A 60,948-nucleotide genomic window follows, 5' to 3' on the forward strand; every position below is an offset into this window, starting at 1 on the left:
TATCCCATATCCCATACACAATATCCCATATCCCATACACTATATCCCATATCCCATACACTATATCCCATATCCCTTACACTATATCCCATACACTATATCCCATATCCCTTACACTATATCCCATACACTATATCCCATATCCCTTACACTATATCCCATACACTATATCCCATACACTATATCCCATATCCCATACACTATATCCCATATCCCATACACTTTATCCCATATCCCATACACTATATCCCATATCCCATACCCCATACACTTTATCCCATATCCCATACACTATATCCCATATCCCATACACTTTATCCCATATCCCATACACTATATCCCATATCCCATACACTATATCCCATATCCCATACACTTTATCCCATATCCCATACACTATATCCCATATCCCATACACTTTATCCCATTTCCCATACACTATATCCCATATCCCATACACTTTATCCCATATCCCATACACTATATCCCATACACTATATCCCATACACTATATCCCATACACTATATCCCATATCCCATACACTTTATCCCATATCCCATACACTTTATCCCATTTCCCATACACTATATCCCATATCCCATACACTTTATCCCATATCCCATACACTTTATCCCATATCCCATACACTTTATCCCATATCCCATACACTATATCCCATATCCCATACACTATATCCCATACACTATATCCCATATCCCATACACTTTATCCCATATCCCATACACTATATCCCATATCCCATACACTATATCCCATATCCCATACACTATATCCCATATCCCTTACACTATATCCCATACACTATGTCCCATATCCCATACACTATATGCCATATCCCATACACTATATCCCATATCCCATACACTATATCCCATATCCCATACACTATATCCCATACACTATATCCCATACACTATATCCCATATGGCATACACTATATCCCATACACTATATCCCATATCCCATACACTATATCCCATATCCCATACACTATATCCCATATCCCATACACTATATCCCATACACTATATCCGATATCCCATACACTATATCCCATACACTATATCCCATACACTATATCCCATACACTATATCCCATATCCCAGACACTATATCCCATATCCCATACACTATATCCCATACACTATATCCCATACACTATATCCCATATCCCATACACTATATCATTCAGCCTGCCAAGTAAATACAGATGCTATACTGTAGTATACTATGATGATGGTGAGATCCCCTTTCCTCCCCACCCCCCAATGAATCACTCATTCCCCCTCTCTTGGTAGGGAATCCCATAACCTGACTGCCCTTACAGTAAGGAACCCCTTCCTATGCTGATGGTGAGATCTCCTTTCCTCCCTCCCCACCCCCAATGTATCACTCATTCCCCCTCTCTTGGTAGGGAATCCCATAACCTGACTGCCCTTACAGTAAGGAACCCCTTCCTATGCTGATGGTGAGATCCCCTTTCCTCCCCACCCCCAATGAATCACTCATTCCCATATATTTCCATGATATATGTGTCACTGCTGGTTCTGACCATTGAAACAATGCTGCAGTAAGGAACACTATTTTAGTCAAGACCTCCCTTCCCACAATGCCCTGCATGCTCTGTGATTAATGTACCTGTAAAAAGGGAGAATGACACAAGCATGCAAGGCATTGTGGGAAATGGGGTATTGGATGGAGGGGATCCAATTGCCAGTGCATTTAGTCAGAACCAGCAGTGCAAACAATGGAAAGAGACAGATACATTTTTCACTAAGACAAATATTCCCATGTAACATCCTGAATGTGCTGAAAAGCTGCTTAGAAGGACATTTTCTTTCTTTAGGCAAAATTGCATTATTTTAGTTCCCCTTTAAAAAAATGAAAATTTCAGTTTTCCCTGTGGGTGTGAGGGTTTAGTAAAGAAAAGAGGGAAGAAATCTCCCAGCAGAGATGTAAGTACTTACCCTGAGTCACTGCCCAGAAGGAGGCAACGAGGAGGAAGACGAGGGGCAATTGCAGAGCCATGGTGGGGTTCCTGGGCTGTGGCAGTGTGGCAGTGTGGCTGTGTGGCTGTGTGGCAGTGTGGCAGTGGGGCTGTGGCAGTGTGGCAGTGGGGCTGTGGGTACCACTCTCTGGGCTCCTCAGACGGACTCTGAGCCGGAGACTGAGCCTCCTCTATTTATGTTCCGACTCGGTACATTCTCACTTTCACTTCTGCCTTTCCCATCACTGACTCCCCAGCAGCCCACACTTATTCCTGGTATCCCCCCACCTCCCCACCCAGGGCAAAATTTCCCTTCTTCTGCCTGCAAGTGCAAACATCTCACCCTCACATAATGGGTCCTGGGCTCATCTTACATGATCCATTTATCTTAATCAGAGCAGCCATATGGCTCCCTGGGATCCCTTGCACAATCCCCGGACTAGATCCACTGACATTCACAGCCATATGGCTCCCTGGGATCCCTTGCACAATACTAAATCCACTGACATTCACAGTCATATGGCTCCCTGGGATCCCTTGCACAATACTAAATCCACTGACATTCACAGCCATATGGCTCCCTGGGATCCCTTGCACAATACTAAATCCACTGACATTCACAGCCATATGGCTCCCTGGGATCCCTTGCACAATCCCGGACTAAATCCACTGACATTCACAGCCATATGGCTCCCTGGGATCCCTTGCACAATACTAAATCCACTGACATTCACAGCCATATGGCTCCCTGGGATCCCTTGCACAATCCCCAGACTAAATCCACTGACAGTCTGGGGCTCATTCATCATCTCTTTCAGCAGAAAGTATTCGGCCCCATTATTCATGATTTTGACCTGGAAAGTCTGGTTTTCGGAAGGGCTGTCCGGGTCAAAACCTCCAAATTAGGAAAACCAGGCAGGACTCACTGTGATTGACGCGACGATCAGTCAATCGCTGATTGCTGTGTCATATCCTTAACCCTGTGACATCACCGCCCACCCCCTGTGACATCACCACCCACCCCCTGCCCGGAGAAAAAAGCCGGCAGATTTTGCAACCCTAGTTGCGGGCTCTGTGGAAGTGACGTCACGTGCACAATGTAGCGGCATGGTGCCTAGGGCAGCACCGGACATAAATACGCCCCTCTGTATTGGCCATACCCCTGAGGAGTAGGGGAGCCAACTGGAACCCTGAAACTAGCACCATCTCTGCATTGGCACAGAGACTAAGTGCACAGGTTTGGCATCTTTATACAGAGTTATCCTAAGGGGGACCCGAACAGTGGGGACCACCCAAGCATCCATTTTTGGAGGGGCCCCACAAAACATCGGTTGCATGTGAAAGCAAACTGTTCCCTATAGGTGTATCTGTTGTGTTGGGATGAAGTGCAGGGGAATGTGCATAGCAAGGCAAGACCAGTAAGCCTGATAATCTTGGGTGTGCCACTAAGGCAAGGAAAGAGGGTGCCGCCCAGCTGGGTGTTTATTGTCTAGGGCAGTGCCAGCTGATAAAATAACCCTGGGTTTATAAGGCACAATAGGGACTATATCTGTGGGACAGTGCGTATAGCAAGATGGTGCCAGTGAAATGTCAGTATCTATGGGATAATGGGTATAGTAATGCAAAATGGTGCCAGTGAAATGGCGGTATCTAAGGGATAATGGGTATAGTAATGCAAAATGGTACCAGTGAAATGGCGGTATCTATGGGATAATGGGTATAGTAATGCAAAATGGTGCCAGTGAAATGGCGGTATCTATGGGATAATGGGTATAGTAATGCAAAATGGTGCCTGTGAAATGGCGGTATCTATGGGATAATGGGTATAGTAATGCAAAATGGTGCCAGTGAAATGGCGGTATCTAAGGGATAATGGGTATAGTAATGCAAAATGGTGCCAGAGAAATGGAGGTATCTATGGGATAATGGGTATAGTAATGCAAAATGGTACCAGTGAAATGTCAGTATCTATGGGATAATGGGTATAGTAATGCAAAATGGTGCCAGTGAAATGTCAGTATCTATGGGATAATGGGTATAGTAATGCAAAATGGTGCCAGTGAAATGGCGGTATCTATGGGATAATGGGTATAGTAATGCAAAATGGTGCCAGTGAAATGGAGGTATCTATGGGATAATGGGCATAGTAATGCAAAATGGTGCCAGTGAAATGGTGGTATCTATGGGATAATGGGTATAGTAATGCAAAATGGTGCCAGAGAAATGGAGGTATCTATGGGATAATGGGTATAGTAATGCAAAATGGTGCCAGTGAAATGGAGGTATCTATGGGATAATGGGCATAGTAATGCAAAATGGTGCCAGTGAAATGGCGGTATCTATGGGATAATGGGTATAGTAATGCAAAATGGTGCCAGAGAAATGGAGGTATCTATGGGATAATGGGTATAGTAATGCAAAATGGTGCCAGTGAAATGGCGGTATCTATGGGATAATGGGTATAGTAATGCAAAATGGTGCCAGTGAAATGGAGGTATCTATGGGATAATGGGTATAGTAATGCAAAATGGTGCCAGAGAAATGGAGGTATCTATGGGATAATGGGTATAGTATTGCAAAATGGTGCCAGTGAAATGGCGGTATCTATGGGATAATGGGTATAGTAATGCAAAATGGTACCAGTGAAATGGCGGTATCTATGGGATAATGGGTATAGTAATGCAAAATGGTGCCAGTGAAATGGAGGTATCTATGGGATAATGGGTATAGTAATGCAAAATGGTACCAGTGAAATGGCGGTATCTATGGGATAATAGGTATAGTAATGCAAAATGGTACCAGTGAAATGGAGGTATTTATGGGATAATGGGTATAGTAATGCAAAATGGTACCAGTGAAATGGAGGTATCTATGGGATAATGGGTATAGTAATGCAAAATGGTACCAGTGAAATGGCGGTATCTATGGGATAATGGGTATAGTAATGCAAAATGGTACCAGTGAAATGGAGGTATCTATGGGATAATGGGTATAGTAATGCAAAATGGTACCAGTGAAATGGCGGTATCTATGGGATAATGGGTATAGTAATGCAAAATGGTACCAGTGAAATGGAGGTATCTATGGGATAATGGGTATAGTAATGCAAAATGGTACCAGTGAAATGGCGGTATCTATGGGATAATGGGTATAGTAATGCAAAATGGTACCAGTGAAATGGAGGTATCTATGGGATAATGGGTATAGTAATGCAAAATGGTACTAGTGAAATGGCGGTATCTATGGGATAATGGGTATAGTAATGCAAAATGGTGCCAGTGAAATGGAGGTATCTATGGGATAATGGGTATAGTAATGCAAAATGGTACCAGTGAAATGGAGGTATCTATGGGATAATGGGTATAGTAATGCAAAATTGTGCCAGAGAAATGGACTGTAACTGGGGGGGCACTGTGTACAGTAAGGCAAGTTGGTGTCAGTGGAAAAAATGAGTGGATAAAGTGTCTCCATTTGGCAAATAAAACAGGCCATTATTATGGATTCACCATGCAAAAGGTGCGATGCCAGCGGAAACGGGCACATTGCCACATAATGGCACAAAACTATTTATCAATGAGACCCCCAGGATGAGCCACTGTTGCTGCCAGACTGATAATTATTGCTTCCAAAAACAAGGTAATAACAGGAGCTCAGTAATAATAACAGTAATAATAATAAGATAATAATCATCTTATATCCACCTTTACTCACAGTACGTTGGTTTTACCTGCAGGGCACTGTGGGCACAGGTTATATGGAGCCTAAATGGTTATTATGTAATTGGTACGGGCAGCGACAGGGCTGCTATTTGTTACTCCAGTAATTGTTTCACTTTCAATCAGACCAACAGAATGAGTGCTGCCCGATCCCCCCCCTTTGCTTTATTGCTGGGTATTTATCAGATTCCTTGCTCTTAGCTTCTGTACATAACACGCCTTGAAACCACCGGACGCAGGGAATTTTATTTTATATGATTTTGATCAAAGGTGGAATGTTTTTACAAGCAAAATCACCTAGAAAGGAAGAGTCTTTACTCGATTCTTGTAAGTCACGGTGCCTTTCCTATAAACTGGTTTGCCCCAGCAAATATGGCAGCTCCACATCCCCATGAGAAATAATGGCCATTAGTAGAGACCTGGGAGCAACGATTGGCTCAACAAACTTGGGGAATGGAACTAAGATTGGCTGTGAGCAACTGAGACAGTGATGGAAAAGGATTCTGATTGGTCTGTCTGCCTAGGGACCCAACTACAGAGCCGGCCCTACTGTCGGGGGCCTGGAGACTATCAGGGGGCTCAGCCTGAAGGTAAATAATAGTGAGATGTGGGGATAATGCCTGGCTACACTAGGTATATAAATCTGATAGATGGGAGGTCCATTAGGGTAAGATTGGGCTGAACACTTATTGTAACTCTGGTTAAATGGCTGCTACATGAATATTGTCCTACACCTGTAACCCTGTTGTGCATTAAGGGGGCGCAGCCTGACCAGTTAAGACCAGTAAGGGGTAAAAATATAAACACTGGGGTAAGCAGGGCAGGTTGGATCAAGGAACGAAAGTCAATAGACTCTCCCAACTGTAGAAAGAATAGGAGAGCTGCAAATGGGGGTCAGTGGGAGAATGCTGATAGTGGGGTGCTTTGAAGTAAAATGGCAGGCAAAGATAGTTATGGGCGGGGTTAGTTAAATAGTTATTGATGGAGACAAATCCAAGAATAAAATACTCTTCAGGAATAAAATTGTTTTGCCAATAGAAAGCATTTAGATTCCAAAGCTGAGTAATATAGAAGAGCTTCAGCAGGTGAATGAGCCTTAATACATTGGCACAACCCAAGGTTATACTCAGCCAACCGGAATCAAGAATGGCTTCATGAACTCTACACTCTCTACATAATCTCTGTGGCCCATCAGGGTCAAACATCAGTAGAATCAGTAGCAGGACATTGTGAGTGAGTGGAACAGGTCCGAACCCCCCGGCCCTCCCAGAAGTGTAGGTTCCCTTGCCCCATGGATTGGCCACCATTCTCACTGTAACAGAATAGCATTAGTGACGGTTCAGAAAGCCTCAGGGTGAGATACAAACTCAAATACTTCATATCTCAAATCTCTTGTAGAATTAGAGCTTGAAGCAATGTCTCTCTGTAATGGCTCCATAGGCTTATAGCTGTATCCCTGGGCAGAGGGTGAAGTTAGAGCTCCATACAGTCTGCTAGAGTCGTATTTGCAAAATGGTGAACTTTAATTTATTGATAAATAAATACTCTATTAAAAAAATCCCATAGAAATGAATGGAAAGGGTCGGACTCAGACTGTATTGAGCCCTAACTTCACCCTATGATGAGCAGAGAAGCCCAGTCAGTCACTTAGAAATGTTCAGTGGGATCCCAGTTGGGCAACACAGACTCACTGTCACAATCTTGCCCTGCATTTACTGTCTTGCCCTACTGCCGACATCTTTCCATTCTGTCCCCATCTTGCCCTACTGTCTCCATCTTGTCCTACTGTCTCCATCTTGTCCTACTGTCTCCATCTTGCCCTACTGTCTCCATCTTGTCCTACTGTCTCCATCTTGCCCTACTGTCTCCACCTTACCCTACTGTCTCCATCTTGTCCTACTGTCTCTATCTTGTCCTACTGTCCCCATCTTGTCCTACTGTCCCCATCTTGTCCTACTGTCTCCATCTTGTCCTACTGTCTCCATCTTGTCCTACTGTCTCCATCTTGTCCTACTCTCTCCATCTTGTCCTACTGTCTCCATCTTGTCCTACTGTCTCCATCTTGCCCTACTGTCTCCATCTTGTCCTACTGTCTCCACCTTGCCCTACTGTCTCCATTTTGCCCTACTGTCTCCATTTTGCCCTACTGTCTCCATCTTTCCCCCCTGTCTCCATCTTTCCCCACTGTCTCCATCTTTCCCTATTGTCTCCATCTTGCCCTACTGTCTCCATCTTGTCCTACTGTGTCCATCTTGTCCTACTGTCTCCATCTTGTCCTACTGTCTCCATCTTGCCCTACTGTCTCCATCTTTCCCTACTGTCTCCATCTTTCCCCACTGTCTCCATCTTTCCCTACTGTCTCCATCTTCCTACTGTCCATCTTCCTACTGTCTCCATCTTGCCCTACTGTCTCCATCTTGCCCTACTGTCTCCATCTTGCCCTACTGTCTCCATCTTGTCCTACTGTCTCCATCTTGTCCTACTGTCTCCATCTTGCCCTACTGTCTCCATCTTGCCCTACTGTCTCCATCTTGCCCTACTGTCTCCACCTTGCCCTACTGTCTCCACCTTGCCCTACTGTCTCCACATTGCCCTACTGTCTCCATCTTGCCCTACTGTCTCCATCTTGCCCTACTGTCTCCATCTTGCGCTACTGTCTCCATCTTGCGCTACTGTCTCCATCTTGCGCTACTGTCTCCATCTTGCCCTTCTGTCTCCATCTTGCCCTGCTGTTTCCATCTTGCCCTACTGTCTCCATCTTGCATCACTGTATCCACATTCCCCTATATTACATTCTAACCCACATACTTTCTATCAGCAACTGCCACTCTGGTGCCACACTTTTTTTTACAGCTAAAAACAGTAGAAATGTTCAAATGTATAATTTCTTCCATGCAGTTGTGGAAACACCTCAAAATAATTGGATTGGGTATCAATTTGCATCAATTTGCTTTGATTTGACAGAACTAACCAATCATATTGCTCTCTCCATGCCAAGAGACAAATAGCAACCAATGATAAAATATCTTGTTGCATTAACCTCTCTTGATTGGTAAATCCCAGCTGTGCCTAATTAGAAGGAGACAGTCAACAATCCAATTAAAGGCGTGGCTACTTATACATGGGTGTGGCTAATATATATGTGGCCCCTATGGGGCCCCTCTCAGTCCTGCTGCATCTTATAGACAATCAATTTTGCCATTTGTTGCTATTAAAGCAGATTATTAGTTGCACGGAGAACCTACAAACAAAGGGGATTTTCGCCCGTATTTTGAGTTTTGGAAATATTCTAAAGTCCAAGCGACTCAGACAGAAAGGGGAAACCTGTCCTGCGGTTCCGTCCGGGCCGAGATGAGGGGACGTTTCCTTCTAATTCTTTATTTGGTTCCATGTTTTCTTTGATGTTTGTTCATGCCGACCCCCCCGCCAAAGGCTTGTGCCTCCTCTTCCTCCGATTATAAGCCGATGGCTGAATATTTCTCACAATTAAAAGGAATCTCCTATTTCCATGCACACTTGCCCCTGGGGCAGTTATCTGTGCAGCCTGGGCATCTTGCCCTACGGGTAAAACCCTGTGCCAGGTGCATGCTGGGAGCAGCAAAGGAGCAGGGGGTTGGAGCTAATCACCGGGCCCCCCAGTTTGTGCCACCGTGCCCCCACCTATGGCTCCGACCTTGCTGCCAAAGCTCCCCTTAACCCTTTAATAAAGGGTTAAATCTCTATACCCTGTGCCCCTGAGTGAGATATTTTAATGCAACTGGAATGGCTCACAAATTGCCCCCCGACTCCATGCTGGGGTACCCACCGCTCCCCATGTTATCCGGCTGGCAGTGCCAGGGTGCATTAATCAGTTTATCCTTCTGTCTGGGGTTTGTTTCCCCTTTGCTTATTTGCCCCACAAGCTTGTAGGTGGAGGCAGTTCTGCTCATGTTCTGGGGGGGAATCACCGGGTTCCGGAAAAGCAGTGAGATGGATTCCAGTCCCGGCGCTGCCCGAGGGGATTCACTCGCCTTTATCTGCACTTACTGTCATAGCAATTGGCCCAAATAATTCAACTTTTAGCTTTCGTCAACTTTCTGGTTAGTCTGTCGCTTTTATTCAGTTTGTTATCCTGTTCCTGGAAGGTCTGTGTATAAACAATCCCAGATGCTCCATCTTCTTGTGGGGTCTATGGGGTCTTCCTGATCCATCCCACATATTAACTGAGTGACCAGCAGCAGGAACAGCTCATAGCCTGTACAGAGAGATACCATAAAACTATGGCACATAGGGATTCCCCTGTACTAAGCACAATTCAGCAGGAACAGCCCCCTAAGTTTGCCCATAGCCTGTACAGAGAGATACCATAAAACTATGGCACATTGGGATTCCCCTGTACTAAGCACAATTCAGCAGGAACAGCCCCCTAAGTTTGCTCATAGCCTGTACAGAGAGATACCATAAAACTATGGCACATTGGGATTCCCCTGTACTAAGCACAATTCAGCAGGAACAGCCCCCTAAGTTTGCTCATAGCCTGTACAGAGAGATACCATAAAACTATGGCACATAGGGATTCCCCTGTACTAAGCACAATTCAGCAGGAACAGCCCCCTATGTTTGCTCATAGCCTGTATAGAGAGATACCATAAAACTATGGCACATTGGGATTCCCCTGTACTAAGCACAATTCAGCAGGAACAGCCCCCTATGTTTGCTCATAGCCTGTATAGAGAGATACCATAAAACTATGGCACATAGGGATTCCCCTGTACTAAGCACAATTCAGCAGGAACAGCCCCCTAAGTTTGCTCATAGCCTGTACAGAGAGATACCATAAAACTATGGCACATAGGGATTCCCATGTACTAAGCACAATTCAGCAGGAACAGCCCCCTAAGTTTGCTCATAGCCTGTACAGAGACTGAGCCGCACTCTGCGCACTTGAGCCACAGGAATAGGGTGGAAACATCATTTGCAGGCCTAACCATGAAAATTAAGCCCAGCAGACAGGGGGGTAGCTACTGGTGGGGCGGGGGGTGTGTCCCCTCTCTGGATGTATAATATAATAATATATAATATTGCCCGTTCCATTGATAGAATAAAGGCCACGTTCCTGCTCAGGATCACGGACAGGAGAATTCTGTTGGGTTTCAGTTTTCCCAGTGCATTTTGCCTGAGGCCAAAATGAGAGAAATGATCTAACGACTCTTATACAGGATAATTTGCCCTTTGAAGGGTCTGGCGGTGCTCTGGGTGCTCTGGGAGTTCTGGGTGCTCTGGGAGTTCTGGGTGCTCTGGGAGTTCTAGGAGCTCTGAGTGCTCTGGGAGTTCTGGGTGCTCTGGGAGTTCTAGGAGCTCTGAGTGCTCTGGGTGCTCTGGGAGTTCTGGGTGCTCTGAGTGCTCTGGGTGCTCTGGGAGCTCTGAGTGCTCTGGGCGTTCTAGGAGCTCTGAGTGCTCTGGGAGTTCTAGGAGCTCTGAGTGCTCTGGGTGCTCTGGGAGTTCTAGGAGCTCTGAGTGCTTTGGGTGCTCTGGGAGTTCTGAGTGCTCTGGGTGCTCTGGGAGTTCTAGGAGCTCTGAGTGCTCTGGGCGCTCTGGGAGTTCTGGGAGCTCATTGGTCTCTTTGGTTATGGCACAGGGTGAATGGGCACATTAAACTCTGGCACAATGTAAAGATGGGGCAGCCCACACCCCCATGATAAATAAGCCCCCCCCTGAGAGTTCCAGTGTTATTATGGGACCCCTATAGGGTGTCAGGTATCCCTCCATAATAACTTGGCCCAGTTACGGCTCACATTGGGGAGCGGCCAACCCTCCGTGTGTGAGCGCTACTGACCCTTCTGCCCAACGCTCTTCCCTCTCACTTAACTGCAATATGATCTGTTTACCCAATACAGCAGCCGGGGCTTTCTGGCAGAACCTTAGTACCGGGCCCCAAATCCAGCCATTGTCTCACTGACACCCAGGAATGTTCCCACGTAGCGGCCCAGGGTTCCAATGGCTTCTGTTCATACAGTAACTCAATAGCCCCCTATTAGTGTCACCTCTGGCTCTAGGGATGAGCTCCAATGAGCAAAGTGCTGGCAACGAGCCACTAAAATCATCTTTTGGAAATCTATAGCTCCTCCCTCGTGACATTAAAGGACAAGTAATGCCAAAAAGTGAACAAAATATTCTGTTCTACCACCTTCCAGCTGTCTGTATAGCTAATTATTAGGGTGTTTCAGCTGAAGGAAGGGGTTTCCCCTGGGAAGGAGATAAAGAGAGGGCTGGTAGGTTTGGGGGGCTTGTGGGGGGCAGTTGGAGCTAATAAAGCTGCCGGACTGACAGGAAGAAGTGACTAATAGTTGGTGACAGAACCAGTAAATGGGGACAATCTCCCTTACAGGAAAGCCTGACCCGACAGAACCCGGAGAGGTCAGGGAACCCGGAGAGCACAGGGGATGTCCCGGTGCGGCTCCTACTGATTAATGGGGGGACTTTTCTGCTGAGAGGGGAATTGGGCCTGGGAGAGACCTTACATCTATACACTGTGAGTGGCCTATAATGTGCAGGATTGAGTTTCATAAACTGTATCTTGCCATTTCTGCTCTCTCTTGACTTTTTAACTCTTTGAGGATCTGGCTGGCACATCAATCAAAACTGACTGGTTTAATTTGGCACATTATGGTGACACTCTGGGGAGTTTGCTACTTACCGTACTGAGTCGGAGGGGACGCATTTTGTATATCCATTTGGATTTGTTTGTCACTTTACACAGATGGGGTTTTAAACAATTTTGTTTTATACATATTACACTATAGTGTGTTTTGTTCTCTTTTTATTTTTATTTGCTTCCACCATATTGTTTATCAGTACTGTCCCTTTGTATGTGTGTATATATATATATATATATATATATATATATATATGTGTGTGTATATATGTGTCTGTGTGTGTATGTGTGTATATATGTGTATATATGTGTGTATGTGTGTGTATATATGTGTCTGTGTGTGTATGTGTGTATATATGTGTGTATGTGTGTGTATATATGTGTCTGTGTGTGTATGTGTGTATATATGTGTGTATGTGTGTGTATATATGTGTGTGTATATATGTGTATGTGTGTATATATGTGTGTATGTGTGTGTATATATGTGTCTGTGTGTGTATGTGTGTATATATATGTGTGTATGTGTGTGTATATATGTGTCTGTGTGTATATATGTGTCTGTGTGTGTATGTGTGTATATATGTGTATATATGTGTGTATGTGTGTGTATATATGTGTCTGTGTGTGTATATGTGTATATATGTGTGTGTCTGTGTGTATATATGTGTCTGTGTGTGTATGTGTGTGTATATATGTGTATATGTGTATGTGTGTGTATATATGTGTGTGTATATGTGTTTGTGTCTGTGTATGTGTATGTTAGGACTGTGTGTGACAGAGCTTTTGTACATTTAGAAGGAATATGACTCCCTATAATGAATATCACTAAATTAAAGAGTCACTGCCATCATTGCTTTTCCTGTGTTTCACTCTGTTCCATGTTCCAGGCTGGAGACCCCATGTGTGCAACTGTCCCCCTCCTGTGCCGGGCCAGGCCAGCCCCCCTATGTACCCCAGACGGCACTCAGAATGCCCCCCCATACTGGCCAGTCCCCCTATGTACCCCAGCCGGCACTCAGAACCCCCCATACTGGCCAGCCCCCCTATGTACCCCAGCCGGCACTCAGAATCCCCCCATATCAGTTGTACTTTTATGCATGTAATAATATATTTTGTGAAAAATAGGTACTTTTATTATTACTTTTAGTATTGAGTATTGTCTTGTATAAAAAGGGCATTGACTCAAGGGATGAAACATAATTTTGCCCCTTTATAGGTCCCTGGTAAGGCCTCACCCTGAGTATGGGGGGCAGTTACAGTGAGTATGGGGGGCAGTTACAGTGAGTATGGGGGGCAGTTACAGTGAGTATGGGGGCAGTAACAGTGAGTATGGGGGCAGTAACAGTGAGTATGGGGGGCAGTTACAGTGAGTATGGGGGGCAGTTACAGTGAGTATGGGGGGCAGTTACAGTGAGTATGGGGGCAGTTACAGTGAGTATGGGGGCAGTTACAGTGAGTATGGGGGCAGTTACAGTGAGTATGGGGGGCAGTTACAGTGAGTATGGGGGGCAGTTACAGTGAGTATGGGGGCAGTTACAGTGAGTATGGGGGGCAGTTACAGTGAGTATGGGGGCAGTTACAGTGAGTATGGGGGCAGTTACAGTGAGTATGGGGGCAGTTACAGTGAGTATGGGGGCAGTTACAGTGAGTATGGGGGCAGTTACAGTGAGTATGGGGGGCAGTTACAGTGAGTATGGGGGGCAGTTACAGTGAGTATGGGGGGGCAGTTACAGTGAGTATGGGGGGCAGTTACAGTGAGTATGGGGGGCAGTTACAGTGAGTATGGGGGCAGTTACAGTGAGTATGGGGGGCAGTTACAGTGAGTATGGGGGGCAGTTACAGTGAGTATGGGGGGCAGTTACAGTGAGTTATGGGGGGGCAGTTACAGTGAGTATGGGGGGCAGTTACAGTGAGTATGGGGGGCAGTTACAGTGAGTATGGGGGGCAGTTACAGTGAGTATGGGGGCAGTTACAGTGAGTATGGGGGGCAGTTACAGTGAGTATGGGGGGGCAGTTACAGTGAGTATGGGGGGGCAGTTACAGTGAGTATGGGGGGCAGTTACAGTGAGTATGGGGGGCAGTTACAGTGAGTATGGTGGGCAGTTTTGGGCTCCAGTCCTTAAGAAGGATATTAATGAGCTGGAGAGAGTGCAGAGACTGCAGCTAAACTGGTTAAGGGGATGGAAGGGATTATTATATTTACTATATTACTTGGCATGCAGTGCCGCTGTGTACCCCCGGGGGCAGCAATATAACTGGAACTGGGGCAATAGGGCGCGGGTTCATACAGGCAGGTAACGGGGAATACAGTGATATTGATACAAACAGGAGTCCCAATGCCAGTCACACACATATATCTTATAACAAAACAAGAAACCAATCGGCTGCTTCTCTGCAGACAAAGCTGTTGGCTCAGCTGAATGAAGCAAAATCCCCTGTGTTGCGAGTTGGGGAATTTCATGGTACATTGGGTTCTTATGGAATCCAACCCGACCGCGCAGCCAACCAGCCACATAGAGAAGAAGGAACCGTCCATGTTTGTGTCATGTTATCTCCTTGGCCGCAGATAGAGGAACACAAGGGCCCCGGCTTCCCCTTCCCCAGATGCTGACAAGGGGCTCATGTTCCCATGACTGACCGACCAGCTGCCAGTCAGAGCTTCTTGGCATTTAGGGGTTGGGAATGGTGCCCCCCTACTCAATCCAACAGAGCTTCCTAGATCCTTACTATCATAATCTTATACCCAAGGGCATCACAGTCATTATCTGAAATGAGTCCCTAAATTCTATTGGGTTTAATCCTTCAATATTTGATGAAGGGCCCCAAGAACTGCACCTCAAGACAAGCACACAGAATTGGCTAAAAATAATTAATATATATGTCAAGAAATGCCCAGTAACAAGCAGGGCCCCCTAGGAATGGGGTGGGGGGGGGAGCAGGTCTAATTGAAGGTATCGACCAATAAAAATAAGCCTAGAATTCTGTCTGGGGCACTTGGCAGCGTAAGGGAGATTCTGCCTCTCAGTGGGGCGACACCCGATTTCCCTTTATTGTCTCCCCGGGGCATTTAAAGTCTCACAGAGATTTCAGGTACTTTCCAACCTTAAAGAAAAGAGCGAGTCCTTGGAATTTGCTCTGTGAAAAAACATGTGAGCACCTTTCCCAGGTTCTGCCCGGTGATATCCCCCCCTCACCCCCCTCACCCCCACCCCCCTCACCCCCACCCCCCCAGCAGCCGATCAGCAGAACAATGGGAAGGGAGCAAGATAGCAGCTCCCAGTAGGTATCAGAATAGCACTCAATATTAAGAAATCCAAGTCCGGCTTGGGACTCCTCCAGTTACATGGGAGTAGGAGAAACAATAGGTTAGCTGAAAGCAGTTCTAATTTGTAGCACTGGCTCCTTCTGAAAGCTCAGACTCAGGCACACTTTACTGCTGCGCTGCAAGTTGGAGTGATATGCCCCCCTCACCCCCAGCAGCCGATCAGCAGAACAATGGGAAGGGAGCAAGATAGCAGCTCCCAGTAGGTATCAGAATAGCACTCAATAGTAAGAAATCCAAGTCCGGCTTGGGACTCCTCCAGTTACATGGGAGTAGGAGAAACAATAGGTTAGCTGAAAGCAGTTCTAATGTGTAGCGCTGGCTGAAAGCTCAGACTCAGGCACACTTTACTGCTGCGCTGCAAGTTGGAGTGATATCCCCCCCTCCCCCCCAGCAGCCGATCAGCAGAACAATGGGAAGGGAGCAAGATAGCAGCTCCCAGTAGGTATCAGAATAGCACTCAATAGTAAGAAATCCAAGTCCGGCTTGGGACTCCTCCAGTTACATGGGAGTAGGAGAAACAATAGGTTAGCTGAAAGCAGTTCTAATGTGTAGCGCTGGCTGAAAGCTCAGACTCAGGCACAATGCACTGAGATGGCGCCTACACACCAATATTACAGCTACAAATACATTTGTTGGTACAAGAATAAAAGGTTAAATGGCAGAGGGAATTATTTGCTGTGTAACAGTGTCATTTAGAAATAAAAAGTACTAATTGTTCCATTAATGACACGACTGTAACCTCAGGGGGGGGGGGGGGATAATTAAAATAAATGGAAACAATAGTAGACTCGGGGGCCTCAGTCTCCCAATGTCTCCTGTCGGAGCCCCAATCCGCCCATCATGTGACTACACGTTACATTCCCAAAGCGCCGACGCTCCCCGCATCATGTTTATATTTTGTGGGGGGGGGGGGGGGGGGGCAGATTCCTGGCAAGTCCTAATACGCCAACGCTCAGTTACAGTTGGGATGTGGGAATAGAAGATTCTACTAAAGGTGGAAGGTATCACACAGTGGGGTGGGGTGGGGGGGCTCAGTTGGGTTCCTGGAAGCCGGGGGGGCCCCAGTAGATTGGCAAGCAGCTGGGCAGCGCTAATAAAATAGGTAAAATATTAACTCACAGAGATTTGATTCTTTGCCCATTATATTGCTCTCTAACTCCATATGTAGTAATACACATTGGGGCTCATCATCAGCAATTTTTTTTGCAGGTAGAAAATAATGCAACAATGTGATTGGTTGCCATAGGTTGCTGCCCATGGTTAAAAAATGACCCCCATTAAGTTTGCTGAAGTTCAAAATGCTACCTGCTGATTGGTTGCCATGGTTTACTGCACCTAGGCAATCAGGGGCTACTAACACACCATACAGTTCTACCAGGAGTATAATTAACTTACAAGGTAAGTCAGTGAAACTTACATCCCAGAATGCCCCAATGCTCTCCCAGCAGTACAGCTTTTGTCTTGTTGCTAGGGACAGTGGGACCCTGGCAACCAAATTAGATTTTAAATTCCAAACTAGAGAGAGCTGTCACTTAACCTTTAGGCCAACTGTCCCTTTAAATAGGGAACATGGATGACGTTGCGTTAGACTGCAGGAAAGCAAATTATTATTGGTTCTTGGCCATTTCTTGTGTCACAACCCTTTCTCCTTGTAGATTGTAAGCTCTTTTGGGCAGGGCTCTCTTCCCCTCTTGTATCGGTTACTGATTGCTTTATATGTTACTCCTTGTAGAGTGTAAGCTCTTTTGGGCAGGGCTCTCTTCCCCTCCTGTATCGGTTACTGATTGCTTTATATGTTACTCCTTGTAGAGTGTAAGCTCTTTTGGGCAGGGCTCCCTTCCCCTCTTGTATCGGTTACTGATTGCTTTATATGTTACTCCTTGTAGAGTGTAAGCTCTTTTGGGCAGGGCTCCCTTCCCCTCTTGTATCGGTTACTGATTGCTTTATATGTTACTCCTTGTAGAGTGTAAGCTCTTTTGGGCAGGGCTCCCTTCCCCTCTTGTATCGGTTACTGATTGCTTTATATGTTACTCTGTATAAAACCCACTTATTGTACAGCGCTGCGGGGTATGTTGGCGCTTTATAAATACATGTTAATAATAATAATAATAATAAATTCCTACAACACGTCCCAATCAGGGCCCAGTCACACCCAAACCACGCCCCCTGCGCAATCTAATTAGCAATGTAACAGGAACGGCAGCTTATTTTAATCAGGGGTGAGAAACAGACATTTTATACAGTTTAAACCCAATATCTCAGGTACCACGGGGGGGGGGGGCTTGTGAGGCTCATTCTGTTTCCTGGCACCTCATTGGCTCATTGGTACCTCATTAGCTGATTGGTACCTCATTAGCTGATTGGCACCTCATTGGCTGATTGGCACCTCATTGGCTCATCTGCACCTCATTGGCTCACTGGCACCTCATTGGCTGATTGGCACCTCATTGGCTGATTGGCACCTCATTGGCTCATCTGCACCTCATTGGCTCACTGGCACCTCATTGGCTGATTGGCACCTCATTGGCTGATTGGCACCTCATTGGCTCATCTGCACCTCATTGGCTCACTGGCACCTCATTGGCTCATTGGTACCTCATTGGCTGATTGGCACCTCATTGGCTGATTGGCACCTCATTGGCTGATTGGCACCTCATTGGCTCATTGGCACCTCATTGGCTCATTGGTACCTCATTGGCTCATTGGCACCTCATTGGCTCATCTGCACCTCATTGGCTCACTGGCACCTCATTGGTACCTCATTAGCTGATTGGCACCTCATTGGCTGATTGGCACCTCATTGGCTGATTGGCACCTCATTAGCTCATTGGTACCTCATTGGCTCATTGGCACCTCACTGGCTCATCGGCACCTCATTGGCTCATTGTCACTTCATTTGCACCTCATTGGCTCATTGGTAGCTCATTGGCTCACTGGCACCTCATTGGCTTACTGGCACCTCATTAGCTGATTGGCACCTCATTGGCTCATTGGCACCTCATTGGCTCACTGGCACCTCATTGGCTCATTGGTACCTCATTAGCTGATTGGCACCTCATTGGCTCATTGGTACCTCATTGGCTCACTGGCACCTCATTGGCTCATTGGTACCTCATTGGCTCATTGGCACCTCATTGGCTCATTGGTACCTCATTGGCTCATTGTCACTTCATTTGCACCTCATTAGCTCATTGGCACCTCATTGGCTCATTGGTACCTCATTGGCACCTCATTGGCACCTCATTACCCATGGGCCTCAGCCATATTAGACCAGGGTTCTGTACTGGGCCCATTTGTTCATTGATGATTTCGGGGGGGGGGGGGGGGGGGGGGATTGTAAGCAAGGTGCCAGTGTTTGCTGATGCGTTGCCAGTTGGTTAAACCCTATTTCATGGCAGCCAGGAAAGAGTTAATAAATACAGTGTATATAGAGTGCTGGGAATGGGTCAGGATTCTGCCTCGGTGCCGCCCCATATATATCTTATCTAATCCCAACACTGCAGTAATGCAACAGTCACCTACATACATTGAGTGACGCAGATACAGTTGGTTCCATTGGGCCCCACGGTGCTTTCCGCACAGATAGGAACCGGCCAGGAGCGGCCATGTTTGCACAGCGACAAACAAACAGGCGTGACTGTAAGCTCTTTGTACCAAACCCAACTATAAACACTGGCACATGGGGCTAATTGGCTACTGATTGTATAGGGGGGGGGGGGGGGGGTGGGACCAGCTGGGCACCAATCATATTCCTCTTGCACTGAAGCCCTCGGGGGGGGGCAGAAAAGTCTATTTAGTAAATGATTCATAGAGTCGCTGTAAAGATTTGTCTCGACTTCACTGAGAAGATTAAATACTTTATGGGCTAAATAGCTCGTCCCTGTGTATCTACAGCAGCCGGTCCTGCAGCCATTAGGGCCCAGAGCATGGAACAATAGGGACCCTGGGCTCCTAGGGGGCGGGGACTAGAGAAAGCAGAGTTTTGATTGGTTGATACATGTTCAGTATGAATATTAAAGAGGTAATTGGTTAAGGGGCCAGTAAGTAGCCATCTAGAATGTTCTGTTGAGTGTTAGCAGATTAATCTGATTGGATGGATTGGTCAGTTTATTCAGTATCAGAAGTGTCGGCCCCGGCAGTTCCAGATTATGAGACACTTTGTGCCATTGGCCTAGAGGGCCCGTACAGGTTACCAACCAGAGGGTGAGAAACATACATAAACCCCTCCTTGGCTTCTGGCGGGATTCTGGGAGTGAAGTTCAACAACAGCGAGACAGCTGGGGGGCTAAAGGTTATATATATATTTATATTGTTATCTTTCCTCTGGTGCTGGGGGCCCAGGGCACATTCCTGCTCTGTTCTACTACTGACCCTAAATCTGGGGGAACTTCTTCTACTGTTTCTCTCCTTCGTTCCCAGGAGACGGATATGAGTTCTGGGGAGCAGAGATTTCATGCCATTTGGCTGCGCAGCTGGTTAAACATTCCCAGAAAAGATAAAAACGGCACAGTGACCCCCCAGCATAAAGTGCCACGGTGACCCCCAGTATAAAGTGGCACGGTGACCCCCCAGCATAAAGTGGCCTGGTGACCCCCAGTATAAAGTGGCACGGTGACCCCCAGTATAAAGTGGCCTGGTGACCCCCAGTATAAAGTGGCACGGTGACCCCCAGCATAAAGTGGCCTGCTGACCCCCAGTATAAAGTGGCAGGGTGACCCCCAGTATAAAGTGGCAGGGTGACCCCCAGTATAAAGTGGCAGGGTGACCCCCAGTATAAAGTGGCAGGGTGACCCCCAGTATAAAGTGGCAGGGTGACCCCCAGTATAAAGTGGCAGGGTGACCCCCAGTATAAAGTGGCAGGGTGACCCCCAGTATAAAGTGACACGGTGACCCCCAGTATAAAGTGGCACGGTGACCCCCAGTATAAAGTAGCACGGGGACCCCCAGTATAAAGTAGCTGGTGACCCCCAGTATAAAGTGGCACGGTGACCCCCAGTATAAAGTGGCAGGGTGACCCCAAGTATAAAGTGGCAGGGTGACCCCCAGTATAAAGTAGCCCGGTGACCCCCAGTATAAAGTGGCACAGTGACCCCCAGTATAAAGTAGCACAGTGACCCCCCAGTATAAAGTAGCCCGGTGACCCCCAGTATAAAGTAGCCCGGTGACCCCCAGTATAAAGTAGCCCGGTGACCCCCAGTATAAAGTAGCCCGGTGACCCCCAGTATAAAGTGGCATGGTGACCCCCAGTATAAAGTAGCCCGGTGACCCCCAGTATAAAGTGGCATGGTGACCCCCAGTATAAAGTGGCACGGTGACCCCCAGTATAACGTAGCCCAGTGACCCCCAACATAAAATGGCACAGTGACCCCCCAACATAAAATGACACAGTGACCCCCCCAACATAAAATGTCACAGTGACCCCCAATATAAAATGTCACAGTGACCCCCCAACATAAAATGTCACAGTGACCCCCCAATATAAAATGTCACAGTGACCCCCCAACATAAAATGTTCCAGTGACCCCCAACATAAAATGTTACAGTGACCCCGCATCATTAAATGGCACAGTGACCCCCAACATAAAATGGCACAGTGACCCCCAACATAAAATGGCACAGTGACCCCCAACATAAATGGCACAGTGACCCCCAACATAAAATGGCACAGTGACCCCCAACATAAATGGCACAGTGACCCCCAACATAAAATGGCACAGTGACCCCGCATCATTAAATGGCACAGTGACCCCCAACATAAAATGGCACAGTGACCCCCAACATAAAATGGCACAGTGACCCCCCAACATAAAATGGCACAGTGACCCCCAACAAAAATGGCACAGTGACCCCCAACATAAAATGGCACAGTGACCCCCAACATAAAATGGCACAGTGACCCCCCAACATAAAATGGCACAGTGACCCCCCAACATAAAATGGCACAGTGACCCCCCAACATAAAATGGCACAGTGACCCCCCAACATAAAATGGCACAGTGACCCCCCAACATAAAATGCGGGGCAGTTATTATTACCCTAGTGGGTGGGGGGCACAGCGTTGCTTGGGATTCCCGTACCCTAGAGACCATGCAGTAGACTGAGGGACAGACCATGGGGGGAACGTGCTGGGGGCTGAAGGTAAGAATATTAAAATAATAGAAACGCATAGCTTGCTCTGGGATTTACCTGTTCTCTGGTTGCTAGGGTCACTCACCCTGGTAACCAGATATAATTTACCATATAATTCAGTACTATTAGAGAGAAGAATGTCTGTATACAGAAAGTCAATTCAAGGCAAACTTCCCCTTTAAACATCTGTATTTTATACAAACTCCAAATAAACGTGGCGTTTGTGTCGATGCCAAAAACTGGGGATGTGAGGGTTCCGCTCCGACGCCGGATTAGTAATTTGTGGGTCACTGACCCCCCCAGAGACAATTGGATTCATATTAAAGAGCAACAAAGCCTAAAATACAAGTAGAGAGACAGTGACCCACCAATTAGAAACACACAGAACAGGGGCCCGGGGCAGATCTGCAGCACAGGGTTTGTGGGGGTAAAACCAACAGGGTAAATATAACACATACAGGAAGGAGGGTATTTGTTGCCCTTGCAGTGGGGCATTCCCTAGAGCTGGGGGTCCCCAACCTTTCTTACTCGGGGGCCACAGTCACATGTAAAAAGACTTGGGGAGCAACACAAGCACCATAAAAGTTCATGGAGGAGCCAAATAAGGGCTGTGATTGGCTATTAGGGGCCTCTATGCACCCTATCAGCTTACAGGGGCTTTATTTGGTAGGAAATCTTGTTTTTATTCAACCAAAACTTGCCCCCAAGTCAGGAATTCAAAAATAACTCCCTGGTTTGGGGGCGCTGAGAGCAACACCCAAGGGGTTGGGGAGCAACATGTTACCCCTGAGTCACTGGTTGGGGGTCAGTGGTGTAGGAATCCGTGGTGCCCCAGGGTGGCAACTGGGCAATGAGTGGTGCCCCCTAATTCCTGCTCACAAACCACTATGTAGCTACACACTATAATATTGCCCCCCTGGGGCAGAAACATTGGCACTGAATGGGCAATAACCAGTAAATGGCACTAAAGGCAGATGGACTTGTTTATCAGTCTCACAGGTGTTGCATGGCACAGAATTTGCCCCCTTATTCTGCCTCTTACTGGCCTGCGAGCAAACATACAGTCTGGTCGTTAGGGTCACTGACCCCCCAGCAACCAATCAACAATTGCTATCTAATTATTCTTATTTAGATTGCTTTTATTTCTATTCATCTCCGCTCCTATTCATCTTCCATTCTACCTTCCTAACTGCTGCCTGGTTGCTAGGGTAATTTAGCCCTAGCAACCAATTAGCTGCTGCGATTCCAGTCTTAACAGCACAATAGAAAATGTCAATATTTATAAGAAAAAAGTGTGTTGCCATGATCCTTGTCTAACTAGACGTAAGCTCCGCTGCCAAGTGCCGAACAGCGTAATAAAGTAAAGGCCACTGCAAAGCAATATGGCAGCTCCAGCAGGAATACAGCGCTTGACTCTTACAGTGGGAATATGGGGTTAATCAATCTGCATGGGGCCGGAGATATGGCGACATCTAGTGGCAGCTTTAGAAACTGGATTCTAATATTAAAATAAATCATTTGTAGTAATTCCAAGAGAAGTTAAAAAAGTAACCTTTATGTATTACACGTTACCCCAATGCCCCAGCGCAAATCAGACCTTTGTTATAATTATTTATTTCACTTCTCACTGGCACATAAAACACAACATTCTGCCCTATTTCTTCCCTGTCAGTAACACTGGGACCAAGTGCCATATTTACTGGTACTGGTAGAATGCAGGGGGGTTTCTGCAAATGATCAGATTCAGCCCAAAGCAGAAAGCTAAATACCAGCCCTGAGCCCCCACTGAGCCCCCCTGAGCCCCCCTGAGCCGGACTATGCAATAAACAAAGGGGAATTAGAACATTTAAAAAAAACAAAAAAAAACTCTGCAAACCCTTTTTTATTAGTAGAAAACCAGCGCCACCTATGGGCGAAATAGAGGCAAAGCATTTATGGTTAGAGAGGAATATGTCTCTGGGGGGCAGCTGGGGAGGGGCTACAATACAGATGAAAGTAGAGATTTCCCCTTTAAACATGAAACATGAAATTTTTCAATTGGTCTTCATTATTTATTTGTTATAGTTTTTGAATTATTTGCCTTTTTCTTCTGACTCTTTGCAGCTTTCAAATGGGGGTCACTGACCCCGGCAGCCAAACCCTATTGCTCTGTGAGGCTCCAGTTTTATTGTTATTGTTACTCTTTATTACTTATCTTTCTATTCAGCCCCTCCGCTATTCATATATCGGTCACTCTCTCAAACCACTCTTTAGTTACTAAGGTACACTGGACCCTAGCAACCAGATAACTGCTGAAATTCTAAACTGCAGAGCTGCGGAACAAGAAGTAAAATAATTAAAAAACTACCAGTAATAAAAAATGAACACCAATTGCAAATAGTCTCAGAATATCACTCTCTACGACCTGCTAATTAGGCTTGGACACAGTAAAACTATGGTGGAAATGTCTATCCACTTGGGGTAGTTTTGATCCCCCATCCAACTGATTGGACAATGGGAAGGCACGCAGGTCACATGACCAAGGAATGTACTTATATAGCACCAGAATTTTACACAAACAGTGGTATTGTTATTATAAGTTATACAGTATAAATAGATACATGCCTAAGTACTTAGTTGTTTCAATACAGAGTTGGGTCTCTGCCCCAAAGAGCTTACAATCTATTCAGAAAGGAAAAAAAAACAGAAACAAAAAGGAGGTGGGATATAATTGTGTATGTATATATATATATATATTGGATTTATCATATGTAGAGTTGGGCTTTGCAGAAAAGTTAATGCCAGCCAATTACAGGGTGAGTAGGCGTGGCCCCGGTACCTGTGGGAGGAGCTGATGTTACACAAATAAGGACTTTCTGTCCCCAAATTCCCAGTATGCTTTGCTGGAAACCTCCCATTAGTGGGGCTCATTTCTTATTTATTAAAATTGACTTAATAGGACATAGAGACAATTTGCAATTGGTCTTCATTTTTTATTATTTGTTTTTTTTTTGTTCAGCACTACAGTTGGGAATTTCAGCAGCTATTTGGTTGCTAGGGTGTAATTTAACCTAGAAACCAAGTAGTGGTTGTAATGAGAGAGAACAGGAGAGAACAGACCATTCTATAAATGGAACCTGAAGGCGAATCACCCGTTTAAGCTTTGTTTGTCCTTTAAAGAATAAAATGAACCCAATTTCACCTTCACTTTAATCAGCGGAGAAGCTGACGGGAAGAAATAAAGGGAAAACTAAATGTATCCGATAACGTCCCCGAGATTCTGATCCGGATAATCTGACAAATGGAATTCTTTTATCAAGGATTTTGGAAAGGCCCGTTTTCTTCCTGTGGCGCTATCTGATTGGCTCTCTGATTGGCTCTCTGATTGGCTCTCCTCCGGCGCGGCACTGTATGGCGATGGCGCTGCCAAGTCTGTGATTAGCGCTAAGGTTACGGCCAGTCACATCCTGAGTGGGAAATTGTTTCATGTGCCCTATAATTGCTATTTAGCTCCATTAACCATTTACTGGCCACTAATATTCTCATTTGAGGCTTCAATTAAGGAAATTACTCAAAGTTTACTCATTGTGTAGCTACAACATGGAGACAGTAGGGTAAGATGGAGACAGTAGGACAAGATGGAGACAGTAGGACAAGATGGAGACAGTAGGGCAAGATGGAGACAGTAGGGCAAGATGGAGACAGTAGGGCAAGATGGGAACAGTAGGGCAAGATGGAGACAGTAGGGTAAGATGGAGACAGCAGGACAAGATGGAGACAGTAGGGCAAGATGGAGACAGTAGGACAAGATGGAGACAGTAGGGCAAGATGGAGACAGTAGGGTAAGATGGAGACAGCAGGACAAGATGGAGACAGCAGGGCAAGATGGAGACAGTAGGGTAAGATGGAGACAGTAGGACAAGATGGAGACAGTAGGACAAGATGGAGACAGTAGGACAAGATGGAGACAGTAGGACAAGATGGAGACAGTAGGACAAGATGGAGACAGTAGGGCAAGATGGAGACAGTAGGGTAAGATGGAGACAGTAGGGTAAGATGGAGACAGTAGGGTAAGATGGGGACAGTAGGGCAAGATGGAGACAGTAGGGCAAGATGGAGACAGTAGGGCAAGATGGGGACAGTAGGGCAAGATGGAGACAGTAGGACAAGATGGAGACAGTAGGACAAGATGGAGACAGCAGGACAAGATGGAGACAGTAGGACAAGATGGGGACAGTAGGGCAAGATGGAGACAGTAGGGCAAGATGGAGACAGTAGGACAAGATGGAGACAGTAGGGCAAGATGGAGACAGTAGAGCAAGATGGAGACTGTAGGGCAAGATGGAGACAGTAGGGCAAGATGGAGACAGTAGAACAAGATAGAGACAGTAGGGCAAGATGGAGACAGTAGAACAAGATAGAGACAGTAGGACAAGATGGAGACAGTAGGACAAGATGGGGACAGTAGAACAAGATAGAGACAGTAGGGCAAGATGGAGACAGTAGGGCAAGATGGAGACAGTAGGGCAAGATGGAGACAGTAGGGCAAGATGGAGACAGTAGGGCAAGATGGAGACAGTAGGGCAAGATGGAGACAGTAGGGCAAGATGGAGACAGTAGGGCAAGATGGAGACAGTAGGACAAGATGGAGACAGTAGGGCAAGATGTAGAAGAGCAAGACAGGGCAGTAGATAAATACAGAGACAGTAAATGGAGGTGGAGCTGTTGGAGACAAGACACAGTGATACTTTACGTTATTGCTGCACAACCTGCTGCAGGGAACTGTAAGTTTAACAATAGCTGAAGAGGCACAAGGCAGTGAAACAGTTAAAGGGAATCGCTCAGTTTGGGGTTAATGCGACTCATTACAAACAAAACAAAGTTCTGATTCGACTAAAGTTAAATTGGGCGGTTAAATCTGCGGTTCTGTTCCGGCTGCGCTAGTCGGGCCCTTGGACCTTAAAGTGCCAGCACTCTGTCTGGGGGGGGGGGGGGTTGGCACTTTGCCCCCAGGAAGTCCTGTTTTTGATATATTTATATTGATTCTGTGTTGAACTTTCACCAATTTGCTTTATGTTGAAAATCTTTTCTTAAATAAAAAATGATCTATTTCGGAATTGAAATTTCCCCCCCCCCCGGCACAAACATACAGGGTAAATATACTTTTACCCCCATATGTAATAAAAGGCAGTAAGTTTGCCCAGGAGCTGTAACCCATAGCAACCAATCAGCGGGTAGAATTTGCCTGTTTAAAAGCAAACATCTTATTGGTTGCTATGGGTTACTGCCCCAGGGCAAACTTACTGCCTTTTATTACATAACCCCATTAGTATGTGATACAATGCTTTATTTTCCAAGCAACCTTGAAAGTGGCCGTTATTATCTATTCTTTATGGTTTTGAATTACTGTTTTTGCCTTCATCTTCTGACTCTTTCCAGCTTTCAAATGGGGGTCACTGACCCCGGCAGCCAAACCCTATTGCTCTGTGAGGCTCCAGTTTTATTGTTATTGTTACTTTTTATTCCTTATCTTTCTATTCAGCCCCTCTCCTGTATGTATTCCAGTCTTTTATTTAAACTGCTGCCTGGTTGCTATGGAAAATACGACCTTAGCAACCTGAAAGCTGTTAAAATGCCACATTGGAGAGCTGCTAAAAAATAACACCAATGGCGTAACACGGAGATTTGCCGCAGATACATGTCTGGGGAAAAATTTTGCTCATCCCTAAACATGACAGAGACCCAATAAATAAAGATTTGTACTGTTTCAGTAAGTGATTGGCTGTTGGTGAGTCCGGTAGAGTATTGGCAGGTAGCGAAGGGGGGGTTTGAATGAGAGACTGGTATATGAATAGGAGAGGGACTGAATAGAAAGATAAGGAATAAAAAGTAACAATAACAATAAAACTGGAGCCTCACAGAGCAATAGGGTTTGGCTGCCGGGGTCAGTGACCCCCATTTGAAAGCTGCAAAGAGTCAGAAGAAGAAGGGAAATAATTCAAAAAGTATAAAAAATAAATAATGAAGGCTGTACCCCTGCCCCAAACATCCAGATATTATCAGGAACCCCTGGGGGTCAAACCCTGCAGGGGGGGGGGCTGTACCCCTGCCCCAAACATCCAAATATTATCAGAAACCCCTGGGGGTCAAACCCTGCAGGGGGGGGGGGCTGTACCCCTGCCCCAAACATCCAGATATTATCAGGAACCCCTGGGGGTCAAACCCTGCGGGGGGGGGGGGGCTGTACCCCTGCCCCAAACATCCAGATATTATCAGGAACCCCTGGGGTCAAACCCTGCAGGGGGGGGGGCTGTACCCCTGCCCCAAACATCCAGATATTATCAGGAACCCCTGGGGGTCAAACCCTGCGGGGGGGGGGGGGCTGTACCCCTGCCCCAAACATCCAGATATTATCAGGAACCCCTGGGGGTCAAACCCTGCGGGGGGGGGGGCTGTACCCCTGCCCCAAACATCCAGATATTATCAGGAACCCCTGGGGGTCAAACCCTGCGGGGGGGGGGGGGGGGGCTGTACCCCTGCCCCAAACATCCAGATATTATCAGGAACCCCTGGGGGTCAAACCCTGCAGGGGGGGGGCTGTACCCCTGCCCCAAACATCCAAATATTATCAGGAACCCCTGGGGGTCAAACCCTGCAGGGGGGGGGGCTGTACCCCTGCCCCAAACATCCAAATATTATCAGGAACCCCTGGGGGTCAAACCCTGCAGGGGGGGGGGGGGGCTGTACCCCTGCCCCAAACATCCAGATATTATCAGGAACCCCTGGGAGTCAAACCCGGACCTGTCTGTGTAACTATATCTGCATTTACCTTATAGTCAGTTATTTTGATGGACACGTGTTCCACTTCTCTCTTTCTCCGCCCATCTCGTTAATGTCCAGTGTTTCCAATTAATCAATTAAGGGGCTTTATAAGCCTTGATTGTGTCCATGTTATCCGGTGTTCCCCTTGCCCGGTTTCTGCCCTGTTCTGTACCCTGTTCCTCCGCTCCAGTTCCCTTGCTTTACTCTGTTCGTTCCGTTTGTATCTGACCCCGGGCAGGTAGGGTTTCCACTTCAGCTGGACACTCCGGGCCGGGGGGGCAGGGTGTGCCATCAGGGGGGCAGGGCTATGGTGCGACGATCAGTGATTGGCCAATTGCTGCGTTACTCTCCAAAAAGTCTGCCTGGTTTCCCAAATGGGGAAAAATCAGGCAGGTGGTTCTGACCCGGAAAGTCCTACAGAAAACTGGTCTGTCTGGGTCAAAACCGGACCATGGGGCCATGGTCCAATGGGTTTTATCCCAGTTCCCCACTAGCCCAGTCCGACCCTGGATATGGGAATGTATCATGATATGTAAGCTATACGGGGCCTGAAGCAGGGACCTAACTAGTCCCAAAAGCTTGCATTTTATTAGCCAATTAAAGGTATCACCTACTCTATATTTTCCAGTTTTAATCTCTGGCTAATATGGTACAACTCTGCTACTATACCGTAACCGTAAGGGTCGCTATGGGCACCGGCACCTCCATATAGCACTTATACGGCAATATGATTTTCAGTATATTTATTGCAGATTATACAGAATATAAAAAGTATAAAAATATGACAAAACATACACTGGGTAACTATAGTGTAAATACTCTCTTACTAAAACCTTTTCACATTTTCAAACATTGTCATTGAAAAAGAAAGTGTAGCGATAGGCCCAGTCTAGTAATCCTTAGCGACCAATCAGAGTAGCTGTTTTAGGTAAGCTGTCTACTGATTGGTTGGTGCCACTGGGAACCAATGAGAACAATGGTTTGGCTGCTGTTGGTGGCTGTAGATGGCAGAGCTGTTACTGGACAGGAGACACCGGGCAATGCAGCCAATAAATGGAGAGAAAATAGTAGAAAATTCCAGAATTTAGATTTTGGAGAAGTTCCGTTACTGACCCCCCCAGCCTGTGTATCCCATTAATCCTCATCATAGGACTGCTGACTCCCCAAGGGGTCAATGGGAAACAAGAGGGCCCACAAGAGCCACCAATCAGTTGGTCGGGTTCTCTAGCCGGCCCAAAGAACCATTGAGAGGTGGGACACATTGGCTTCCTGGGCTTTTTTGTTGGCCATGACCATTGAGTTGGGTTCTTCCAGTCAATGACCATAAAACATGGCTGTTGGTGAGACTAAGAGAGAGACCTCAAAAATGTGTGATGAAGAGTCTTGTTCTACCCTATTGTCTATGGCCCAGGGTTCTAGGAGAATGAGTAAATAACAGCAGATGGAGCAAATGTGAATGTAGCGAAGGCAAAACCCAGAGAAGCTTATAGTCTGGGGAACAGCAATGTAGAACAAATGCCCATTGGCTGGTCCCATAATGTCACATTTCAACAGGGATTTAAAGCAAAAAGTACAAAAAGCAATGTATCCGCCATGTTTTCCCAGCATTCTCACCCAGCGTTGTGTGTGTGGCACCACTTGCACCCAATGCAGCGGTTAAGGTTGCACCCATTGGGTACATTGGGCTCAGTTGCAATGTGGGTGTTCCAGCACCCATACAACCCTACAACCCTAGATTTGCTGAATACCAAATAGGTGGAAGTACCTACATAACAAGGGATTTAATTGGCTGCCATTTTGTGCCCATTTTTGTTCCTACCAATTGTAAACAGGTTCTTTTGAGCTCTCAAACCCTGAGTTTATTGGGTTAATCCATGGCTAGAGCTGCCTTGTTGCTTGGGTCAGTGGAGCATCACTCATTGTGTGAGGGACTAATGGCTCCTCTGTAGGAAAACAATATGGCGGCCCACAAGTGGAGAATTACTCCGAGCTATAGTAACCTATACCTTCCTACTGGGGGATTCTGTATGTAAGAATGCGAATATACAAAGCAAAACTTCACCCGTAGCAGGAGGAGCCTCAGGCTGAAGCACAGAGAGCTAAAGCCCATATACCAAAAATATTGAGTTTGTGGCCCCATAGAGTAAGTGTGAAACCCAATAGGAACAGCCGCAGAGGGAAAATATAACGAGATACAATGTAGGGGAGGGGGTGGTGGTGCCCATGTTCCATGGAGCTTGTAGGGAACCAAAGATGACTTGAACCCATGGTTGGCGCCACCAGAAACGTTCCAATGCTGAGACTGCGGATCCGCCATGGTGCCGTGGCGCTGCTCCATCCTCATCCTCTGTAAGGGAAAGAGATCAGATTGTCAGCAGATGTTCCCAAACCCCCCAGGGAAACCTCAGTGTGAGGGGAGAATCCATGACAGATGGAGAAATGAAAGTAACAATTTACTAAGTGAATGTCTGACATCCGTACGAGCCCATAAATCCCCCCCGGCGCCGGGAGAGACGCGCGGCACAACAATGCCTTGGGTCAGCCAAGACTCACCAACACCATTTGTTCCACTTCAGCTCCTTAGGTGATGGATTTAGACTTAGCCCCCCGGGAGCAAGTGCGGCCAATTTATAGGGTGACTTTAGTGCAAGACTCCCTGCCCTGCATCATGGGGGGCTTGCCCAAAGTCTTGCATTCCCCCCATGTCAGCTTTCAGCACTGCTGTATTCACAAGGGGGCTGAGGAGAGATGCCCAGGTGTCAGCCCGGACCTATAGGGTCCCGCACCCAATGGGGCCCCACACCAGAGGACTAAGCTCATAAAGCTGCCCAGCCCATCCCCAACGATTGCCCAATAATGCTGCTATGAATTCTGGGACATTAAACCCAAAGTGGGCCCTGCATTCATACTGCTGCCCCGGGGTACCCACTGTCTGTCACTGTGTATAGTGAGCTTGGGGGGCAATAATCACACTATATATAGTATGCTTGGGGGGTCAGAATCCAGTGCTTGGGGGGCCAATAATCTCACTGTATATAGTATGCTTGGGGGGTCAGTGCCCAGTGCTTGGGGGGCCAATAATCACTCTGTATATAGTATGCTTGGGGTGTCAGTGCCCAGTGCTTGGGGGCCAATAATCACTCTGTATATAGTATGCTTGGGGTGTCAGTGCCCAGTGCTTGGGGGGCCAATAATCACTCTGTATATAGTATGCTTGGGGTGTCAGTGCCCAGTGCTTGGGGGCCAATAATCACTCTGTATATAGTATGCTTGGGGTGTCAGTGCCCAGTGCTTGGGGGCCAATAATCACTCTGTATATAGTATGCTTGGGGTGTCAGTGCCCAGTGCTTGGGGGGCCAATAATCACTCTGTATATAGTATGCTTGGGGTGTCAGTGCCCAGTGCTTGGGGGGCCAATAATCACTGTATATAGTATGCTTGGGGTGTCAGTGCCCAGTGCTTGGGGGCCAATAATCACTGTATATAGTATGCTTGGGGTGTCAGTGCCCAGTGCTTGGGGGCCAATAATCACTCTGTATATAGTATGCTTGGGGTGTCAGTGCCCAGTGCTTGGGGGCCAATAATCACTCTGTATATAGTATGCTTGGGGTGTCAGTGCCCAGTGCTTGGGGGCCAATAATCACTGTATATAGTATGCTTGGGGTGTCAGTGCCCAGTGCTTGGGGGCCAATAATCACTGTATATAGTATGCTTGGGGTGTCAGTGCCCAGTGCTTGGGGGGCCAATAATCACTCTGTATATAGTATGCTTGGGGTGTCAGTGCCCAGTGCTTGGGGGCCAATAATCACTCTGTATATAGTATGCTTGGGGGGTCAGTGCCCAGTGCTTGGGGGGCCATTAATCACTCTGTATATAGTATGCTTGGGGTGTCAGTGCCCAGTGCTTGGGGGGCCAATAATCACTGTATATAGTATGCTTGGGGTGTCAGTGCCCAGTGCTTGGGGGCAATAATCACTCTGTATATAGTATGCTTGGGGTGTCAGTGCCCAGTGCTTGGGGGCCAATAATCACTCTGTATATAGTATGCTTGGGGGGTCAGTGCCCAGTGCTTGGGGGCCAATAATCACTCTGTATATAGTATGCTTGGGGGGTCAGTGCCCAGTGCTTGGGGGCCAATAATCACTCTGTATATAGTATGCTTGGGGGGTCAGTGCCCAGTGCTTGGGGGGCCATTAATCACTCTGTATATAGTATGCTTGGGGTGTCAGTGCCCAGTGCTTGGGGGCCACATTGTGCCATGAAATGTTGGGGGCCAATCAAACAAGAGAAAGAGAGGGGAAAAGGTGGAGAGGCAGGGACTATTTGCCCCCCAGCTCTGGAACTCTGTGCCAGCCGGCAACACCTTGTGTAGGGACCCCGCCAAAATGGTTATAAGACCGGCCCTGCCTAGGTGCCACCCTCCTGCTCCCCACCCTACAGTCACAAGGTAGGAAGCCCCAGTCACAGCCCTGTCATTACCCTATGGCAGGTAATAAGGAAATGGCTGCCTTGCACCCAGAGTCAAGATAAGTGCCCCCTAGTGATACATTGCCCTGCCCTGTACCCTGTATAAATACCCTTATCCATCAGCTGGAAGGTCCCCTCGGCTTCTTTTCCCTCCTGCTCCACTTGGGGGGCTCTTCCTTTTCAGGGATTTCTTTCCCGCTTTGTCCAACTTCTCAATCAGCTTCCTGACCCACTTCAGCTGCGGGGGGGCACACAGCCTCTTGTCACTTTTAGTGATGAACCTGGAGGCACAAGGAAATTAATGGCAGCCGTACAATTATTACTGCAGCCACTTAGGCAAATGGAAAAGAAGTCAGGAAGAGAGCAGGTAATACTCCCCATCAGCATAGGAAGGGGGTTCCTTACTGTAAGGGCAGTCAGGTTATGGGATTCCCTACCAAGAGAGGGGGAATGAGTGCCACATTGGGGGTGGGGAGGAAAGGGGATCTCACCATCAGCATAGGAAGGGGTTCCTTACTGTAAGGGCAGTCAGGTTATGGGATTCCCTACCAAGAGAGGGGAATGAGTGACACATTGGGGGTGGGGAGGAAAGGGGATCTCACCATCAGCATAGGAAGGGGGTTCCTTACTGTAAGGGCAGTCAGGTTATGGGATTCCCTACCAAGAGAGGGGGAATGAGTGCCACATTGGGGGTGGGGAGGAAAGGGGATCTCACCATCAGCATAGGAAGGGGTTCCTTACTGTAAGGGCAGTCAGGTTATGGGATTCCCTACCAAGAGAGGGGGAATGAGTGCCACATTGGGGGTGGGGAGGAAAGGGGATCTCACCATCAGCATAGGAAGGGGTTCCTTACTGTAAGGGCAGTCAGGTTATGGGATTCCCTACCAAGAGAGGGGGAATGAGTGACACATTGGGGGTGGGGAGGAAAGGGGATCTCACCATCAGCATAGGAAGGGGGTTCCTTACTGTAAGGGCAGTCAGGTTATGGGATTCCCTACCAAGAGAGGGGGAATGAGTGCCACATTGGGGGTGGGGAGGAAAGGGGATCTCACCATCAGCATAGGAAGGGGTTCCTTACTGTAAGGGCAGTCAGGTTATGGGATTCCCTACCAAGAGAGGGGGAATGAGTGACACATTGGGGGTGGGGAGGAAAGGGGATCTCACCATCAGCATAGGAAGGGGTTCCTTACTGTAAGGGCAGTCAGGTTATGGGATTCCCTACCAAGAGAGGGGGAATGAGTGACACATTGGGGGTGGGGAGGAAAGGGGATCTCACCATCAGCATAGGAAGGGGTTCCTTACTGTAAGGGCAGTCAGGTTATGGGATTCCCTACCAAGAGAGGGGGAATGAGTGATACATTGGGGGTGGGGATGAGATCTCACCATCAGCATAGGAAGGGGTTCCTTACTATAAGGGCAGTCAGGTTATGGGGTTACCTACCAAGAGAGGGGAAATGAGTGATACATTGGGGGTGGGGAGGAAAGGAGATCTCACCATCAGCATAGGAAGGGGTTCCTTACTGTAAGGGCAGTCAGGTTATGGGGGGATACAGAAGTACATTTCTAGCCCATAAAGTCAGACTGCAGGAGGTTGGGTGACAGTTGTGACTCCCAGTGACCCCGTGACGCGGCGCTGATAGAATGTGGGTTTGTCACTTACACGATGGCGGTCTCGGTGCAGCCGTTACTCCGGCTCTGAAGCTGATAGGCCCTGACGGCCCCCGGGGGGATACGCTTGTCACTGGTTTTAAGGCAGCAATCTGCAACGATGTTCCCTGTACCTGCAATAATGGGGAGCGTTTATAGGTACCATCAACCTCTGAAATGAGTTGTCCCCAAGCCCCACCCCCTCTGCCCCAGGTATTGCCCTGCCCCGCCCCCTCTGCCCCAGGTATAGCCCTGCCCCGCCCCCTCTGCCCCAGGTATAGCCCTGCCCCGCCCCTCTGCCCCAGGTATAGCCCTGCCCCGCCTCCTCTGCCCCAGGTATAGCCCTGCCCCGCCCCCTCTGCCCCAGGTATTGCCCTGCCCCGCCCCCTCTGCCCCAGGTATTGCCCTGCCCCGCCCCCTCTGCCCCAGGTATTGCCCTGCCCCGCCCTGCCCCCTCTGCCCCAGGTATTGCCCTGCCCCGCCCCCTCTGCCCCAGGTATTGCCCTACCCCGCCCCCTCTGCCCCAGGTATAGCCCTGCCCCGCCCCCTCTGCCCCAGGTATAGCCCTGCCCCGCCCCCTCTGCCCCAGGTATAGCCCTGCCCCGCCCCCTCTGCCCCAGGTATAGCCCTGCCCCGCCCCCTCTGCCCCAGCTATAGCCCTGCCCCGCCCCCTCTGCCCCAGGTATAGCCCTGCCCCGCCCCCTCTGCCCCAGGTATTGCCCTGCCCCGCCCCCTCTGCCCCAGGTATAGCCCTGCCCCACCCCCTCTGCCCCAGGTATTGCTGCACATGGATCTTCTACAAGTGTGAAATCTGCCATTCAATGTAATAAAGTGGAAGAATTCACATAAATCTCTCTCTGCTCACGGCGCCTTTGTGCAGCATTTTATATCGGATCTTTATGCCATAAAAACTGAGTAGAAAGTTCCCAGGGCTTGTCCCATTGGCTGCGCCGGGGCGGGGGGGGGCCCCAATAAAGGTGTATTTCCTGCACAGATCCGGCGCCAATGGAATGACAAGCTCTGTAAATGGGGTTCATGCCCAAAGCTCACACGCCGGCCCTCAGCGCCACCATAAGCCAATAGCAAGCTGGGTATTTAGAGCAACTTTTTTAGTGGCAAATATTACGGACCTCCAAATCAGCCCCCGGATTATCCATTTATGTAATATGAGGCACTAAGTTTGCCCAGGAGCAGTAACCCATAGCAACCAGTAAGATGTTGACTTTTAAACAGGTGACCAGTAAATGCTTTCTGATAATTGGTTGCTGTGGGTTACTGCTCCTGGGCAAACTTAGTGCGCTTTATTAGACAACTCCCTCGTGCCCTTTTTGGGCTTTATAGTAAGGAAAAATCCTTACTAAAGGTTTGTTCACCTTTATATTATCTGTTTATATTATCTCAGTATTCTGAGAGAAGGTTTGCAATTGGTATCTGAATTATTTAGCTTTTTGTTCTGCAGGTGTCGAGTATGGAATTTCAGCTGCTATCTGGTTGCTAGGGTTCAATTTAACCTAGCAACCAGGCAGTGGTTTGAAAGAGAGACTAAGATATGAATAGTAGGGGGTCTGAATGCTACAGAAAGTAAAACAAAGTAAAAATAACAATACAATTATAGTTCCACAGAGCAAGTTTTTATAGTGTTAAAGGGGTGACCCTGTGCCTATATATTATACAGTTACTGTGTGTATAGGATATGGGGGTTACGCCTATATATTATACAGTTACTGTGTGTATAGGATATGGGGGTTACACTGTGCCTATATATTATACAGTTACTGTGTGTATAGGATATGGGGGTTACACTGTGCCTATATATTATACAGTTACTGTGTGTATAGGATATGGGGGTTACACTGTGCCTATATATTATACAGTTACTGTGTGTATAGGATATGGGGGTTACACTGTGCCTATATATTATACAGTTACTGTGTGTATAGGATATGGGGGTTACGCCATGCCTATATATTATACAGTTACTGTGTGTATAGGATATGGGGGTTACACTGTGCCTATATATTATACAGTTACTGTGTGTATAGGATATGGGGGTTACGCCTATATATTATACAGTTACTGTGTGTATAGGATATGGGGGTTACACTGTGCCTATATATTATACAGTTACTGTGTGTATAGGGTATGGGGGTTACACTGTGCCTATATATTATACAGTTACTGTGTGTATAGGATATGGGGGTTACACCGTGCCTATATATTATACAGTTACTGTGTGTATAGGATATGGGGGTTACACTGTGCCTATATATTATACAGTTACTGTGTGTATAGGGTATGGGGGTTACACTGTGCCTATATATTATACAGTTACTGTGTGTATAGGATATGGGGGTTACACTGTGCCTATATATTATACAGTTACTGTGTGTATAGGATATGGGGGTTACACTGTGCCTATATATTATACAGTTACTGTGTGTATAGGGTATGGGGGTTACACCGTGCCTATATATTATACAGTTACTGTGTGTATAGGATATGGGGGTTACACTGTGCCTATATATTATACAGTTACTGTGTGTATAGGGTATGGGGGTTACACCGTGCCTATATATTATACAGTTTACTGTGTGTATAGGATATGGGGGTTACACTGTGCCTATATATTATACAGTTACTGTGTGTATAGGATATGGGGGTTACACTGTGCCTATATATTATACAGTTACTGTGTGTATAGGATATGGGGGTTACACTGTGCCTATATATTATACAGTTACTGTGTGTATAGGATATGGGGGTTACACTGTGCCTATATATTATACAGTTACTGTGTGTATAGGATATGGGGGTTACACTGTGCCTATATATTATACAGTTACTGTGTGTATAGGATATGGGGGTTACACCTATATATTATACAGTTACTGTGTGTATAGGATATGGGGGTTATACTGTGCCTATATATTATACAGTTACTGTGTGTATAGGATATGGGGGTTATACTGTGCCTATATATTATACAGTTACTGTGTGTATAGGATATGGGGGTTACGCCTATATATTATACAGTTACTGTGTGTATAGGATATGGGGGTTATACTGTGCCTATATATTATACAGTTACTGTGTGTATAGGATATGGGGGTTACACCGTGCCTATATATTATACAGTTACTGTGTGTATAGGATATGGGGGTTACACTGTGCCTATATATTATACAGTTACTGTGTGTATAGGATATGGGGGTTACACTGTGCCTATATATTATACAGTTACTGTGTGTATAGGGTATGGGGGTTACACTGTGCCTATATATTATACAGTTACTGTGTGTATAGGATATGGGGTTATACTGTGCCTATATATTATACAGTTACTGTGTGTATAGGATATGGGGGTTACACTGTGCCTATATATTATACAGTTACTGTGTGTATAGGATATGGGGGTTACACCGTGCCTATATATTATACAGTTACTGTGTGTATAGGATATGGGGGTTACACCGTGCCTATATATTATACAGTTACTGTGTGTATAGGATATGGGGGTTATACTGTGCCTATATATTATACAGTTACTGTGTGTATAGGATATGGGGGTTACACCGTGCCTATATATTATACAGTTACTGTGTGTATAGGATATGGGGGTTACACTGTGCCTATATATTATACAGTTACTGTGTGTATAGGATATGGGGGTTACACTGTGCCTATATATTATACAGTTACTGTGTGTATAGGATATGGGGGTTACACTGTGCCTATATATTATACAGTTACTGTGTGTATAGGATATGGGGGTTACACTGTGCCTATATATTATACAGTTACTGTGTGTATAGGATATGGGGGTTACGCCTATATATTATACAGTTACTGTGTGTATAGGATATGGGGGTTACACCGTGCCTATATATTATACAGTTACTGGGTGTATAGGGTATGGGGGTTACACCGTGCCTATATATTATACAGTTACTGTGTGTATAGGATATGGGGGTTACACTGTGCCTATATATTATACAGTTACTGTGTGTATAGGATATGGGGGTTACACCGTGCCTATATATTATACAGTTACTGTGTGTATAGGATATGGGGGTTACGCCGTGCCCCCCAAGATTACAGTGCTGCAAAGTGCAGTCAATTCTGCATTCATGGGGCAAATGCAAAGATCATGGTGGATTGCCCCCCATTCGTATGCACTTTGCACCCTGTGCTGCACTTTGTAACTATCAAATGCCCCCCACAAACTCCCTGCAAATAGCTACCAGGCTGCTAGGCAACAGAGATAGGAAGGCTGCTATGTGTATTTGTACCCCAAAGCACCCCCAAATCCTGGCAACAACAAGCTCCTTAACATCTTCGGCTAAAAATGTTGAAATCTGTGGCAAAAGCACTTGTACCAACTACAGGGAGTATCAAACTGGGGCAGCAATATTAATATTCAGATGCCAATGTGGGAGAATTCAGCTTTAACCCCCCCCCTTATGGGTTAAGAATGGCAACGTCAAGGAAGCATTTTTAAAGGCAAACCTAAAACAGTTTTTTGCATATTGAAAGAAAATATAATTCAAATATTCCAATATTGAGAGAAAGTTTCCAATATTCACTTCTCATTCCCAATATTTTTAAAGTGTCCGATTATAATCTCTGCACTGCTGATTCCGACTCCTGAAACCGTGTAGCAGAAGCCAGCTAACAGGGCTGGAGGGAACTGACTGTTATATTGTTTCATGAGTCAGAACCAGAGAACAGAGAGGCATAAAGCACTTGGCTTTAATTCCAAAACAGATAGGGTAAGTTTCCCTTAGTAATTGCACCCTTGGGTGATATATTTGGAGGGGAGAGAACTCCCAGCAGCCGGGGACCTACCTTGTGTGTCGGCCGTGTCCCAGAGAAGCGCAGTCAGCACAGCGAGGGGCAGCAGGGTCCATATGGGTCTCATGTTGGTACCGGCAGGGATCTAGCAAGTCAGATATTGTGAGTGAGCAGCACAACTCTCCTCTCCGGCCCCCGCTGAGCAGCCGCCAATTTATACTCCCAGCTGGAAGTACAAGAACCTGGCCCGGGTCCAAAGCCTCACGCTTCTCCCACCTCCGCCCCGACCCGTCACTTCTCCTCTGCCTGAGGCTCATAAACAGAATCACTCTCACTGGTTTCCCCCCCCCCCAGCCAACCTGTCAGCTACACGTATGGTGCCTATAGTAACAGGGGGGTAATAGCCTCTGGGAAGGGACTGGGGCTGTGGGATAGCAGGTATAGTAGGGAGAGATGGTGCCTATAGTAGCAGTGGGGGAATAATAGCCTCTGGGAAGGGACTGGGGCTGTGGGATAGCAGGTATAGTAGGGAGAGATGGTGCCTATAGTAGCAGTGGGATAATAGCCTCTGGGAAGGGACTGGGGCTGTGGGATAGCAGGTATAGTAGGGAGAGATGGTGCCTATAGTAGCAGTGGGGGGATAATAGCCTCTGGGAAGGGATTGGGGCTGTGGGATAGCAGGTATAGTAGGGAGAGATGGTGCCTATAGTAGCAGTGGGGGGGATAATAGCCTCTGGGAAGGGACTGGGGCTGTGGGATAGCAGGTATAGTAGGGAGAGATGGTGCCTATAGTAGCAGTGGGGGGGATAATAGCCTCTGGGAAGGGACTGGGGCTGTGGGATAGCAGGTATAGTAGGGAGAGATGGTGCCTATAGTAGCAGTGGGGGGATAATAGCCTCTGGGAAGGGACTGGGGCTGTGGGATAGCAGGTATAGTAGGGAGAGATGGTGCCTATAGTAGCAGTGGGGGGATAATAGCCTCTGGGAAGGGACTGGGGCTGTGGGATAGCAGGTATAGTAGGGAGAGATGGTGCCTATAGTAGCAGTGGGGGGATAATAGCCTCTGGGAAGGGACTGGGGCTGTGGGATAGCAGGTATAGTAGGGAGAGATGGTGCCTATAGTAGCAGTGGGATAATAGCCTCTGGGAAGGGACTGGGGCTGTGGGATAGCAGGTATAGTAGGGAGAGATGGTACCTATAGTAGCAGTGGGGGGATAATAGCCTCTGGGAAGGGACTGGGGCTGTGGGTTAGCAGGTATAGTAGGGAGAGATGGTGCCTCTAGTAGCAGTGGGGGGATAATAGCCTCTGGGAAGGGACTGGGGCTGTGGGATAGCAGGTATAGTAGGGAGAGATGGTGCCTATAGTAGCAGTGGGGGGATAATAGCCTCTGGGAAGGGACCGGGGCTGTGGGATAGCAGGTATAGTAGGGAGAGATGGTGCCTATAGTAGCAGTGGGGGGATAATAGCCTCTGGGAAGGGACCGGGGCTGTGGGATAGCAGGTATAGTAGGGAGAGATGGTGCCTATAGTAGCAGTGGGGGGATAATAGCCTCTGGGAATGGACCGGGGCTGTGGGATAGCAGGTATAGTAGGGAGAGATGGTGCCTATAGTAGCAGTGGGGGGATAATAGCCTCTGGGAAGGGACTGGGGCTGTGGGATAGCAGGTATAGTAGGGAGAGATGGTGCCTATAGTAGCAGTGGGGGGATAATAGCCTCTGGGAAGGGACTGGGGCTGTGGGATAGCAGGTATAGTAGGGAGAGATGGTGCCTATAGTAGCAGTGGGGGGATAATAGCCTCTGGGAAGGGACTGGGGCTGTGGGATAGCAGGTATAGTAGGGAGAGATGGTGCCTATAGTAGCAGTGGGGGTATAATAGCCTCTGGGAAGGGACTGGGGCTGTGGGATAGAAATATTTTTCCAGTTTTTGTATTTTATTAAATTAAACGATTGCTGAGATATTAGATGTTAGAAAGGATGATAATTTGGAGCAGAAGTTTTTTTTTCAATTCATTTTTACTTACAATGTTAACAAGTTTTTTTTTAAAGAAAATTGACACTGCTGCGATTCTATTAATCATAACTCAGAACTCATAATCCAACAGCGGAGACAGGAGTTCAGTCCGGACTGTGCATCATTGTATCAGAACCAGCAATTTTAATTGCAATTTCATTTACAAATAATTTAATTTAGAAATTGAATATTATAATTAGGTTGGGTTTATTTAATGGTTAAATGATTCCCTTTTCTCTGTAATAATAAAACAGTACCTGTACTTGATCCCAACTAAGATATAATTACCCCTTATTGGGGCAGAACAGCCCTATTGGGTTTATTTAATGGTTAAATGATTCCCTTTTCTCTGTAATAATAAAACAGTACCTGTACTTGATCCCAACTAAGATATAATTACCCCTTATTGGGGCAGAACAGCCCTATTGGGTTTATTTCATGGTTAAATGATTCCCTTTTCTCTGTAATAATAAAACAGTACCTGTACTTGATCCCAACTAAGATATAATTACCCCTTATTGGGGCAGAACAGCCCTATTGTGTTTATTTAATGGTTAAATGATTCCCTTTTCTCTGTAATAATAAAGCAGTACCTGTACTTGATCCCCTTCCAGTTTAGGGAGAGCTGTGGTTGCTATCTGGGTCCCTAGCAACGCAGACTTCTCTAGCGCACGGTATCATTCCCGATTGTGCGTTATTTTCATTGATACGCGCTGAAAAGTCCAGTACAAACATCTGCCACAAAAATACAGGAAACTAGAGGCTCCGAAAGGAAAATATTTTTGCCACGTGTCTTACTTAAAAAATATGAGTTTTTCTTATTTTTGAAAAAAATGCTACTTTCCATTTTTGATCTTTCATAAAAAAAAATGCCATTTTATCTAAAATGTAATTTTAATGCCAAATCTCCCTCTTTAAAGCTTTTGCTGCCCCCCCATATTTGAAAAAAAGGGAATAATCAGGGGGTTTTATTCGCAGTGTTAAAGGGGATGTTCGCCTGTGAATTAACTTTTTTTAGACTTATATTCTGAGAAAATTTGCAATTGGTCGTCTTTTTTTATTATTTGTAGTTTTTTAATTATATCAGTTTTTGTTCAGCAGCTCTGTAGTTTGGAGTGTCAGCAGCTATCGGGTTGCTAGGGTCCATATTACCATAGCAACCAGGCTGTGGTTTGGATGAGAGACTGGTATATGAATAGGGGAGGGGCTGAATAGAAAGATAAGGAATAAAAAGTAACAATAACAATAAAACTGGAGCCTCACAGAGCAATAGGGTTTGGCTGCCGGGGTCAGTGACCCCCATTTGAAAGCTGCAAAGAGTTTGAAGAGGAAGGGAACTAGATAAAAAACTATAAGAAATAATAAAAGTCCACGGAATATACACTATTAACTCTATAAATCCTGATAGCTCTCTGATATTAACATTACGCTTTTGTCATTGGAACAATTTTCATCAATTCATTGATGAAAAGCCAAATTTAGAATAAAATATTTCTTCTCGCTGTTTTCCCGACACATTTTCTGCATTTTAGTCGTCACCATTGGAATTGTGGCAAAAATATCTGCTTGGGGCGGCACATTCCCCTCAATTGTATCATGTGATCCAGCGTCGGGTTGAAATCATAAAACTTTGAGAAAAATGTTTTTGGAATTTTCGTTCTTTCTTTCAAGCTCAGTGGGAAGAGAAAGTCGTTTTTCACTTGTTTTATTCCAAGAATCTTGCAGATAATAGTAAAGTGTGTAGGACCCCCCCCACCCAGTCCGACCCTGGTAGATTCTAAACAAGGTACAGGACCTGTTATCCAGAATGCTCAGGACCTGGGAGAGATGGTTCCATAAACTGGATCTCTGTGCATTAAAGGGGGCCATTTACTAACCCGCGGCTTTTTCAGGTTGGGGATTTTGATGCCGAAAAAGTAAAAAAACCCGAAAAAGTTGCGAAAAAGAAAGTCGCGCCTTTTTCAAGATTTATTATTAGTGACAAGCGAATCTGTCCTGGTGAAAAATTCACGAAATGTTTTTGACGTGCAAGACTTTTTTGATGCACCTTTTTTGAAATGACAGCGCCTTTTTTGACGCAACTGTGATTTTTTTGGCATCGAAATTTTACGGCACTTTCATTCGGGGTCGGACTGGGGGGGTGAAGGGCCCACCGGGACTCCCGCCTCAGGGGCTCTGCAGGTGCCCCTGCTGGCCGCATCCCCTAACCTTGCCCCCCGCAGGGGCCCCCCTAACCCCCTTGCAGGGCCCCCCTGTGTAAATGTAATGTGTCAGGGGGGAGCGGTTGGGCAGGGGGAGCGCCGGCAAGGGTCGGGTCTTGGCTGCCGGGGCCCACTAGAGCCGGGGCCCACCGGAATTTTTCCATGCCTGCCGAAAACATTGGCTCATCACTAATTATCTTACATTTTTTCTATGACGGTTCCAAAGCTGTAGTTGTAGAAGCCAATGGCAGATCTCCCTTCCCTGCAACTTTTCTCTTTGCTTCAAACTAGTTTTTCAGATTTTTGACGCTGGTTTATATGCGACAATTGGAAAAAGTTACAGTAATTGTGCGACAAAGCAAAAAAGCCGCGACTTTCCTGTGAGGCCCCCCGACAGACATAGACAGAGAGCTAATAGTGACGAGCGATATTTTCTGCATTTAGCCGATGGTGATATTTTTCACAAAACAGCCGCAAAAATTCACTGCAGTAAAAATGAGTTGAGTGAGGAAAAAGTCCCGGTTGCGTCAAAAAAGTCATGCAGTAGCCGCATTTCGCATTTTTTATGACGTTATGTGAATTTTTCAGCAGTTTTGGGAATTTTTCAGCAAAGCCAAACGGGACAGATTGGCTCATCACTACTAATAGTGCTCTGTCCGAGAGAGAAGGGAGTAATAAGGGGAATATACGGGCAGGTTCCTGGACTCCTCCTATTACAAACAATGTTACTTTTTTCCCACACTGGGGGTCATTTATCAACACTGAGCAAATAACCCATGGCAGCCAATCAAATTGTTTCATTCATTGTTCCTTCTGCAGCTGGCTGGAAAAAGCCTATCACTGATTGGTTTCTACGGGTTACAGTCCGTAGGCAAAATTGCCTAGTGTTGATAAAAGAGCCCCTGTCGGTGTGTCTTTTGCCAGAAGACTAACTGCCCCGGGGTAACACCGCCCCTACGTTGGGTACATCTTGATTCAATAATAACGGCAGTCTGCGTCCCATATTGGATTGGGAGGGGTGCCATTGGTGGGGTCGCAGTGATGGTCGCAGCTGTTCTTTTCATGCGCCGAGCCAAGCCCCAGCTCTTCAGGGATTGGAGGGTAAAACCTATCATTCTTTCTGCCATATTTACGACCCTCTGTGGCGCTTTTTTGTGTCCTGTTGTGATTAGTTGCCAGACCGGATTGGGGGCTCCTCTGGGGATGAATGAATGAACGGTGGAGTCGTTGGTTTGGGGGGGCGCTCTCTTGTTTAGTCTCCTGGGGAAATGAGGCCCAATATGAGCTTTTGTTCTTTACCCTCCAGCCAAGATAGTTCAGACCAATCAACTGTGTTCTTTCTACCTATACCTGATAATGTTGGTGACATTCTGTAAGGGGGGCTCACAGTGGCCCTTTGGTGGCAAATGTATAGCGTATGGGCATAGACCTTCAGTGAGGGAAGGGCCCTGTAGGTATTTATTATTATGGTAGATGATGTTCTACCTCCTATTTATGTTATAGAATGGCCCATTCTTAGAAACATTTCAATTGGTCTTCATTTTTAATTTTTATAGTTTTGAATTATTTCCCTTCTTCTTCTGACTCTTTGCAGCTTTCAAATGGGGGTCACTGACCCCGGCAGCCAAACCCTATTGCTCTGTGAGGCTCCAGTTTTATTCTTATTGTTACTTTTTATTCCTTATCTTTCTATTTATGCCCTCTTCTATGTCTCTTTCTCTGGTTACTAGGTTAAATTGGACCCTAGCAACCAGATAGCTGTTGAATTTCCAAACTGGAGAGCTGCTGAACAAAAAGCTACATCCACAAATAAAACTACTGATACGTTAGATGGAGGACTTGGCAGCAGCCCTGATACCCCCCTCTCCTGCGCCACTTACAATCTTAGCGTCGGAGCCGCCCCAAAGGGGGTCACATGACTAGTGCCACGAGTGCAGTGAGAGCCATATTTGTGTTTTAAAAAATGAAAATTCAGCTCTTAAAGTGGCCCTGGATCATGGCAACGAGATAAAACATGGATCTAAGGGAATCTGCTGTTTGGATTTACTGGGCCAATGAGAAGAGAATAAGGGAATAAGGGAATTTATAAAACTTTATGTGACTCATGTGGAGGCTTTTAATATTCACATTTATAGCGTTTCATTGGAACAAAAACATGAAGAAATAAAATAGTGACACATTTTCAAAGGGAAATTAAACACATAATTGTTTTCTATTTCACTCACTTTCAAGGGGAAAAAAATTACCTCATTTTTTTCTATTTCACGCAGTTTCAAGGGAAACTTAAACACATTATTGTTTTCCAAGAATGAGCGCCAATGCACCTAAAATGGCCGCCGGAGCACTTCCTGTTTGAGACAAATAAAGAGGATTCATGGAAACGCACGTCCAATTAAATTTCACAATTTTTTTGAGAAATGGCAATATATTTTTGAACATTTCATAAAAGTTCCACCAAAAAAAGTCGAACATTTTGCACAAAAATAACTTTTAAATAAAAAAAAAAGAAACTTTCGTACGATTAACTTACAAATGATTGTGGCTATTAGTAAATACATTGTTGATTAACATTTTTTGATGAGTTTATGAGTTTCCAAAAACAAAAAAAATCAGATTTTTGGTAAATCTGCCCCTAAGGGGCTCATTTATTAAAAATCAGAGTCTTTTTGCAACTTTTCCTTGCGACTTTAGTAAATATTAGACATTCACGAAAACGGGTTTAGTCGCATTTGAAAATGTAAAATAATGATAATTTATAGAGTTTTATTAAATCTGCCCCCTACTGGAATCCTACTGAGCCAATAAGGAAAGAGAAATAGCACTAAGGGAAGAAAGCAGGTAGAAGAGAATGATCTGGTTGGATCTGCTGAACCAATGAGAAGTTAGAATCCTACTAAGCCAATAAGAACAGGGATGGCTGTAAGGGGATTAGTTGGGGGGTTGTACTGAGCCAATAAGAGTAGCAATGACAGTGAGTCAGAATCCTGCTGAGCCAATGAGAGAAGCAACAGCAATGAGACAATAAATGGTACTAAGTGAATCTGCTGGTTGGATCTGCTCAGCCAATGAGAAGTCAGAATAAATGAAACTAACTGAGCCAATAAGAACAGGAATAGCTGGAGGAATTAGATCTGCAGGGTCAATAAAAAGTGGGAATAAGAGAATGTAGAGGTAGAGATCTGTATGGGATTTGGTAGGTGCCCCAATGACCAAAGCTGTGGGAAATCTCTCTGGTACAAGAGTAGCGAGTACCTACTGTGTGTTGGTTTATTCTACCTCTATGGTAGATCTGCTATCCAATGACATTGGCTCATTGGCTCACTGGCTCACTGGCTCATTGGCTCACTGGCTCATTGGCTCACTGGCTCACTGGCTCATTGGCTCACTGGCTCATTGGCTCACTGGCTCATTGGCTCATTGGCTTACCGGCTTACTGGCACGGTTGGTCACATTGTTCTTCTGAAGAAGAACATTTGCGTTACGTCTGAGCCCCCCGACCCAGGTGCTGTTGGGCCATTATATTTGTAAATGGAATTTATAATATTATATACAGACCCGAGATAGGATAAACATCCCTCCCTGGGGGTTGGATACGTGATGTTCCCCAGCTGTGTTCCAAACGGACCCAGAATTCATCTTAGGGGAATCCCATAAAGCCTTCCCGTAAGTGAGCAATAATCACTAAATCCTGTCTCCTAACTCCTATTAAAGGGGAACTCCACCCCAAAAAAACTGGTTTGGCATAGTAAAAGCAAATATCGCTCTGAGCAACATCCAATAAAGGTTAATCATTAACTCCTGTAACTAAGTCGCAGCACCAGCGCATTAAGGCAGTAGCGTAAGAACCGGCTGGCTACATTGTTTCATGAGTCAGAACCTGGGGAACAATTGCTTTCAATATCAACTATATTTACACAGTTTATTTGGAAAATTGCCTTGAATTCTGTATTTTTAATATGTTTAATTTGCACGTGTTAGGGGGAAGGGGTGGGGGACCCTGCAGGGGGTGTCAAGGCCATGGCAGGGGGCCCTTTGGGGGGTGCAGGACTGGCCCCAGTGGGCCTTACACCCCCCCAGTCTGACCCTTTATATGAATGATATACTCATTGCTGCAAATGGTAAAGTCACTTTCCTTAATTCATTTTGTTTTCAACTTTATCTCTTTTCTACACAGCTGTAAAGTGAGGTGGTTTCAGGGCCCTGGCACCACACGTGCTCTTCAGTTTGGAGTTATAACGGCTATATGGTTGTTGGGTCTAAATTACCCAAGCAACCAGGGAGGGGTTTGGATGAGAGACAGGTATATGAATAGGGGAGGGGCTGAATAGAAAGATAAGGAATAAAAAGTAACAATAACAATAAAACTGGAGCCTCACAGAGCAATAGGGTTTGGCTGCCGGGGTCAGTGACCCCCATTTGAAAGCTGGAAAGAGTGAAGTTGCTTAGAATTGTTCATTCTATAAGATACTAAAAGTTAAATTAAAGTTGAAACTCCCCTTCAATTAATAGGGCACAAACTGCAGCATCTGAAACCGAGCGGGAATTGTGGGTAAAAAAACAACATGGTGAACAGACAAGTACGGGAGAGCACAGCAAGAAACGACAATGACTTTTAAACTTATAAACTTTTCTAAACTTGTCTTTTAAAGTTTATGACTTTATTTCTCATCATTATGGTTTAAAAAAAAAAACTTACTGCCGGCCCAAGGGAAGCTGGTTAGTGGGGCCCCGGTGTGGCCTGTAGTGCCAGTTACTCCCTGCTCAGCTAAATAAACAAGTTATGGGACAGGGGTGTCCTATGTGCACCCCACCCTCCTGCCCCTATAAACCCCACCCTCCTGCCCCTATAAACCCCACCCTCCTGCCCCTATAAACCCCTAATAAACCACACCCTCCTGCCCCTATAAACCCCACCCTCCTGCCCCTATAAACCCCTAATAAACCCCACCCTCCTGCCCCTATAAACCCCTAATAAACCCCACCACCTGCCCCTAGAAACCCCTAATAAACCCCACCCTCCTGCCCCTATAAACCCCTAATAAACCCCACCCTCCTGCCCCTATAGACCCCTAATAAACCCCACCCTCCTGGCCCTATAAACCCCACCCTCCTGCCCCTATAAACCCCTAATAAACCCCACCACCTGCCCCTAGAAACCCCTAATAAACCCCACCCTCCTGCCCCTATAAACCCCTAATAAACCACACCCTCCTGTCCCTATAAACCCCACCCTCCTGCCCCTATAAACCCCTAATAAACCCCACCCTCCTGCCCCTATAAACCCCACCCCCTGCCCCTATAAACCCCACACTTCTGCCCCTATAAACCCCTAATAAACCCCACCCTCCTGCCCCTATAAACCCCTAATAAATCCCACCCCCTGCCCCTATAAACCCCTAATAAACCCCACCCTCCTGCCCCTAATAAACCCCACCCCCTGCCCCTATAAACCCCACCCTCCTGCCCCTATAAACCCCACCCTCCTGCCCCTATAAACCACACCCTCCTGCCCCTATAAACCCCTAATAAACCCCCACCCTTCTGCCCCTATAAACCCCTAATAAACCCCACCCTCCTGCCCCTATAAACCCCACCCCCTGCCCCTATAAACCCCTAATAAACCCCATCCTCCTGCCCCTAATAAACCCCACCCCCTGCCCCTATAAACCCCTCCCTCCTGCCTCTAATAAACGCAGCACCCTAGGGGCAGAGATCTGTGGTATTTCATTTAGTGGGCAGAGAGCAAAGAATAAATACTATGGTCGAGTGTCAGACTGGGGTGAGATTGCCCCCCCAGGGGACCACCCAAACCCCCAATACTCCTACCTTATACTTAATCTTGCCACAATTAGGTGAGAGAGGCTGGGGGGGGGGGCCCCACTGCTTCAGTTCTGGGCAGGGTTGGACTGGGGGTGCAGGACCCATCGAGGCTACCGCCCCAGGGGCCCCCTGCACGCACCAAGGTGCCTCCTCCGGCCGCATCTCCCCCTGTCCGACGTCCTCCTCTGAACGTGCGTATGTGAAATGCGTCGGGAGCACTTCGGAGGCCAGAGGAAGCGGCAATAGGGTCGGCGACCCAGTCCGACCCTGGATCTGGGTCAGTGGGACCTGACAGGTTTTTTCCCAGCGTCTCTGGTCCACCCCGCTTTTCATGTTGTTCATGGCCCCCCAGAATGTTTTCGCCCCATGTGCTGTGAGCCCATAAAGAACAATCAAATCAACACAAACTTTTCCTATAAATCAGGAAGAAACCAATTTGTTAGAAATGGGGGTCGGTGAAAGGTTTATGGGCCCATAGGCTGCTCCTCGGCACAATAGAGAGTTGGCCAGCGATTGGCCGGCCTGGGCTGCAGATGTTTCCCTGGGAAAGGGAAGGAGCCAATAAGGTCGCCCAGGCTGTGTTTCTAATTAGCCCCTAATCCTAACGAGCACCAAGTCAATCTTCATTAGTGGCTTTTTCCCTGTGCGGTTTCCTTCTGTCGAGCGCAATGTTAGTTAATCCTTTAATGCTGCGACTTTTGAGCAAACAGCGTTTCAGTAACCCCCCCCCTCGCGCGTCTGATGTTCCGCCAGAGTGAAATACGACTTGGGCACAAAACTAAATAATACAAACGGGGAAGATGAGAGGGAAAATATGTTCTCTCTTCTGAAAACAAAAATCAGCAAATTGTCCGGCCAGCTGGGCCAAACCCACAGGACGAGGGCCACATCTCTGGGCCAATATGGCCGACATTCCTCTCTGTGCTCTTTATTAGGCAAAATGTGTTTATCATACAATGTTTCCTCCATGTGAGTTACTTTTCCTCTAAATCGAATGCGCTAGCACCTAGTAATGCCGGGGCACCGACGCGCTAGCACCTAGTAATGCCGGGGCACCGACGCGCTAGCACCTAGTAATGCCGGGGCACCGACGCGCTAGCACCTAGTAATGCCGGGGCGCCGACGCGCTAGCACCTAGTAATGCCGGGGCACCGACGCGCTAGCACCTAGTAATGCCGGGGCACCGGGGCGCTAGCACCTAGTAATGCCGGGGCACCGGGGCGCTAGCACCTAGTAATGCCGGGGCACCGGGGCGCTAGCACCTAGTAATGCCGGGGCGCCGACGCGCTAGCACCTAGTAATGCCGGGGCACTGACGCGCTAGCACCTAGTAATGCCGGGGCGCCGACGCGGTAGCACCTAGTAATGCCGGGGCACCGACGCGCTAGCACCTAGTAATGCCGGGGCACTGACGCGCTAGCACCTAGTAATGCCGGGGCACCGACGCACTAGCACCTAGTAATGCCGGGGCACTGACGCGCTAGCACCTAGTAATGCCGGGGCAACCGACGCGATAGCACCTAGTAATGCCGGAGCACCGACGCGCTAGCACCTAGCAATGCCGGGGCACCGACGCGCTAGCCCTAGCAATGCCGGGGCACCGACGCGCTAGCACCTAGTAATGCCGGGGCACCGACGCGATAGCACCTAGTAATGCCGGGGCACCGACGCGCTAGCACCTAGTAATGCCGGGGCACCGACGCGATAGCACCTAGCAATGCCGGAGCACCGACGCGCTAGCACCTAGCAATGCCGGGGCACCGACGCGCTAGCACCTAGTAATGCCGGGGCACCGACGCGCTAGCACCTAGTAATGCCGGGGCACCGACGCGCTAGCACCTAGTAATGCCGGGGCACCGACGCGCTAGCACCTAGTAATGCCGGGGCACCGACGCGCTAGCACCTAGTAATGCCGGGGCACCGACGCGCTAGCACCTAGTAATGCCGGGGCACCGACGCGCTAGCACCTAGCAATGCCGGGGCACCGACGCGCTAGCACCTAGTAATGCCGACGCGCCGACGCGCTAGCACCTAGTAATGCCGGGGCACCGATGCGCTAGCACCCAGTAATGCCGGGGCACCGACGCGCTAGCACCTAGTAATGCCGGGGCACCGACGCGCTAGCACCCAGTAATGCCGGGGCACCGACGCGCTAGCACCTAGTAATGCCGGGGCACCGACGCGCTAGCACCCAGTAATGCCGGGGCACCGACGCGCTAGCACCTAGTAATGCCGGGGCACCGATGCGCTAGCACCTAGCAATGCCGGGGCACCGACGCGCTAGCACCTAGTAATGCCGGGGCACCGACGCGCTAGCACCTAGTAATGCCGGGGCACCGACGCGCTAGCACCCAGTAATGCCGGGGCACCGACGCGCTAGCACCTAGTAATGCCGGGGCACCGACGCGCTAGCACCCAGTAATGCCGGGGCACCGACGCGCTAGCACCCAGTAATGCCGGGGCACCGACGCGCTAGCACCTAGTAATGCCGGGGCACCGACGCGCTAGCACCTAGTAATGCCGGGGCACCGACACGCTAGCACCTAGTAATGCCGGGGCACCGACGCGCTAGCACCTAGTAATGCCGGGGCACCGACACGCTAGCACCTAGTAATGCCGGGGCACCGACGCGCTAGCACCTAGTAATGCCCACCAGGAACTCAGCACCTCCCACCCCATTAGGATTTTATTAATATTTATTACCCTCTTCATTGTCTAATATTCGTTTCTCTGCTGCCTGTAATACTCCCCCCTTACATTGTCCCCCTTATACATTACTGTTCTGTCTCCCCTCCCGCCCGAGGTTACAGGGGAATCATTCTGTTTATAGACAGACAGCGCTGTCTCTAAGAGACTGTGGAAAAGCCCTGCCCTAAGGGACAGAGAGAGACAAAAGTTTTATTTGCCCCCGGGTTAAAGCTGATGGGATGAGACCCAAAAGATTCAGGTGGTCTATAAATCTCTTACTAAGAACCACAGCCCAAGGGCCCAATGGTCGGCTATCAAATAAAGTCGGTGCCAGTATTAACCCTCAGCCTGCCAGAAACGTAGCACCTACATTTCCAGGTTTAAGGTTACACTGTGGAAAACTGCTGTAAAAATTCTCTTGGCTGTTACTACACTGATAGTATGAAATATCCTCCGTTGGGCTCTAGGGACCTTAGATTGTAAGCTCACTGGGACAGGGACTGATGGGAATGGGATAGGGACCTTAGATTGTAAGCTCACTGGGGCAGGGACTGATGGGAATGGGATAGGGACCTTAGATTGTAAGCTCACTGGGGCAGGGACTGATGGGAATGTGATAGGGACCTTAGATTGTAAGCTCACTGGGGCAGGGACTGATGGGAATGTGATAGGGACCTTAGATTGTAAGCTCACTGGGGCAGGGGCTGATGGAACTGAATGTGATATTGAATCAGCTTCTTCGGTAATAGAAAATACTTTTTAATGAATAACAGGAATATGGGGCCCTGTGTATAAGGGGCCACTAAGCCAGTTTGCCCAGTAACGGTCACAATGTTTACACGCGACTTCCCCTTCCCGTTGCTCTGAATGTATAAAAATCCTGGAAGTCCCGTGGGTCTCACCCAGACACCTGTCCCACTGGGTCCGGTTATTTACTTAGCAACGTCATTTGTCTCTTGTGTTTAGTCTCCTGTTTATATTCTTATGTCTTATGTACATAATATCATAGTGATACATGGGGGTAACTTACATCCCCTAGTGCTGAGTTATACAGGGAACTCTGAGTATTACTCATGTATTATAAGGGATAATGTACCCCCTACTGTAAATGATAAGGATATTAGCAGTCACTGAGGGGTTCTGTGCCCCCCATATAAAGGCACAAGGCTGCAGGCTGAGTTATACAGGGAACTCTGAGTATCACTCATGTATTATAAGGGATAATGTACCCCCTACTGTAAATGATAAGGATATTAGCAGTCACTGAGGGGTTCTGTGCCCCCCATATAAAGGCACAAGGCTGCAGGCTGAGTTATACAGGGAACTCTGAGTATCACTCATGTATTATAAGGGATAATGTACCCCCTACTGTAAATGATAAGGATATTAGCAGTCACTGAGGGGTTCTGTGCCCCCCATATAAAGGCACAAGGCTGCAGGCTGAGTTATACAGGGAACTCTGAGTATCACTCATGTATTATAAGGGATAATGTACCCCCTACTGTAAATGATAAGGATATTAGCAGTCACTGAGGGGTTCTGTGCCCCCCATATAAAGGCACAAGGCTGCAGGCTGAGTTATACAGGGAACTCTGAGTATCACTCATGTATTATAAGGGATAATGTACCCCCTACTGTAAATGATAAGGATATTAGCAGTCATTGAGAGGTTCTATCTATCTATCTATCTATCTATCTATCTATCTATCTATCTATCTATCTATCTATCGACACCCAATTGTTTCAGTCAGGGGAGTTTCTGGAAGCCTGTGAGTAGATCTGCTGCCTGAGTATAATGAGTTGCTAAGGGCCCTGACTGCCAGTTCCTGGCTGGGATAACAGGCAGTTCCTGCAGCGCATCCGCTCTTTGTCAGTAGAAGGGGAATATTGCGGCCCCAGTGCCCTTACTGGAATGCTGGGGATCTGGGCCCGGTACTTGGGCACTAATAGCACAACTGGGATACGGGCAATGGGACTTACTCTCTTACCTACAGTATAAACCCTCATTGTAATTTACCTGTACATAGAAATACCCCATAGATAATACTTTCAGGTGGAACAGATAAAGCTACTTATTCCATTTCATTGTATCTGCAGAACAGTTTCCGCTCAGTGGCGCCATTCTGCCGAGAAACAGGCCAGAAGTGGTACTGCAGGTGACTAATCTATCAGTTGTATCTTTTGTATTCGTTTAACCTGCTGTAACTTCTGAATGGAGCCCCTCTCAGTCCCATCCTTGTACTCTGCTAGGGGGGCTCCACCCCCTCTGGTTAATAGCATTTCTATGAGAATCTGGAATGTTTTAACTGCTTTGTTTGGCCTTTAAAGGCATCTCTCTCTCTGGATCAAGCCTTTGTGGTTATGGTGGAACAGGACCAAAGCGCCAGACTGCCCATTTTGGGGGGGTGCAGGGCCCACCGGGGCTGCCATCGCAGGGGCCCTGCTACCTCCCCTCCAAGGGACCCCCGCTGTAGTGCCCATAGCCCCCCCGCTCACCCAACCCCTCTCCCCCGAGGGCGCATACTTAGCAGCATTGGTAGGTGCCCCCCCTATAGGGATCCGGGCCCATTGGGACTGTCACTCACTAGATCCCTAGAAGAAAGAATAAAAGCAGAATAAAGAAAGTGCTTTAACTCCTCATGTTTCTCTGTTGCTGGAAATGATTGAGAAAAGTAAATGAAGCAGAAGGGAAATGATATAATGTGTTATCCGAAGGCGTGATAGGAATTTGGGGCCTAATTACATGAGCTTAGTGCATGGGAGGGACCCTGATGTTCAAGGGCAAGTAAAGGCGGCAGCCCTAGGTACTGCTGACATGGCCTGGGTTTCCATAGCAATCAGCGCCGGCCCGGTGGGTACCAGAAGGCTGTGTTTCTAATGGGGTCCAGTCCAGTGCTGGTACCTGTGCCGAGCAAATAAATATACCCTGGAGCAGGTACAGCCAATGAGAAACCTCTGCTCTCTTGGATCCCCAGATGTTGCTGGACTACAACTCCCATCATTCTCCAACATGGATTCCAGGGCAATTGTAGTTCTGCAGCATCATAGGACTCAAGCTTTAGAATTGGAGTAGCCCAATAACCAATATATATAGAAAGGCTGCTGCCCCACACCCTTGGGGGTGGCCCCCATACCTGCCCTGGGGGCCCTCAAGCACACACACTTTATTCTTACCTTCGGCACATTGAGGGAAGGAGATCTGTGGCCCAGGGGAGTACTGGCTGGGATTGGGTCTGAGTCGGTGAGGTCCACCGGGTTTATACCCCCAGGGGGCACACATGGGAAGCCCAGGAACAACAGCCTGCTTGAAATACTATCCTCTATCATTCATCCTTCATTGCACCACTGCAGCTACTGCCAGGTTACTAGGGTCAGACCGCCTAGCAACTAGCCTAGCTGAGCTGAAATTCCAAACTCTGCTCCGAAGGGAAAATAAACACTGCAGGCAGTTGATGAAAGTTCACAAATCAGTCGCTCACAGTCACGGAACCGCGGCGAGTGGAAATAAAGGCGTTGGGCGTGACGCCAGCTCCCTGTTGTTTTCATTCGGATGATATAAAAGATTAATGATAGTGGTATCTTGTCTGTCATTGGGCCCAGTACTCACCGAGCTCTAGGGGTACCAGGAGGGATGGTTAGGGGGAGATTCCGGCTGGATGGAGGAGGTGATGATGGATGAGGAAGGCTTCCAAAGTCTAGAGTTACAAAGTCTTAACGATATAATCTCTCCTTGTCCCATTTATTGTGGAATTTCTTAATGCCCCCATATCGAGAAATCTACCCCAGCACTTTAACATAAGGATAAATAAGCACCATTGGAGGGATGCTACAATGTCGGGAGTGGGAAGGGGTCCATATTCCGTAGTCTTTGTACGAGGGGTCTACAAGCTGTGGTCCTACGTCAATTCTAAAATGAAACTCCTGGGAATTGTGCTCCAACAGTGACTCTGAATATCAAGGTGGCACCAGATTTCCAGCCATGGCAATCCCTCTGCCCCCGTGGCTTTGGCTATAGAAGATCGTAGCTGCTGATATCTATGAAAGAATAGGCAACAGGCAAAGTCCTCCTTGCAATTAGCATCTAGCGGCCACAAGGTGCTACTTGGGTCTCTCAAGATGGAGAGCAAAAGTGGCACCTCTCGGTCTATAGAAGGGGCAGGAGGTGGGTGGCACAAAGGTGCCATTTAGGAATGTTGGGGGGTTGTTCAGAACGCGTCAGGGGAAGGTGATAGAGACCCCAATATTTATTGTAACCCAAGTTGCATGAAGCAGAGGGCAGGGCAGATAAGGGTTCAGATTAGGGCTGTGGCAACCAATAGACAACTTTTGTTATAAAATAAGGGCAACAATGTATAAAAGACCCCCGATGGCTCATTTATGGGGCAAATGCAAAGTAATAGATGCAGCATAATCACAGAAGCCTGGGAAATAGTGTCCACTTTTGGGTTTGGACTGGAGTGTGCGAAGCCCACCGAGATCCCAACATCCCCTCTGGGGCCCCTGCCTCTTGCCTGCTCACCAATGGCCAGCCCCCCTGATAGCAAGGGAGTGATGGGGAAAGGCAGGCAGGGATTGGGTCTGGGTCTGGGTCAGCAGGGTCCACAAGGGCAGGGGCCCACCGGGTTTTTTCACGGTGTCCTGTCTGACCCTGCCCACTTCACACAATGGGCTAATTAGGATGCCCTACATTTCATAAACGGTGTGCCATTTGTGTAACATCCTTTCAGAGTGGAGATGGTGGCACTTCTGAATGCCAATACGTTTGGTGCCAATAACTACCTCTGCTTCTGTTGGCATCAGTCAGTTGGGCACTGGATGCAACCCCTCAAAGGGTATACTAAGGGTCCTGAGATGTGGTTGGTTGCTAAAGGTAACTGCACTGATATCTGACACCAATCCAGTAAATCAGACACTGAGTAGGAATAAGTTTGAGTTAGAACAGAGACTGCAAAAGGCACCATGGTCCAACGTGCCCAAAAAAGCCACGGCACCTTCAACATCATGGCTGTACCTGAGTCACAAAATGGCCGAGGGCTGATGATAAATGTTGTTTATGTGATTTAATCAAGGCAAAGCCGAGCCTTGTCCCTCGCACATCAACATTTCACATCACCATTTTCTTCACGCAGATTAGATCTTGTGAAGCAGAAATCTGCTCTTCTATAATTAGAAATCTATCCGAGAATTAACACTTACGTGGGCTGTAAATTAGCCGGGGATGGGACCTGTGGCTGATGGAAAGGCAAGAAGATTATCTTGTAAAGGTGCAAATAACATATAATTAAGTGCATAACCATTAGGTGCTAATAGCTGGGACTCTCAAGCGCAGGGATCCCCCACCTTTTATACCCATGAGCCACGATCAATGGAAAAAGTGTTAGGGAGCAAAACAAGCATGGAAAATGTTCCTGGGGGTGCAAATAAGAGCTATAATTGGCTAGTTGGTAGCCCTTATGTGACTGGCTGCCTGTAGAAGGCTCTGTTTGGCTTTAAACTGCGTTTTTATACAACCAAAATTTGTCTCCTTACCAGAAATTCAAAAATGAGCACCTACATTGAGGCCACTGGGAGCAACATCCAAGGGGTTTGTGAGCAACATGTTGCCCCTGAGCCACTGGTTGGGGATCACTCAAGCAGTTGGGGATCATTGAAGCGATTATACTGGAATTCCCGGGTTGCTGGTTTTGCCAGAGATCCCAAGAGTGGTGGTGGGACCAAGGCCACCTAATCAGAGTAGATGTTCTGGCTGAGACCTTGGATGTTGAACTGAGATTGAGTCTGTCAAAGGTCCAAATCAAGTCCAAGACTGGTAAGGCAGGAATCCCCAACCATTTTTACTCGTGAGCCACATTCAAAAATAAAAAGAGTTGGTGAGCAACACAAGCATGCAAAAGGTTTATGTGGGTGCAAAATATGGGGTGCAATTGGCTACTGGTAGTCCCTATGTGGACTAATAACCTATAGGAGGCTCTGCTGGGCGGTACATCTGGTTTTGATGCAACTAAAACTTGCCTCCAAGCCAGTAATTATAAAACAAGAAATTGCTTTGAGGCCACTGGGAGAAACACCCAATGGGTTGGTGGGTAACATGTTGCTCCAGAGCTACTGGTTGGGGATCACTGGAGTCAGTTCCAAGACTATAAACACACTGGCTTATATTTTGAGACTGATTTAGAAGCTGATGAGAATTTGTTAATGTTCTGAGTCTCAGAAGCAAGGCTTAAGTCATTTACAAAGGTCCCAGGCCCAAGTACAAGAACACTAAGGGGCCCAATGTCTGTCTGCACTTGGCACCGGAAGTCGGATAAACCCCAGACAAGGTGCAACCCACACAAAGCCAGCCATACAGCAGGCAGTAAGGACAGGGCACCGTGGGGGCCAGCGTTGCCTAAATTATCTCAATGATGTGGAAGTAAGGGGGGTGCAAAGGGAACAGGAGGGGACATGGATCCCCAGTTCCACAACTCGTGAATACAGAGCTCCCTAATTCAGGCTTTGCTGTGTTCCAGTTCCTTAATGCACGAATGCACAGGCACTTTGCACCCAGCCTTCCACATTGCACATGACTAGAGGGAGAGGACCAACACAAGACCATAAAATGTGTTCCTCTCAAGACCAGTCTTGACCAGAGATGACAGATTTGGAAGGCGCAAACAATTCCAAAGGTAAAATAATTCACTCAAGATGTTGCCAAACCTTTCTTTAGCTTTTTTGCTCCATCAACATTGCCATTTATTATCCAGTTCCGTGAATGGAAATCAATCCAAGCATTAATACATAACATTATATTAATCAGCCTGGCTTCCTGGAAAGAGTGATGAAATGTAGACAATGACTATGGCTTCTTATTGGAAAGAATACGACCTTTCTCAAAGTAAATAAGGCATCTCCAAGCAGTACACCCCACAACTACTATAGAACTACATTTACCAGCCCCTCTTTAAATTCATCTTTACCATAGACAATTCAAATAGAGTGTTAGAAAGACACTTTTGGGGTTATGTTCAACAAATATATGTCCGGGCTAAGATTTAAGGGGTCAAGTCTGAGTCAATATTGAGAAGGGAGTGGGCAAGTTCAAGCCAATATCAAGAACAGAAGGGACCAAGCTCAGACCAAGTCGGCATCAAGACTATGACTAAACGTGCATTGGAAACTGAGGGAGATTATTATTAGATTGATGGTGACAATCTTTATGAGTCTGAGACAAGACCAAGGACAACAGTAGAGAAGGCCCAGACTATAATTAGGACAAGAGTGCACACATTCTAGACATAGGAGGACCAAAACCATCTACATTGTCCTTCTCAAGAGCAGTATTGATACCAAAATGACAGATATGGAAGACCCATGGAATTCCAGGGTTAAATTTGCTTGATCAGGATAATGCCCGGCTTTGCCTCTCTTGCTGTTCTTCTATCTGCGTGGCCAATAGTTATGAAGTTTGATCTCAGAGAGCAGTCTGGGACTGAGTGGGCAGAAATCCATCCAAGCATTATCATATAAAGATTCTCCAACAGGGATTTTTAATAGGGGATATGAAATTATCAACAATCAAAGCAGCTGCTAGGCCAGGATATGCCCTTCTTATACTAATACCTTTATATTATCCTATTATTTATTTCTGTAGTTATTATTAGATTTTCTTTAGCCACAAAATATTATGAATCCCAACTTCTATCTGCTCCTGGGCTGAACAAGCTAGAGACTGGCACGTTGGCAACTCTTAGTTTTAGCTGGGGTTCAACATCTTGTCCTACTGTCCCCAGCTTGTCCTACTGTATCCATCTATTCCTACTGTCTCCATCTTACCCTACTGCCTCCATCTTTCTCTACTGTCTCCATCTTGCCCTACTGTCTCCATCTTGCCCTACTGTCCCCATCTTGCCCTACTGTCTCCATCTTGCCCTACTGTCTCCATCTTGCCCTACTGTCTCCATCTTGCCCTACTGTCTCCATCTTGCCCTACTGTCCCCATCTTGCCCTACTGTCTCCATCTTGCCCTACTGTCCCCATCTTGTCCTACTGTCTCCATCTTGCCCTACTGTCTCCATCTTGCCCTACTGTCCCCATCTTGTCCTACTGTCTCCATCTTGTCCTACTGTCTCCATCTTGCCCTACTGTCTCCATCTTGCCCTACTGTCACCATCTTGCCCTACTGTCTCCATCTTGCCCTACTGTCTCCATCTTGTCCTACTGTCTCCATCTTGCCCTACTGTCTCAATCTTGCCCTACTGTCTCCATCTTGCCCTACTGTCCCCATCTTGCCCTACTGTCTCCATCTTGCCCTACTGTCTCCATCTTGCCCTACTGTCTCCATCTTGCCCTACTGTCCCCATCTTGCCCTACTGTCCCCATCTTGTCCTACTGTCTCCATCTTGCCCTACTGTCTCCATCTTGCCCTACTGTCCCCATCTTGCCCTACTGTCTCCATCTTGCCCTACTGTCCCCATCTTGTCCTACTGTCTCCATCTTGCTCTACTGTCTCCATCTTGCCCTACTGTCTCCATCTTGCCCTACTGTCCCCATCTTGTCCTACTGTCTCCATCTTGCTCTACTGTCTCCATCTTACCCTACTGCCTCCATCTTTCTCTACTGTCTCCATCTTGCCTTACTGTCTCCATCTTGCCCTACTGTCCCCATCTTGCCCTACTGTCTCCATCTTGCCCTACTGTCTCCATCTTGCCCTACTGTCCCCATCTTGCCCTAC

General features: G+C 47.2%; 2 protein-coding genes across 2 annotated transcripts in view; both read right to left on the bottom strand.

Moving 5' to 3' along the window:
- Positions 1-2,231, bottom strand: part of LOC100490971 (C-C motif chemokine 21-like) — a 6,561-nt gene extending 4,330 nt beyond the window's left edge. The window contains exon 1 of the mRNA XM_031894955.1: positions 1,990-2,231. Within this exon, the coding sequence (XP_031750815.1) occupies positions 1,990-2,050 (61 nt within the window). The 5' untranslated portion in view covers positions 2,051-2,231. The remainder of the gene's footprint in view (positions 1-1,989) is intronic.
- Positions 2,232-29,342: 27,111 nt separating this feature from the next.
- On the bottom strand, positions 29,343-39,815 carry LOC101733520 (C-C motif chemokine 19). Its single transcript, XM_031894956.1, has 4 exons — positions 39,574-39,815; positions 34,742-34,862; positions 33,192-33,362; positions 29,343-30,961 (listed from the first exon to the last, which is right to left on the bottom strand). Exons 1-3 carry the CDS (start codon positions 39,644-39,646, stop codon positions 33,194-33,196), a joined length of 363 nt encoding a protein of 120 aa, XP_031750816.1. The 5' UTR covers positions 39,647-39,815; the 3' UTR covers positions 29,343-30,961; positions 33,192-33,193.
- Between the last annotated feature and the right edge of the window lie 21,133 nt (positions 39,816-60,948).

Source organism: Xenopus tropicalis, chromosome 1 (assembly GCF_000004195.4).
Source record: "Xenopus tropicalis strain Nigerian chromosome 1, UCB_Xtro_10.0, whole genome shotgun sequence".
Classification (NCBI taxonomy): domain Eukaryota; kingdom Metazoa; phylum Chordata; class Amphibia; order Anura; family Pipidae; genus Xenopus; species Xenopus tropicalis.

Bases quoted from the DNA above. Each gene is read 5' to 3' on its own strand.
- LOC101733520 (XM_031894956.1), bottom strand. From the start codon at position 39,646: ATGAGACCCATATGGACCCTGCTGCCCCTCGCTGTGCTGACTGCGCTT. The intron at 34,863-39,573 runs GTAGGTCCCCGG...CCATTATTGCAG, and splicing joins GGACACGGCCGACACACAAG to GTACAGGGAACATCGTTGCA. The intron at 33,363-34,741 runs GTAAGTGACAAA...TTGTGCCTCCAG, and splicing joins TGCACCGAGACCGCCATCGT to GTTCATCACTAAAAGTGACA.